The sequence below is a fragment of the Pogona vitticeps genome, chromosome 2 (genome assembly GCF_051106095.1).
Source record: "Pogona vitticeps strain Pit_001003342236 chromosome 2, PviZW2.1, whole genome shotgun sequence".
NCBI lineage: Eukaryota > Metazoa > Chordata > Lepidosauria > Squamata > Agamidae > Pogona > Pogona vitticeps.
In genome coordinates, this window is record NC_135784.1 from 38194607 (window position 1) to 38266695 (window position 72089).

At 40.7% G+C, this 72089-nt stretch overlaps 1 long non-coding RNA gene across 1 annotated transcript; it reads right to left on the reverse strand.

Moving 5' to 3' along the window:
- Positions 1-21050: 21050 nt before the first annotated feature.
- LOC140704100 (uncharacterized) lies at positions 21051-48993 on the reverse strand. Its single transcript, XR_012083222.2, has 4 exons — positions 45278-48993; positions 43225-43335; positions 41025-41186; positions 21051-28042 (listed from the first exon to the last, which is right to left on the reverse strand). It is a non-coding gene; the product is annotated as an uncharacterized LOC140704100 (long non-coding RNA).
- Between the last annotated feature and the right edge of the window lie 23096 nt (positions 48994-72089).

Here is a 72089-nt window from a genome sequence, read left to right on the forward strand (position 1 = left end):
GCCAATGGTCTTGAATTCTTCTAGCTATGTTCATCTTCTGAGACAATAAAGATTCAGAGAACCAAAAGGACTAGGGACCCTGTGTAGAACTCAAAGGGAAGGGTGTATGCCGGTGGCCCAGTTTGGACAATCATTTCTTGGCTTTTGAGTAGAGATGGGGACCAATATAAAAATGGATTGTTTTCTCCGACGAATATAGCCGATTAGTTAAATATTCATCAATCTGTATTTGTGGGTTCCAGAGACCTCACAAATACGAAGGAATGAATATTTACCAGTTTTTATTCATCCTTCATATTAGAACAAAAAAAACACCATTCTGCCTATCGGCCGCCGATCAACTGATCAGTGACAGAAAGGCAGGCACCACCCCACACAGCCATCCAATACCACAGCCTCCCCCCCCTTCCTTTCCCTACCTTAGGCCCCACACCACCCCATGCCACCCCATCGCCACCAACACCCTCTTACCTTAATCGCTGCTGCCAAGGTCTTCTGGCCTCGGAGCCACCCAGGATGTTCTTTGCAAAGATAGCAGCTGCAGCTTCCCTACCCTAAATGAAGTCACAGTCACCATCTTTGCAAAGGGCAGCCTGTCTCCCTTTTTACATGCCATGGCTCTGAGTCCAGAAGACCTCGGCAGCAGCGATTAAGTTAAGAGGGTGTTGGTGGGAGTGGGGTGGGGGCTAAGGTAGGGAAAGGAAGGGGGTATGGGAGTGGGCTGTTGGGGTGGCTGGCTGTGTGTGGGGGGGATGGCTGCCTATCAGCTTCTGATCAGCTGACTGATGGCCGGTAGGCAGGATGGGTTTCTGTGCCGTGTGGTAAACTCTCCTGGGGGGACCCAATTTGTGGGTAAATAACTTAGAGGTCCAATATCCAATCTTCATCAAAGTTGGCAGGCGTGTTGGGGAAAGACACAGAAAGCTCAGTTGTGATTCTGGATTCTCTAAGTTCCTGGGGGGGAGTTTTGCTGGGGGGAGGATCCTCTTTGTGAGTATATAACTCGGTGATCTGTGATCCAGTTTTCACCAAACGTTCAGAAGTTGTAGAAATGCATCTGAAGAAGCTTTCCTGCACATTTGGTGTCTCTAGATCATCAGGGTCCATCTGTTTAAAGTGCAAATGAATCAATTCATCAAAGAATATTCATATATTCATATCCGTTGATCCGTTAACCTTGACGAATAACAGATCAAAACAAATTGCCATTTTTTAAATTTGTCCCCATCGCTACTTATGAGGTACTCTTTTGTCCCTGCACAAGACCATAATTAAGCCAGGAAGTCTCTAATCAAGTATAGGCCAGAATTAACTATATTCCCCCAACTCAATGCTCAACAGCAAATGCCGATGTTGACTTCTTAGCTTCTGGCAATTAACCACAAGGCTTTGTGCCACCTGCATTTTGTTGGAGTAATAGTGTAATAGGATTCTGACTATAGTCTTCTCTTTCATCCGAACTATGAAACAATGGTCATTGGCTATGGATAAAGTCCGTCTCCTAAGCTGAAGTCTGAAGTTCATTTAGAATCCTAGCTTGTTCTGAAATAGCAGTTTCTTAGTTTAGGCAAAATGGGAAATTTTGATTAATTGGGGTCTTTCTGGTTCATCACAGCTCTCCTGAAGGGAGAAGGAGGATTTCTGTGTGCAAGAGCAAAAGCCTAGTTCATATGTCAGCTTAAGTAGCCAAGAGATGTTCACCTTAGAAACTAGAAATATCTTCCAACTTTCTGAACAAGCTTAATTTTTTTTTCCTTCTTAAACATTGCTGTTTTCCTCTTTCCTTTGTATGGAGAAGTTAAAAGAAGAAGAAGGAGAGTTTGAAAGGTCTGGCCTCTGAACTGCAGCAGCCCTTACTAATCAAAAGTTAGCATATGCAAAATTCATACAGCAAGTATGACTTGCGGAGTGAGTAAGTTGCTGCTAGATAATACAGAAATTCCGGGTAGCCAGGGAAGCCTCCCATACATATGAGGAAACTACAAAAGAGCACAATTTCCATATTTACATATCACAAATCTATCTGTTCCTGCATCACTGGCAACCAATCATCTGAGGATGTGTCATCACTTATTGATACAGTGGGGTCTCTACTTAAGAACTTAATCCGTATTGGAAGGTGGTTCTCAAGTTGAAAAGTTCTTATGTTGAATCTGCATTTCCCATAGGAATGCATTGAAAACCATTTAATCCGTATCTGCTCTTTTCCGTCCATAGAAACTACAGTGGAACCTCTACTTAAGAACTTAATCCATTTTGGAATGGTGTTCTTACATTGAAACGTTCTTAAGATGAAGCAAGATTTCCCATAGGAATGGACTGAAAACCAATTAATCCGTTCTGGCTGTTTTTTGGTTATGTAGAGGTGCGTTCGTACATTGAAGCATTAGTTCCCATAGGAACTAATGCAAAGCTGGTTAATACGTACTCTACCACTAGGGGGAGAATTTTTTTTTTAACCTAAGATGACCTAAGGTTAAAAAAAGAGCAGGAAAGTTTTTTTTCCTGTTCTTATCTTGGATTTCTGTTCTCAAGTAGAAGCAAAATTTAGCAAATGGAGCTGTTCTTAAGTTGGATTGTTCTTAAGCAGAGACGTTCTTAAGTAGAGACCCCACTGTAGCACAATATGTACATTTAGTACTACGACTGCACTATTGTATTATTTTGGAATGATTTTTGCAGTCCAACTTGCAATTGAGAACGTCCAGTTCCACCACCTCCTTTCACAAAGCTCTAAATCCTGGCAACACAATTCAAAGCTTTCTGAGGGGCACGGTGGGGTTTTCATTAACTCAAGAGGGCTACACTGCTACCTTAACAGTGGGGAAGCATTTCTGTAAGAGTAAACACAGTGTTTTCTCTTTTAACCCATTCCCCATTAACTTCTTTTTTCTCTCTCTCTCTGTGTCCCGCAGCACACATTTCTTTCTGAACATGTCATTCTCTCCGCTAGCCCTCTGTTCTTTGCTTTCTGCTGCACAGCACTCTGTGGGGCAAACTGGATGCTAGAGAGTTCTTTATAAGAAGGGGACATTTCTTAAATGTTAAAAGCCACCTTGTTGTAATCCTATGAGCTTTGCTAATCTTATACAGTCGGAAAAATAGACTGTGCGTTTGTTTGTTCTATTTCTATCCCCCTCCCTGAAACTCGCTTTGTTTTGTGATTGGGCATCAGTGGAGTTTGCATTCTTGATTACTCAGACATGACCCGTCGAAGGAAGTGCATGGTAAAAATACATATTTTCGTCTTCTAATGATGTGCTAACCATAACAGCCTATTTGCTCCTCCATCTCCAGCTCTTTGGGGTATACACTACATCTTTCTTAATTTTCCCCATTTCCCCCCTCAACCCATGAACCTTTCTGCTTCTCAGTTACCTGTGCTGCTTATTGTGTTGTTTATTGAATCTTGACTAAGCTGGTTATTAATTGAACAAGTTAGATCCTTTAAATATCTAGGTATATCACTCAATCTCCAACTCAAGTGGACTACACATAGAGACTCTGCGATAGCTTCTGTCTCACATCTTCTCGGAGCTATAACTAAATTCCATTATAATGCTGGGAATCAGTTCGTCCCAGCTGCCATTCATATTTTCCAGGCTAAACTGATTAATCGCCTGCTCTATGGTGTCCCAATTTGGATCAATGCCATGAACAATAAAGTTGATCTATTGGCTGCCTCCTTCTATAGACGGATTCTAGGGATTCCCGACTCAATTAAACTATCTACTATAGCCCTAGAGTTAGGCCTGCACCTCCCCTCAACGACGGCCTGGGCACTCACTTTTAAATTCTCACTGTGTCTTTTTTTTTTAAAACAGACCCAGATTCTCTCCTTGTTCACCTACTTAAAGACCCTTACCAATCCACTTGGTTTATGCAGTGTGAAACCAAACTCATGTCCATTGGCATATCTTTAAACTCCCTTCTTAACAGTAACTTCAAACAGGCACTTTCCCTTATCAAGGAGAAACTATGGGAGTCTGAGTATCTCCAGCTAGTTTCCAATGTGAACCAGACATGTTCTCCAATCCACTTCGGTATCTTCCCCACCTTTGGTTCTGGACATTTTTATTTCCAGTCCCTGGTGAACCCTCTAATCAGGAGGGCCTTTATGTTAGCCCGGCTGAATATTTTCCCTTCTGAGGTTCTTAAGGGACGATATGCTCGAGTACCCTTTGAAGAAAGAATCTGCAACCTCTGTGGATAAGAGCCCGACTCAGTTACACACATCCTCTGTTACTGTCCTGAGTTTAAAGATCTTCGAGCTTGTATCTTAGGCCCAATTATCTCAGGCTTTCCCGGCCCTCCCCAGCTCCTGACAGGTTTCCTTCTCCATGACTTCTCACAAGAAACGACTTTAGTAGCCGAGTTCCTTGCAAAGGTTCTCTCCTCCCAGGTTTCTAAAAATTAACCAGACTGTCCTAAGCATCTTTGTTCTTTGTTACACTTCTTACATCTCTAGCTTTATGTCTATTTATTATTATTTTTTATTAACTTTTCTATCTGTATGCTTTTAACTTTTCTATGCCAATAAAGGTTACTTTGGATTGGAATCCTGACTAACGATTCCCAGTGTGGTGTAATGCACAGAGTTATGGACTAAGACTCTGGAGAACAGGCTTCAAATCCCTGCTCAGCTATGGATACTCACTGGGGAAGTGGAACTGGTAAAACCATTCCTTAAATATCTCACTTATTCCGAAAGCCCTCTTAGGATTGCTATAAGTCAGTTCCAACGGACAATGATTTCAATATGTGCAGAAGTACCTGAAAAGGGGAGTTACTTACCTATAACTCTGGTTCTTTGAGTGGTCATCTGTGAATTCACACTGTAGGAGTTTAATCTACACTTGCGCAGAGGTTTCCGGAATATTCTAAATCATGCCAAGCATGATTTTAGCCAGTATCCTTACCAAAACACTGCACTCGTGCTATGTGCTTGTAATTTTTTATATTGTATTTAAAACTTATTATAGTAGAGTGTGAGTAAAGTCAGTCTGTGGGTCCTTGGACAAGCAGCACAGTCTCAGGGCACCCTCAGAAGAAGGGAAAGGTAAACCACTTCTGAGTATTCTTTACCTAGAAAACCCTGGAAACAGTCACCCTAATTCTGAATTGATTTAGGTTTTGGGCTATTGGTTTTGGGGGATTTCAACGTGCATGCGGGGGCAGAGACTTCCGGGCCAGCTCTTGAGTTCTTGGAGACCATGGCCTTCTTGAACATGTCCCAACATGTCAACAGCCCCACCCACGTGGGTGGCCACACACTAGACCTGTTTTTTTCCACTAATGGGAGTGAGAGTGGTCCGATGGTGATTGACCTGACCCCATCCAATGGGTCAGTAGACGGCGAAGAAAAAGAGGTAGGTAAAATGATGGGTTGTTTTAGAGGAAACTCAGATACTACCTTTGGGGGAAAGGAAACATCAGGATAAAGTGTCACCTTTTCGGGGTGAAATTGAAGAAATGGAGAGTCAACTCGAAGGGCAGCAAACTCAGAGGCTCTGCGGGCAGAAGTAATAGCAACAAGGAAAGAGTCTTAAGGGAAAGAAAGTGTTCCAACATCATTGCGAGGGGCTTAAAAGGAGGAAGTATGAGACGTTAGCTGGTCTTTTGTGTGCAGTGATCACCGGTCCTTGTAGCTGGGTAGAGTACATTGAACTTTTGTAGACTGTATTTTTTGGTGCTGGTTGCCGGGCTTTGTTGAGTTTTAAACTTTCTTCTTTTTTGTTGAAGACTTTCTTCTTTTTTGTTGAAAAATTTCTCACTAATCTCCCTCTATTTTTCTTTAGAAGAGAAGATATGCGCGAAGGGAGAGCTCATCGAGAGATGAAACCTCAGCGGTGGCAAAAAGGAACTGAGGCAATCACCAGGACGAGTGGGCCATATGTACTAGGGGTCGGTCCTCGCAGATGCATGATAAAGCTCTAGAATACAGTGGTGCCTCACATTACGATGTTAATTCGTTCCAGCGAAATTGCTGTAGAACGAAAACATCGTAAAGCAAAACTTAAAAGCCCATAGAAACGCATTAAAACCCGATTAATGTGTTCCTATGGGCTTGAAACTCACTGTCCAGCGAAGATCCTCCATAGCACGGCCATTTTCGCTGCCCATGCAGTGAGGAATCTGTCCCAGAAAACAGAGGGCGGCCATTTTTTTTACCCGGCGGCCATTTTGAAACCGCTGATCAGCTGTAGGAAAATCATCGTTTTGCGACAATCGGTTCCCTGCTTCAGGAACCAATCATCGCAAAGCAAAATTCCCCCATAGGAAACATTGTTTTGTGATCGCTTTGCGATCGTTATGCAATTTCATCGTCTTGCAAAGCACCACTGTACTCTGGAAATCTCTGCGCAAAGTGCAGATTAAACCTCTATAGTGTGCATTCACAGAGACCACAAAGAAAAAACATATAGTACCCTTAATCTAGGGGTACTGGATGTTTCTCCTGACTCATGCAGGACCCACCATAGCAACCTCTGGGTCCAATACAACTTAATCCCCTCCTGTGGCTGATCTGATTTTCTTAAGAGGAGAAAGGTATATTCAGCTGCCAAATCATCATGTGCCATCAAATCAATTCAGAATTATGGTGACTGTTTCCAGGGTTTTCTAGGTTAAAAATACTCAGAAGTGGTTTACCATTCCCTTCTTCTGGAGGTGCCCTGAAACTGTGCTGCTTGCCCAAGGAGCCACAGACTGACTCTACTCACACTCTACTATAATAAGTTTTAAATACAATATAAAAAATTACAAGCACATAGCACGAGTGCAGTGTTTTGGTAAGGATACTGGCTAAAATCATGCTTGACATAAAGGAAACTAGCATTTCCCTGCCCCCCCCCCCCAAAAAAGCCCATGAAAACCATTTGCCATGTTCTGCCGTACAATGGAAATATATTCAGTTTAGGAAGGTAAATATTATTCAGGTTCTAGTGATGGGTCGTGCAGAAATCTAACAGCCTGAGAAACAAGGAAACCTTGGCTGAAAAGAATCCCAGGATTTTTCCCCATGTGTTGATCCATATTTTTGTGAGGTTGTCTCTGTGTGTGCTGTGTTCTATATGCTTTTTCTTTCTTTCTTTCTTTCTTTCTTTCTTTCTTTCTTTCTTTCTTTCTTTCTTTCTTTCTTTCTTTCTTTCTTTCTTTCTTTCTTTCTTTCTTTCTTTCTTTCTTTCTTTCTTTCTTTCTTTCTTCAGGGAGGGTAATATGCATTTTGTTTCCATTTCAGTCTTATTTTATGTACACTACAGCAAGTAGACGGTAAGGAGGAATCGTTGCCTACATTGATCTTCCCTATGTTTTCAGTCATGGCCCGTAGGCATACAACTGAAATTCTCCACAAAGCTTCATCCCACAAAGCCTCTGCAGTTCTCTAGAGATTCAGCTCTCCCAAATGGCATGGTACGACAATGACAGAATTAATGCAGCAAATACTAGCCGGGCTTCAAACCAGTACAGGCTTTAGATGGAAATGGATTTATCTTAATATTTGTGCCGGAATAGAGGAGTGCAAGGTTTTTGTTTTGTTTGGTTTTTGAGAGCAACTCCCAGCTGGCACACTGACCTTAAGTATTAAAAGGTGCTCTTCCCCATAAGGCAACTTTGCCTCCAAGGTCAAAGATGGAGCAATGAGCATCCTAGCAAATCTGTTCCAAAGGCAAACACAGTCACATGAAATAAACAGGAAACACCAGTAATCTAAGTGGATTCACTACCCAGTGATGCAATCTCTGTCTTCTCTAGATGGAGCTTTAAACTGTGGAAGCTTCATCCAGTCCATTACCACACTCAAGGGCTCATTTACCCCAATTACCATCTCCTCTGACTAGAGAAAGAGAGCTGGGTGTCATTTGCATAATGATGACACCTCATTCCAAGACCTTTAGATAATGCCCTCACTCAGCACAGTCAAGGAAGACAGTGAAGAAAAGCACCTTGTATTCTCTTCAGAAGCCACGTTCTGAGATTGGTCTTGCAGCTCAGAATAGGAGCCCTTTCACACAATACCTCCTCTTGCCAGTCAGACAAACTCTCCAGGAGGAAACCATGCCTAATTCATCTTGATAGATGCTGAACAAAATACATCCCATTACTCTGTATTCTACTTGTGTTAGCCACCTTGAACATTACAGCTAATCTTGCTGCTTCAGAATTAGAACTGGTAGCTGTGTTAAGTTTGGCCAAAGTACAAGCTTAATAATTCAACTACCAGTTCTAATTCTGAACCAGGGAGATTAGCTATAGAATCATGAAGATGGAAGGCCATCAAGTCCAATCCTCTGCTTGATGCAGGAATACAAATCAAGGGATATCTGCCAGGTGGTTGTCTAAATTTCTCTTGAATGCCTCCAGTGTTGGAGCACTCACCACTTCTCAAGGTAATTGGTTCCATTGCTGTACTGCTGATATTCAACCAAAATCTGTTTTCCTGTAACTTGAGCCTATTGTTGTGTGTCCTGCACTCTGAGATGATTAAGAATAGATCCTGCCCCTCCTCTGTATGACAGCCTTTCAAGTATTTGAAAAGTGCTATCATATCTCCCCTCAGTCTTCTTTCTTCAAGGATAAACATGCTCATTTTTTTTCAGTCTTTCCTCTTAAGACTTGGTTCCCAGCCCTGTGATCATTCTTTTTGCCCTCATCTGAAATTGTTTCCATTTGTTCGCATCTTTCTTGAAGTGTAGTGTCCAGAACTGGACACAGTACTCAAGGTGAGGCCTAACCAGTGCTGAATAGAGGGGAACTAGTACCTCATGGGATTTAGAGATAATACTTCTCTTACTACCTTGCCATTAATAGCATTTGCCTTTTTTGTAGCCAAATCACACTGTTGGCTCATATTCAGCTTGTGATCTACAATGACTCCAAGATCCTTCTCATTTGTAGTATTGCTGAGCCAGATATCACCCATCTTGTAACTATGTGTTTGGTTTCTTTTTCCTAGGTGCAGTACTTTCACTTATCGCTGTTGAATTATATTCTGTTGTGTTCAGTCCAGTGCTCAAACCTATCTAGATCATTTTGAATTTTGTTTTTTGTTTTTGTCTTCCAGGGTGTTATCTATTCCATCCAATTTTGTGTCATCTGCAAATTTAATTAGCATTTCCTATATCTTCTGATCCAAGTCATTAATAAAAATATTGAATAGCACTGGGCCCAGGACTGAGTCCTGAGGTACCCCACTTGTTACCTCCTCCCAATTTGAGAAGGAGGCATTAATCGTCACCCTCTGAATTTGCTTCTGTAGCCAACTGTCTGTCCATCTGACAGTTGTTGTATCCAGCTCACACCTAGTTAACTTGCTAATCAGAATATCATGGGGCACTTTGTCAAAAACTTTGCTAAAGTCAAGATATACTATATTCTACAGCATACCCTCTGTCTATCAAAGATATTACTTGATCAAAAAATGAGATCAGATTAGTCTGGCAGGACTTGTTCTTGACAAATCCGTGTTGGCTTTTATTTATTACTGCTTTGTTTTCTAGGTGTTTGCATAGTGGCCACATTATAATCTGCTCTGAAATTTGCCCTGGGATTGATGTCAGACTGATTGGTCTGTAGTTCTCATGTTCCTTAATTTTGGTTTTTTTTAATAGATAGAGACAACATTAGTCCTCCTCCAGTTTTCTGGCACCTCACCCATTTCCCGTGATTTCAAGAACATAATGGGAGAATGGTTCTGAGATTTCTTCAGCCAGTTCCTTCAATACTCTTGGATGCAGTTCATCTGGCCCTGGAGATTTGAACTCATTCAAGGTAATATGATATGCCTTGTCTATTTGTTTATCAATCTCCAGCTGCAATCCTGTCCCTTCCATCTGCACTTCACCTTTGTCTGAACGGTCATAGCCTCTCCTTTAGGGAAAGACTGAGCTAAAATACAAATTGAGCACTTCTGCTTTTTCTTTATCTTCTGTTATCATTTCTCCAAGTCTTTTCAGTAGCTGAGCCACTGTTTCTTTTCTTTGTCTTTTGCTACACACATACCTGAAGAATGCTTTTTTGTTGCTTTTAGTGTCTCTAGGTAGCCTCAGTTCCTGCCCTCCTAATGTCATCCCCACAATTTCTTCCTACTTGTCTGTATTCTTCCTCTGTGACCTGGCCTTCCTTCCACTTCCTATATGTGTCCTTTTTTTGTTTTCAAGTCCTCTCTGAGCTTTTTGTGAGGGCTGGAACTGGTAAAAACAATTCTTAAATGCTTCACTTGCGTTGAAAGTGTCTAAAGCTTTAGAACTCCCCTTCTAAAGACAGAATGCCTGTTTCTACCTCAATTCATTCAGCATGTAAACTCCATCTAGGAGGTGAGTTGGAATTATGAACCTCACAAGTAAAATACGTGGTCAAAATTTTAAAATAAATTATATTTTAGAGCACCTTGCTTGAGGAAGAAGGGCCTCAAAAATGTAAAATCTTACATTTCTATGTGATATTTGGGCTGGGCTTAATGACAATATTGTCCACCAGTGGATTTGTGGGGGCTTTTTTAATGTTCTACATTATTTAAACCCATGACTCTTTGTTCACCTAGCAACCACAGTTCATCTACTCCATGGAGGCATCTCCACCAGTCCCACCTCTATTATCATGTGTCATTGTGATTTGCCCTGATTATTAATGCTCAATGCATTTGCTCATCTGAGGACCTGGAACTTCTTATAAGCATTAATGAATAAAGCCTAATAACACCCAAGAGAGGAAAGGAGGCTCTTTAGCATTAAATTCAACAATGATGTCAAGTTAGGAAAGGGTACAGTTTCATTAAGGATGAACTTAGAGGAGAAGGGACCAAAGGTCAAGCACAAGGACAAAAAAATTAAAAATTAAAATTAACCACAAAAAAACCTAGAACTAGGACCCAGGAGGGTTGATCCCCTCTGCCTTGCAGTATTCATGTTTATTATAATGTATTAATGTATTATAGGAGAACATAGGAGCATCAGCTGAATTAAGTGAATTGTATTTACATTCCTCATGAATCTCCAGATTCATAAGCCATATGAATGACGGATACCCAAGGAAAGTAAAATGAAGAAGGATACACCACAGAGGCCCTTGGATAATCTTCAACCACTCTGTTACCTGGCAGTCCAGAATTTTAAAGAAAACCTACCTTAGCTGAGCATTTAACTGAGCACTATTTTCGTTACAGTATGTTTGTTGTTATGCCCTATCCAGTTGCCTCTGATTTATGGCGACGCTATGAATGAGCAATTTCCAGAATGTCCTGTCCTCAACTGCCCTTGCTCAGCTGTTGTAGACTCAAGCTTGTGGATTTCCTTAGGGAGTCAATCTATCTCATATTTGGTCTTCCTCTTTTCCTGCTGCCTTCCACTTTTCCCTTCATTATTGTCTTTTCTAGAGAATCCTGCCTTCTCATGATGTGTCCAAAATAGAACAGCTTTAACTTCAACATGTTCGCCTCCAGATATACAGTTGTTCAGGCTTGATTTGATCTAGGACCCACTTGTTTGTCTTTACTGTCCAGCTTTCACACCCATACATGGTGATCAGAAATACAAGAGTGTATTTCTTTACTTGATAAAAGTATGCCCATGGATAGTTTAACGATCATCGTTATCTGAATATGGAGCAGTGGGACTTTTGTTTGACCCTTTCATTTCCCCTCCTCCATCCAACAACACGTGAACCTCAATTTTGCATAACTCCAGTACCATCCTTGAAGCTAATAGCTTATGAAAGGCTCTCAACCTCACCTGGAACGTAGAAACTTTTCAGCCTTGGAAACATGTCTCTTTGAGTTAGTATTTCCAAACTGTGCAACGAGTGTCTTTTATTTGTTTTTATTCACTTACCGTTTGCCTTTCTTGGAGCTCTGTGGTCATTTTTTCTATTCCCCTGTGCAATCATTGTGTATGCTTTGGTTATTACCTGTTCAGTAAACACAAAATTTCCTATCGCTCGGCATGAGCATAGATTACTGCAAACATTCTGCCTAGACGCTTTAGTGTCATGCTCAAAGATGCCTTACAGGGGTATATTCTCAGAACTTGTAGGAGTTTATGCGTGTGTCTAGAGACCACTCCTGGTGAAAGTTCTCGGAAGCAAAGAAAGATCCTAAAGATTAGAAGCAGCTGACATGTTTGATGGATGCTTGCCTCTAGTCTTTAAGATTCTTCTTTTCCTCCAACAGAATTCCCACCTACATCTCCCACTGTGGCCTTTCTCGGAGATTGCTCACTTGCTTGCTTATTTATTATACTTCTATCCTACCTAACATCATCCCTGCAAGAAATAGGCAGTGGTGAGATCAAGGCAGGATTTTATGGCTAAAATCCAAGGCACCCTTCAGCGGGATGAACAGGAGGACCCCCAAATACCATTTGAAAGGGCTGAGATAATACACATTACCATTGAAGTGGGTAGGGAAGGTGTAAGATAATTAAGTTCAAAGTCTGAAGCCACCAAATTGTACCCCTTGAAGAAATTATTTTGAGAGATGGTGAGTGGCCAAGGTAAGCTTTGTGTGAAGACCAGCTTAGAGTGCACATTTATCATGCTTTCTTGTGGCACTCCTCTTACAAGGGATGAAAGACATCTGTTTCCATAGCATGTGCACTTCCTCATCTATGTATCATGGCTTGTATTCTGTTAGAAATGAGCTCACTGTAGAACAATCTGTTCTGGGCACAATTCCTCCTTCTTTGCCACTTCCACAAGGGGGAATCCAAAACCCACTTGTTTTACTCAGCGGAGCAAACCTAAGCTTGTGTAACTGCAAGCCAATGAATACTGAAGCCAACCAGGAGCATCCTGCTTTCTGCATTTCTGACAGGATCGTAGCCCAGACATTCAGTATGCTTCATTTTGTTATTGGTCACTGGAACATAAACACAGGTGTCATGACAGTTCGTTCTTTGATATTTTTTTCTTTTTCTCTCTTTTTTGTTTGTTTGCTTTTTTTTCCTCTTCAGTTTTGTAAGCATGGCTCAACAGAGTCTGATTGCTGACACATCTCTGAGAGAATGCCTTTGCAGACCAGGTTAACTGTAGTGAATACTCATCATCCTGACCATCTTGTGTGACCCTGGAAGTTCTTGCACTTTGTTATCATTCAACCAATATTCTACTCTGTAGTAAAGGAAACAAATCTGTACAGGACATGTTCCAAAAGCATTGGAAAAGCTTGTGTTTGGTTCACAGCTGATTCATGATCCCTCCAGAAATACCTTACAATCTGAAATGTAAATACAGATCTATATAATCAGATCCATAATACATACTGATCTATAGTATATACTGGTAAGTTGGAGAGTGAAGAAAGCAGGTTTGAAAAAAGGCTTCATTTAAAATGTGGTGTCGGAAGACAGCTTTGCAGATATCATGCATTGTGAGATTAAATGAGGCCTGAACACTCTCGGGAAGCAAAATTGAGAAAACCAGGGTTGTTATGTTTTGGGGCACATCATGAGAAAACAAGACTCATTGAAGAAGAAGAAGAAGTGGAAGGCAGCAGGAAAAGAGGAAGTCTGAATCTGAGATGGATTGACTCGATAAAGTATTTTCTAAAGAGGTAGCCATGCACATTTGCCTTAGTAGTTTGACAAAATTAAAGAGGGTGAGGAATGAAAGAGAGAAAAAGCAAAGTGCAAAGGTGTAGCACCTTGAAGACTAACAGATTTGTTTCTGTGTGGTTTTTCATGGATCAAAGGCCACTGGCCTGAGGAAGGGGATCTTGATGCATAAAATTCACAATTGAAACAAAATTGTTGCACTTTAAGATGTCACAACACTTCGTTCTTTGATTTCTCTTTCTCTCTCTCTCTCTCTTTGTTTCATTTTTTTCCTCCTTAAATTTTGTCACCACGACTAAGCCCCGAGGCAGGGCTGTTAATGACAGGACCATTTGAAGGTCATTAATTCATAGGGTCACTGTAAGGTAGAAATGCTTAGAAGGCGCATACTAAAAAACCCCCTCTATGCTTCTAGTACTGCAGTCAAGATTCTGCACAAGATTCTGCTCTGAGTTCAATCTTGGGCTTAGATAGCCAGCGCATTTGACTCAGCCTTCCATCCTTCTGAGGTCAGTAAATTGAGAGTGGGAAGGAGAACGGGGAATGTTTAGTCTGCATAAACTGCACAGAGAATGCTGCAAGCACTATGGAAATATATATAAACAGCACACTTTCCTTCCCTTTCTCTCTGCTTGGCATGCAACGTGGTGGTGTGAGAAAGAGTCCTTTATTCATATTAAGAAAAACAAGATTGAAAGCAAGATTAAGATACGCTGAGGTCCCAAGCTATGTTTAAATTAGCACTACCTGGAAAATGTTTATCACTCTAACAGTTATAAGCATTTGAAATATAGACTTAAATCCTGTTGCTTAGTGTAGCGGATCTACTCTAGTTGTTGCTAATTGTGATAAAACATCAATGAAGGATCAAGTATCGTTGAATCAATGGAATTTATGGAGAAGTAGACTCACAAAATCCTCACAGATTCAAACGGCCTACTCTAGTGAAATTTACTCTACCAAACAACAGGATTTCAGCCATTATAATTTTGTTGTATTTAGAGATCCTTCATTACCCAAATCCCTAAGCTGTAGGTTTTTTTTAGCTTGGCACAAATCTGGCACTGACTAGATCCGTTCAGGTAGGTCACCATATTGCTCAGTGGAACAGTGTTTTAAATCTGTATCCACATCTAGAATATTTTATTGATGTTTTTAATTGCACTCATTTTTTAATCATACACTCTGATCAATTTGATATGACATCTTATAAAGAATTATTTCTAGCGCAGAAGTGGGTAACTTTTGGTCCTCCTGGTCTTTTGGACTACAGTTTCAAGAACTCCTTTACATGCTGTGTAATAATATATAAAAATAAAATATTGTGCGGTCATATACCCGTTCATACAAAGATAAAATCAATAAAATAAATACATAATTATAATATAAAATCGTGCTATAGTGTTTTGCGAGTTCTTATGGCTGAAAATAAAAACTTAGCCACTAATTGTGTGATTATTTGATGCTCTCCAGGCAACAGAAACTTCAAATAGCTTGTGGGACAATGATAGACGTTGTAGACCAGACTTTTCCCACACCTTATCAAGTGGATAGTGTATTGGACTGTCATTTGGAGAAGAGGCAATGGTTTACTAATGGAACACATTCTTTGCATGGAGAAGATACCATGTTCTGTCTCCAAGAGATTTAAGGTCCAGAAACTTCACCGGGTCAGAAATGCATCAGCCAGGTTGCTGACTGGGACTGGCCACAGAGATCACATAACCACCCCTATTACAGCAGCTTCAGCTGCACATCCCTTTCCAGGCTCAAGGTGTTGATTCTAATATATACAGCTCTAAATGGCTGGGACCCAAGGTATCTCAGGGATCTCATTTCCCTTTCTGAGCCTCCTTGAGTGTTAAGAACATCCAGATACACCTTTTTCTTGGTCCCACCACCTTCACAGTTGTGTTTTGTTTGGTGTGGACACAGGACAGGGCCTTCTATGTTGCTGCTCCCATACTCTGGAACTCCTTCCCACAGGAGACCAGGCTGGCCCCATGTTGGCTATCCTGCCAGCAGAAAAAGACCTTTCTCCTCGAGCAAGCTTTCCCTGAGTGACTGGATGCCTGAGTGGGATGGTTGTACCTAACTGCTTTGAATGTGAGTTGGTGTTGTTTATGTTTTTTGTATGGTTTTTGCTTGATCCTTTTCAGCATTTGTATATTCACTGTTGTTAGTTTTTATATTGTCTTTTAATGATGTAGGCCACTTAGGGTCCTTTTAAGGAGGAAGGAGGGATAAAAAAATAATAATAATAAATAGGTAAAGAGCAGTGCCTGTGGCTCCACTTCAGCCAAAACTTTAAAAGGAGCTCTCCAAGGTGCTGAAATTGTCAAACATCTATGATAAACCTGGACACCCAGTGTGGTGTAGTGCGGTGGTTCTTAACCTTGGGTTGGTCAGGTGTTTTTGGACTGCAACTCCCAGAAGCCTTCACCACCATCTGTGCTGGCTGGGATTTCTGGGAGTTGCAGTTCAAAAACACCTCAGTAACCCACTGGTGTAGTGGACAGAGTGACAGACTAGGACTGGAGAGGCCTGGGCTTGAATCTCCTCTCAGCCATGAAAGCTTGCAGGTGGGGAGGCATGAGGTTTGAACCTGTCTCTATAAGTCAGTTCGACTGGATGCCACATAACAACAACAATAGCATGATGAACCTATTTGGGGGGATGGGGTGCAGTACATTATATGGTTACTTTCAAGTCTATACTAAATGTGTGTAGGTTTGTGTTTTTGAACTACAACTCCTAGAGTTCTGTAGGCAGCTATTAAAAGTATGCTACCGAGGGTATTCTGCTATCTGAATTCCGAAAGCACAAATCTGCACACTTCTCATTTAAATGAAAACTTGGATCCAGTTTACCATCCCCATGACATCAAAGTCATCAGCCTTCCTTGAGAGAAGATGCTGGGAAAGACTTCTGCTGGAGACTGCAGGGGTGCCAGCTACCAGAACAGACACGTGGCTCAGTCCAGTATAATGTAGCTTCACATACAGTGTCTTGGTGAACTTTCCAGGTGAGGCAGAAACCCACTGGCATAACATTAGCTTCAATCCTCTCTCTACAGTAATTGGGAACATCAGCAACCTACTTTATGAGGCATTGTGGGAGTTATTACAAATGATTACAGGGGAACTGTCATTACTGGCCTTCAAGGTCTCTTCTGATGCAACATTCTGTGCTCATGGCAGATTCTTTTTAACCATGGCAAGTGGGAAATGTTACAAAATAATCTGCTGTCCTCGTAGCATTTCCAGAGTCAAAACTGCGAATCAATGATGAAATTGAACTTCCTGCTACAGTTACAGGTGGAAACATATAGATGGATGATTGATTCCAATCTGAGCTCTTTACTGTTCCAATTTATTATTTGGCCTAGGTTTTCTTTTAATCAGGTTCCTCCCTCTTCATCCTCTAACATCTGACTCTTGGGCTGTTCTCTTTTTAAAAAGTCATATTTCCACTGTTTTCTGCTTTAAATTTTTTGTCCTTTCTCTCCCCCCCCCATTATGCCTCTATCTTTTCATATTTTCTTTAAAAATTCAATGTTCAAATAATATTTTGTGTAGGTTGGGTTTTATATGTATAGAGAGAGAGGGTCATATAATGTTCCATATAGCTGCCCCAGTTACTCTTAATTTTCTATACTCTTTGTATCCCAATTATAGGCTGTACAACCTTCTTAACTTACAGACAAAAAAGGAAGAAAAAAATCATGTTGGGGCTGTATCTTTCTTAAGGCCATAATAAGTCACAAAATTGTGTACACATTTTCAAACTCTTCATTTGTTTTGGATCTAAGTTTTAAGATATAAATATTTTATTGTGCAGAAAACATATTAGAATGAAATAAATAACCATACATGATAGACAAAACTGGAGCAAGTTCAGAGGAGGACAATAGGGATGATCTGGGGACTAGACCATGCCCTGTGAGGACAGATTGAAAGAACTGGGCATGTTTAGGCTTGAGGAAAAGAAGAAAAAGGAGAGATACGATAGCATTTTTCAAATGCTTGAAATATAGTCATACAGAGGAGGGACAGGATCTGTTCTTGATAATCCCAATAATAAGCTTAAGCTACAGGGAACCAGATTTAGGCTGACTATCAGGAAAAACTTCATAACTGTTAAAGCAGTACAATTACCTCAGGAGGTAGTGAGTGCTCCAATGCTGGAGGCATTCAAGGGAAAACTGGACAACATCCATCAGATTTTCTTTGATTTGGATTTCTACCTTGAACAGGGGGGTTAGACATGATGGCCTTATAGGCCCCTTCCAAGTCAGTTATTGTATGATTCAATGATTATTAGTGAAAATTTTAAAAAGACAAATAAATATACACATTATTCACTTTGGCCACACATACTCTTTTGCCACACACCGTTGGCCTGGTGGCCATTCTGAAATACAAACTCTCAGTCCTACCACTGTTGTCTACCTTGGACTATGTGGTGAACCAAGCAATGATGGGAGAAGGAGAAAATTTTAAAAAAACTACCTGATGCTGAGACCATGAGGCTTGCATTTAGTCACAGTATTAAGATGGAAGGGGGGGAAGAGGTGGCAGACATTTTCCGTGGGCTGTACCACAGGGCTGGGGCCTCCAGATAGCCTCAGTACAGCTCCCAGAAGCACTGGCCGTTATCTAACAGTGCTAAGTGGACCTGTTGGAAACTGTAGTTCAATCATTTTCCTGACACTACCACTGTGGCCTAAGGTGTGGTGTGATAATTTCAGACTGCATCAAATAAACGTATCGCCCTAATATGGAGTTTAAACAAAAACAAGTATTTTGCAGTATCTTCTCAACAGTTCAAAATATACTTCTACAACTGCAGGACGTGATATGGTAAATGGTACACTGTAGTGTGTGCCTTACTATTCCCATGCATGTGTATAATTAGGCAAAAGAGCCCCTAACTTTCTATTGTTGACTTGAAGTGCTAGAGACCAGTGAGAAAACGAAGCCTGAAGCATGGCATGAACTACATGTGCTCTGCTACATGCTCTCCCACCTACTGAGGAGGGAGGAGAAAGGTCACCATTACTCTACCCACACCCACATGATCCCATATCAACTCTGCATGGAAACCCTTGCAGGAAGAGGGAGGAAGAGGAAGAGAACAGCAGAGGTAAGTGGGTTGCAATCTCTGTAGGCTCCCTCGCACACTTAAGAGCACAGTCCCTAGGTGGCTGACTCTTTGCATAAGCCCCAGGTTTCTCTGGCCAAGGCACTGTGAGAGGCAACCTTCTCCCCACAATGCCTGAGGAACCAGGTCAAAGGCCAGACCTGGGCAAAGTGCGGCCCGAGGGCCACATACAGCCTGTGAGCCGCTCCTGTCCGGCCCGCGGACAGTTTTGAACATCAAAATCATTTATAGCTTTTTGTCTAAAGTTGATCAGTTGCTTATCTTTAACATACCACAAAAAAACTTCTTTAATATTTATGAAGATTAACAAGTTTAAAATAAAAACAATCATAACATCACTGTTTCATTTTATTTTTAAGTAAAGTTGGTTCGGCCCCCGAACACAGTTCAGATTTTTCATGTGGCCCCCTTATAAAAATTCATTGCCCACCCCTGTGACATAGGCAAACAGCCAGCCTCACTGTACTCACGTTCCAAAGGCAGCCAGTGGTACTGCAAAATGCAAAAGCAAAGCATGCTAATTATTGTTATCGCGAACCTGCAGAGATCCAGCAGAGTTAATATTTTCAGGTCCTGATGGCAAAATAACGACTAAACAACAAATGAACAAGGCACTGGTAACATTACTAGGCATGTTCCTGTTGTGCAAATGGGCATAACACAACTGGCCTCTTGTTAGTTAGCAGCAATTTGCCATGGTGAATTAAACAATTCAACTTACGCACTTGTGAATCTCCCACTAGATTCTGGCCACAGTGTATATGATTGTGGGGGTGGGATTGAATGAAATGAGAAACAGAATATGAATTGGATAATTAACAGTGACACTGAACCTGTCAATTGCATGAACAATGAGTAGAGTCGTTAGCTAAAGCAAAGCATCCGTAGGCTAACCCCCAGTTGGTTAGGACTATGTCTCTGAAGTTCTGCTGTTAAGGAAGAGCTGGTTGTGATGAAGTGAGAGTTTTGCCATCAAAAAGTGACGATGAACTGCTGTCCTGTTCATTTTGCAAATGAGCAAATCAACGATATGGGCAGAAAGAGACAGACCTACAATTTTATTTGAAGTATCATTTGGCTTCCTCCAGCACGACACGTGTATTTACAGCATATATACAAATGTACAAAGAGGCAGCATGAGAGCATGGCATCATCAAAGTGAAGGGTGGTACATGTTCTCTGTACAGTTCATATATATACACACTTGAATATCTGCCCTTGTCCAATCACAGCAGGTATTGCATCATCCAGACAACACCTCCCCAGAGTCACTGTGACTCAGCAATTCACACACCTGGATATCATGGCAGCTCATTATTACTTCAGTTCTGCTCTGTTCTGTTCAATTCTGTAAATTTTCAATATTCTGACAATTATATATACCACCCCATAGCTCTTAAAGCACTCTCTGGGTGATTTACAAGTTAATTATTCAGGCTACACATTCCTTCCCCCCTCCCCCAGTGAACTGGGTTGTGCAAAACAGCCCTTTACAACTGCTGCTCTTGTTTCCAATACCACTGCTGCTGCCACCATCATCCTTCTCCTTGGTCCTTCTCTCCCCTAATAAGTGCTCCTCCAGAGAAGTGGTAACAAGGGGTTTAGCTGCTGGTGGTCCTTCCTATATAAATAATAAAGATTCACATGCAGGAAGGTTCACAGACAATAGCTTATTCACACACAAAACAGGATTCTACCAACAAAGGTATATTATAAAGACATTGGATTGTTTCTCAGCTTATGGGTCTACAGCTTCCATTACCCCATACTGCACAGCTGCTGGATGGGGATGAGGGATTATAATCTAACACATCTGGAGGATTCCAGGTTGAAGAAGACAGCACTATGCAGGACATTGAGTCATACTTTGGGAGAACACAGTATTTGTTTTCCAGGCAATGCTCAAATTCTACAAATAAAAATACTGCAGCTGCTAAATTGTATCAATTTCATGGGTGCTCTGCCAAGCCTGGTTGTCAGCCCTCACCTGTCCAGATCACTCAGGCTGGGCAAAGTTTGAATGAGTTTCTTAGAGTTATTATGAGAAGTCAACATAAATCATACTGCAAAGGAGATTCTATGACTCATCAGAATTTGATCATTTCAGGCATACCGACCCTTAAGCAGATATGGAAAGATAAAACTATGTCACAAGACCTTTCCATTATTGATTTTTCATCTTGATCTAGTGGGTATGCATGTCTGTCTGTCTGCCTTTTTCCACAACAGCTTCTAGACTGTGGAAACTAGACCTCTGGAATTTGCCATGGATACAAAGAGCATTCTGTGGGTGTGCACCTTGGAGTTGTCTTATTTTAAAATAGATTAATTGATCTACAGATTTATTTATTTATTTATTTATTTATTTATTTATTTATTTATTTATTTATACCCCGCCTATCTGGTTACTGTAACCACTCTAGGCGGCTTACAACACAAAATATAAAACAGATATATATGTATGAAATAGTTTACACAATTAGGAAAATTTTCTACAAGATGAGAGGTTATTTGATTAAAATCTGCCTGCGGCCTGAACTTGAACTTCAGTGACAAGGTTGCAGCCAACAAGCTCCTTGGAAATAAGAGTGCTCATCAAGCAGCGAGGTCTCCTAAAAACCATGAAGCCTTGATGTTTGGTTCAAATACTTGCAGCTAGTCTTGGTGTGGGGCTCCAAGGAGTAGTTTATTTAAACTTTCTCATCTATCTCACTGCTGAAAAAACCACAGACCGCATTTTTGTGTAATGGAATTAACTGGCTGGTGAAATTTGCCTGTTCTTACTTTGTGTACTAATCTCTGTGAAGAAATAAAAAGGAAAAAAGAGAAAACGACTAGAGGAAGGAAAGCAAGTGTCTCACACACACACACCAGTTCCTCTGTTTGTTCTTCCACATAACCCAGGTTCACTTTCGGGTATGACATTTATCTTTCAACCCTTTTTCTGTTGCCACCAGAGGATTTATTCCTCACTCTACTGCATCAAATATGACTCTTAAATCACAGTTCTCCAATATAACAATGTTTATTTATGTGTTTATCAGTAAATCATATAAAGTAAATCATGGATGGTCTTATTTTATTCATTCAATAACTTGTGCTTTGGTAACATTTATATTTGCTTAGGTAGAATCATGTTAATCAAGGTATTTATTCATTTCTTGTCTTGTTCTCTATCTCTCTATTCATCTTTAACACAAGGCTGGTCCTAACTGCTTCTCTCTAACTGATATCCCCAATTGAAGTTCCTAACTCTAACTTCTAGCCTCTAACTCATCCCTAGCTGATCTTTAACTGTCTTCCATTCCTCGTATATTTCCTTAGTTCCGCCTCTTCAACCATTGGCTCCTGAATCAGGGTTCCATTGTGATGGACAGGAGTGGTTACTGCCCTGTCCGTCACAACAAGATATTAAGAGCTAAAACAAACAAACAAACAACTTCTTCATAAAAAGGAGATGCTGCCTGTGTGTTTGAGGAGCACAAAGGCTGCAGTTTCATTGGGAAAGAACTAAGCATGGGCTAGGCAGGTTAACAACCTGCTGCCTCTCAGTAGAGCATGAGTTCCCAACTTTCTTCAACTTCTTAATTGTGTCAGTAAAAACTATCTATTGCATGTAGTACCACATTATGCCACTGAGTGCCAGAATCTCCCTCATCAAGCAATAAAAAGCTGAGGCAAGCCTGCCAGATTTATTTCTCCATAAGCCCTCTAGGCAGCTCCATTTGATGCTTTTCTCTGCAGGGCTCCTGAACCATTCAAATAATTCAGAGAGATGGAGGGAGGAAGAGAGAGGGTGAATATTGCTGCTTGGCAAGCATAAGGAGCATGTTGACAAGCAGGAAATGCCAAATGAACACTTGAGTAGAAGAAAAGGAAGACATCAAGAAAAATGTGGAGGAGGGGAGAAGAATAAGATCAGAGGAAAAGAGAAAGAACACTTCACATTGCCTGGAAATAAGCCTGCGGGCAAGCCTGGGATAGCTATTTTTGAAAAGGGGCTCCATGTGGTCCACGGCAGGCTTCCATGTCCTCGGTATATGGATTTTTTTTGCCAAACATTACTTCCTGAAGCATTTGACACCAAGAAGCTGACTCTGCTCAACATACTAGAACTTTGTGGGGAGAAGATGGCAGAATTGCTTGCCTGAGAGAAGTTTGTGTGTTGGAGTATGTTCCCCAAAGCACCAGCCATAAAGCCTAGACATCTGCAGTGGTGGCATGGATAACAAGGGGACCCCTGGGGTGTTTATCTCATGTTATTTGGCTTTTAAAGCACATTGTTTGGTTCTAATAAATTAAAATCTGTCTTCAGCATGGAGTTACTGGGTAGCAGGCTTTCCTAATCGGGTTACTGGGTAGCAGGCTTTCCTAATCGTGCCTACCGCAATGGCCCCTCTCCCAGTTCTCGAAGAAGCCGTCTTGTTTCCATATTTGCAGGCACTATAACATTCCTTGCAGATTTTGAGTATTACAATACAAGAACCAGCACAATCTGCAAAATAAGGGGGGGGAGGAGGGACTTTGGATAGTTCTGAGATACAGGAAGCTCATTAAAAATGGGCAAGATACAGGGCTTTAGCTGAAATCCTGAAAAGGAAAACAAAATTGAAAAGGGATTTTAAAGAGGAAAACCCCAAGCTTTTAAAAATGACGTCTTCTCTATCACAATTCTGCTTTTACAATTTCTTTGTACAAGAGAAGCCTTTGTTTGTTTTTCTCTGGCAAACAAATATCGGTGAATGCCAAACTGCACTATTATCTGGGTAGCTTCGTGAGCTAAGCAACTGTCTGTGGAGCCAACAGGCTGGGAGTCCAATCCCCCAGTGTCTGTCCCAGGAGAAAAAAAATCCAACCTCTGTGGCCTTGGGCAAGCTGTGGAGTCCAAGAGCATCTTCAGAAGAAGGGAATGGTTAACCACTTCTACGTACTCTCTATATAGAAAACCCTGGAAAAGGTCAGAATTGACTTGATGGACCATAACTCTTGCCTGCCCTTATTTATCCAAGTTGTGCAAACATGTCTGATATCTGTTTGAAAATCAAAACCTGCCTAGAAGGTCCCGCAGATTCTTCCCAAAGGATCCTATATTTCTTTGTATGCTAACTATTTATCTGGTGTTCAAAGCCTCTTTTTGCCATGTTTCACCTACGCACAACAGAGTGGGGCACAATCTCACTGGGCCAAGACTTCCGTTTAACTCCAAGTCCTGCAGCTTCAATATACAACCTGAATGATTTCTGGATTTTTCTGTTCCAACTCTTTCCCACACCTCTGTGACACCCACCCTGATGTGCAGTCCTCTAGGCTAGTGGTCCCCAACCTAGGGCCTCCAGATGTTCTTAGACTACAACTCCCAGAAGCCTTCACCACCACCTCTGCTGGCCAGGATTTCTGGGAGTTGAAGTCCAAGAACATCTGGAGGCCCAAGTTTGGGGACCACTGCTCTAGGCCTCCAAAGCGTGCATTTTCATTCTATTTTATTGGTCCAGTAAATGTATTGCTCATCCCTGATTTTAAAAGACCCATTACACATATATTGCTATAAGAGGCTAGATTTAGCTCTTCTGGCCATCTTTGATTCTTGCAGTTCAATTTTAACACTGCAGTCCTTGTTGAAAGGAAAATTGTTGAAACTTATGTAGATATTTTAACGCATGCATTTACTTAGAATAAATATATTAGTTAGCTTACAGCTATACCCACTTTCTTTCATCTTGTACTGTATTTTTAAGAGAACATTTTTGTGTACAAAACTGTTCTTTCTCAGCCTCTTAGCTGTTTATGCATAAGTAACATTAAAACATTAAGATCTATCTTCAGAAGAAATACCTGTTAGCTTTAGTACACATAAATATCACCAATATGTTGTGGCAACTGATATTTATTACTTCCTGGATTCCCACCTTTTCTTTACCCTTTGCTGGGATCATCAATTCTATAATCCATCTTGTTTTTACCACTTTCATCGATCATCATCTCCGGCCTCTTTTATGAACAAACCAGCTACAGGTTGGCGGAGTGGGGGAGATGTCATTCCATGTCAAGAAACAGTGCTAGCAACCGAACTGTAAGATGTTTCATTTGCCAAGCAATCTGAAGATTAGCCTTAAACCACCAAATAAGCTTCATTGATCCAGGCACGGCGAGATATCCATTCAATAAGAAGCGTTTAGCAAAGTTTTCCATTTGTAAAGACTTCCTGTAAATTAAGGCTCAGCGAGGGTGTGCTGTAAACATGTCATGTCACATCAGATGGCACTTGTGGGAAAAGCTTCTTAATTCTTCAGAGAAAACAGCTGAGGCCCCCCAAGTGAAATGTGTTAAATGGAGATACAACAAGGTGATTTGTAGGGTTGCCAGAAAAGGATTGGAGGGAACTGGGAGTAAGAGATGCTGGAGAGATTTCAGAAGGCATTCAATCATTTGAGCTGTATTTCTGGCAAGGCTGTGACACTGGATTGACAGAAATACCTCATGTTCCAGAACTTGTGCAGACATTCTGTGACTAAGCGGAGAAGGGACGATTGTGACTGCAGTCAATGGCCTCATCCCTTCACCTTTCTTGATAATCCACATTTGGAGTAACATATCTGTCCCCACCCACCCCATCTAAAAACATATTGGGATGGATGGTCATGGATTCCCTATACCAGAGATTGCAAAACTATTGATTTGGTTTGAGAGGGGGAACTATAACTCCCATGATCCATCACCATTGGCCACATTACCTAGGGTTTCTGGGAATTGAAGCCCATAGCGTTTGGTAAGCTAAAAGATACCCATTGCTGTCATATAAGAGGAGATCTGACCTTTATACATATGTATACATTCCAAATCCCGTTCTCAAACCAAATAGCAACTGAATTATCCAGTTTCATCCTGAACAAAGTTTGCCAGGCTTGTCCCATAAGTCTGTTTAAGAATGTTAATTCTTAAATGTGTTAACCTAATTTTTCTTTTTGGCTAGCTTTTGAGCTCTGAGCTGTTTATGTATTTATATATATAACAGGAATGGAGATCTTTCCATAATGTGTTCTCATAGGTAAGATAATGTTCAAACAATATTTTCACTAAAGAGTAAGATTTTGAGCATTCTTTTGCATTTTTAACATCTGGAGATATTTGGAGTGGTTTTTGCACAACAACAACAAAAGGGAAGAGAGAAACAAAAGATAAATAACCTTGTATTTTGTGCAAAAATCCAGAGCTTTATGCATAATGTACGGCTTTTTGTGTCCATAACTTTGGGGTGGGAGCATTGCTGTTATTGACAGAACAAATCCTAACCTCACAGCAGTTGTTGTTTTTTTCCCAACAGGGCATCTGAACACATTTGTCAAAGAAAAAACTATGTGACAATTACTTGCTACTTTAATATGTAATATTATTTCTTAAATTACAGTGCTCTGAGTTTTAACATTCTTGGGAATGATAATCTTATTCTGGTACTTGTAGAGGAAAGTTATGTCTGTGTGTTTGCAAATCAGCCTTGGTGCCAAGCTGGAGAAGGCTGTCTATATAGACCCAGAAGGTCTAATCTGGGATAAAAGAGCTCACTATATTCCTGAGATAAAATGCAGTTTGATGACTTTCAATGTGAAGGATAGTCAATTTCCTTGGCTCTAACAGACGGGTAAAAATATGTGTACATCAAAAGCTAATCCTTTTTTAAAAATAGATATCTCTGTTCATTGATTAGAGTTACCATTAAATATTGATAAGCAATCTATTGTTCCATTGTCACCTTGGGTTTTTTCACCTGTCCTGTAGCAACTGGATATTCAACAAAATGCAGTTGTTTGAAAGCACCTTCATGAAGGGCATCTATCAACAACTCACACTCAAGGAGCAAGGTACAGATGAGATGGAGAAGACACTTTATTTTGTTCATTCACCTACTGCAGCTGAATATCAGGAAAAACTTCTTAACTATTAGAACAGTATGACAATGGAACCAATTACCTTGGGAGGTGGTTAGCACTCCAGTGCTGGAGGCACTCAAGAGAAAACTGGACAATGATCTGTCAAATTTGGTTTGATGTGGATTGAGCAGGGGGTTGGACATGATGGCCTTATAGATTCTGATTCCATTATTTTATGATTCTATGAACAATCCCAGAGCATCGCTCCAGCCAGCATACAATACATTTTTACACCAGCAAATCATATCTCAATGGGAAATTCATTCATTCATTCATTCATTCATTCATTCATTCATTCATTCATTCATTCATTCATTCATTCATTCATTCATTCATTCATTCATTCATAATATTCTTATTCCACCTTTCTTCTTCAAAGGATATATGGTGGAAAGAGACATGTTATGCACCAAATTTGTTTAGACTACAGCAGGTCAAAATAAGTTGACACTGTTAGCCTGAAAGCAGGACTTTTGCAAGTGCTGAAATATAACTTTTGATCCAAAAACAAGCTTTTCTCACCTCCTGCATCTTGCAGATCAGGTTGCCTTGTTTTGTGACTGGGAGGTGAACACAGGCTTCATTTGCGCATGTGATTGCAAGGTTCTAGGAACATACCATTGCTGGAGATCACCTGTGCTATCAGCTCTTAATTACCAGCTCAATGTCTTTTTAGTTTCACCCAGACACACCGACCAACCACAGCGTCCCATATGAAATGGACCCAGGCTTAGGATCAGCCTCACCACCTCAGATGCAGTGGAAGATACAACCAGGGTAGCATCTTGTTCTTTGTCAATGTTCCAGCCTGAAAGCTTGAAATAAGAAAGTTACCTGCGCACCGCTTTCCAAATGCTTCCAATGAATTGTGTAGCCAGGTCTGAAAAGTTGACAGAAGACTAGCAGTAAAATTGAACATACGGTTCATTTATCTAAACTGAAGCAGCTGGAGAAGCAACACAAGTTTGATGGATGCCTGTGGTATTTGCTAGATAACGATGGCTCCAGCTGTAGACACACTTACCTGGCAGGGCATGCTCTTTTCTGACTAGACATCTATGAGTCTGCACATGAAAGATTCCAATGTTTCATTGGGTACAAATATAGCAAACCAAATGTTCAACACCGGAATTTGAGCTGATACCTTGAGAATGATATGACACAGTGCTGCGAAAGGTTTGAAAAAGATTGTTCAATGTAACACATATATTAAGCTTTTTCAACACTGTTTCCAAATTTTCTTGGCAATACTGAAAGCCCCAGTACAATATTTTCAGTTGGTCTCTCCAGGAAGAGGAGGAATATGTGGCTTTGTTTCTCCTGAAAGAAGCACTATTTATTTTCTTGTATGATAAAATGTTGAATTTTGTTGTTGTTGAATCTTGGGGGAGTCACACTGGAGAAGACCTGAGGAATCAGAAATTGAAAGAGAGAAATAAAAATTCACCTTTGGAATAACTAGAATTGATATAAGTAGGGGGAAAAAAACACAAATGTGCCCTTAGATATCTCTAACCTGTGTTTGAGTAAATGTTATTTAACTAACTGTGCCAATGACTTATAACCAGATAGTCAGATACGTATCTGCCATGTGGACTGTGATCCATTTCTGGTATCATCTTAGACGCTTAATACATTTGTCATTTGTGCTACTTCTATTTTTTAAAAAAGTATGAACAGTTCTGTTATACTTTTTAATATTTATGTGGTGCAAACAGTTAAGAAGTGATTTCATTTGTCAGCAACAGTGGTGGAGAGAGTTCTGATAACCATGATAGAGTAGCAAAAAAAAAAAGTTAACTATAGGTTTGTCTACACCAGTCCTTTTGGTGTGGGTGGTATGGGTTGGTGCAGCCTAAATAGGGTTGCCTGAGGTCAGGGGAGGATCAATATGCTATTTGGCATGATCCTCACATCCAACAGTATATCGACCTAAAGCAACCTTCCAGCTCCTTCTGAGGTCAATTGGATGCTTCCACTGTTCCTCTAAGGAGGGATATGGGAAGTGAAATGATTATTTTTGCCTTCTGCTGTACCATCACTGATGCACTGAAACACTTCTATTAAATTACTTTTTTTCCTTGCCTTGTGTATGTGGTGCCAAGTGAGAAACTGCTTGCAGATGTGGTTTCAATCAGCATTTCACACAAAAGGGATTTCTTTAAAAAAAAGAATCATCTAAGTGATTTAGTAGCCTGCTTCTGTTAAAAAAATAGTCTACTTATCATAACATTTTAATTTATTTTTAATGTTACCTATATTTCATATGTTTATAATTTGAATTGTGCAACACTGATATGACAAAAGAAAGGGCAACAAAAATAATAATTTCATTTTCCCTGCCTCTCCACAGAGGAGCAGAGGAAATTTTCAATTTGCTGATATCATAAAGCATCCCACTTATTAAGCCACTTAATGACACCAGACACTTGGCAGTTTTGACAGCAGTAGGGCTTGATTTTAGTTCATTTCCAGCAATTGCGCATGCTAGGAATGGACGAAATTAGACCTCACCAGCCCACATGAAAACAGTAGAAGCTCCTTACAGGGGTTTTAAAAGGTGCTCTGGGGCAAATTGATCTACTCTAGCAATTATGCCATGTGGTCACTGGAAAAAATAATGATTAGAATTACTGCATATAGTACGCCTGGGGATGAACTTTACTTGAGACCGAGGAGAACTGCTAAAGAAATAGAGAAATAAACAGGAAGTGTTCAGTTTAGTTATTGTCTAGTTACATCCCCATTTGGATTACTGTAACACACTCTGTAGGGACGTGGTGAAAACCGCAGAAGCCTCTGTGATGCAAGGTTAGAAGACCTGCAGTCGTAAGATCAAATCCACGTGACAGAGTGAGCTTCCGTTACTTGTCCCAGCTCCTGCCAACCTAGCAGCTTGAAAGCATGCAAATGTGAGTGGACAAATAGGTACCACCACGGTGGGAAGGTAACGGCATTCCCTGTCTAGTCACTCTGGCCATATGACCACGGAAACTGTCTATGGACAAACGCTGGCTCTATGGCTTGGAGATGGGGATGAGCACTGCGCCCTAGAGTTAGACACGACTGGACTAAATGTCAAGGGGAACTTTTACCTAACACACTCTGTGTAAGGCTGCCTTCAAAAAACTTGAACTGGTTCAAAATGCTGCAGCCAAGCTGCTGCACATCTAACAATTACAACATTCCCGATTAGACATAGCTGGAAAAAAGTTAATAAAATTTCAGGAAATTTTGTCCAGACCAGATTGAAGCCTTTACTGGTTAACCTGATTTAAGGTCTATGGGGTACATCAACTCTTAAAACTGAGATTCAAAACAGATTCCCTCTAGTAACACCCTATGTTCTGCCAGCACAACCACATGGCATAACATTACTAGGAAATTATTTAAAATGGCTAATAGAGCAAAATTTAACAGCAGTCCAATTTGGCCCGTTGCACATAGATCAAATATCAAACCAGATGCTGGAAAGCTCAAATCAGATTCTGGAAATATTATTTGAGGGTTACAACTCCTGGAATCCCCTTGTTGGAATCCCCCTCCTCACAAACTTTTCCAAGCTCTGGACAGAATTTCACTATAATCCTAATAATATGAACTCCGTAGTTGACCCTGTGCTCAAATCCCATTGATTTTGGTAACATGTAAGGAGACCTCTATTTTTTGTTTGCCCTTTTTGCTTGCCCTTCCGCTTTAACTGCTCTGTTTCTAGAGCTTTGTTAATTGCAAACCAAAGCAAACTTCATCTCATTTATAGTGGCCCAAAGAAATATTGCTGCCTGAAGCACAGCAACAAATGGTGCCTCAGACCCACGTCCACCTGAAGATGCATAGTAGACAAAATAAGCCATTTTATTTTGGCCCCTACAGCAGAAAATCTCATAACTACCTCTCGTCATCCCTAGTAGTGTGTGTGTGTGTGTGTGGTGTGTCATCAAGTCAGGACCAACGTATAGAACCTCTAATAGGTCTTTCAAGGTAAATGAAATATTTAATGAGTGGTTTTACCAGTTCCACTCCTCCAGTGAATTTCCATGGCCCAAGTGGGGATTTGAACCCTGTTTTCCAGAGTTCTAGTTCATCAATCTATCCACTACACCACAATGGGAATCCTCATCCCTAGCACTAAAAATACAATCATAGTAGTAGAAATTGCTCGCAATGTTTGGTCCGTTAATGCTAGCTAAGGCAGCTGTATCTCTCAGCCAAATGGTAAAGACTTTCATGGATGTCTCCTTACAACGAATATCAAAGTATTGTGCTCATTTTGTCATGTTTTATGCTACAAATCCAAGATGTTATGCTCCCCTACACTAGTGTGTATTGACATATGTAACTCAGGCTCCCTAGTTATCATTCTCCACCCCCACAATATTTTCATATTCATTCAGATCTTTCATAGTTAATAACTTATTCTTAGCTTAATTCAGAGTCAAATGATGTTTTTTTTAAAAAGAACCCTTCACTTTATGCATTATTGTCAAGAAACACTATTATGGATTTCAATTCATACCTTAATGGCAAGTGTCATTGTTACTCAGATTATTAATATACAGAAAATGCTGTATTACAATTCTGTGAGAGGTAAATTTCCTCATGTTTTTGTATGTATTTTTTAAAAAAAAACACATGCAATAATGGACTTACATTGACTGTTAAGTGGCTGAAACAAGCTGTGGAAATTCTTAGAGGCACTGGAAAGGGCGATAATCAAAATACTGTGTTTCCCTGAAAATAAGACAGGGTCTTATATTATTTTTTGCTCCAAAAAACGCAGTAGGGCTTATTTTCAGGGGATGCTGTATATTTTTTTCATGTACAGCAATCTACATTTATTCACATACAGTCATATTATCTTCCAGTTGCTGCACAATGCTGCACAATGGTGGAGGGCGGGGTTTTACTTAACGGGGGCTTATTTTTTGGGGTAGGGCTTATATTACAAGCATCCTGAAAAATCATACAAGGGCTTATTTTCAGGTTAGGTCTCATTTTGGAGGGAAACAGGGTAGTGCTCTTACAGGAATCACATTTAATATTGTGAGACATTGGCAAATGAAAATAGAGAGTGAGTTGGTCAAGTATTTCAGTCATATGGGAGAAGTTAATACAAAAAAGAACAACCATCTTGACGTATGTGCCTTCTGGGAGGAATACAATCAGCAGTATGTAGTTCAGAGAAGAGTATTCAGCTAAAAAAAAATACTTTGGAATAATTTTCTCATAGAGTTGAGGTGGTAAGCTACATTTTCCTCCTTTAAAAAAATCCGTATTTTTCTTACACCTGATCAATGAGACTTTCTGTCAGCCTTGCGATAAATATTACTTCTGATGATTAGAGTTAAAAACAAGCTGTCTAATGCTACCAAAGACTTTGCCAATCCCAACTACTGTTTTACTAGACAGTGAGATTCCAAACATTAAATGCACAATCAAAAGTTTGTGTCTACAAATAAAGATGACAAATCTGGAACCTGTTCTACCAGTCAATAGGGCAACCCCCTTAATAAGAAGAGAGTCACCATAAGTCAGATTTGATTTGACAGTGTGTAATTGTTATTAATATATTCCAGTAGACTGTACAACTCCACTTTATTTAATTTTAATGGACTAAACATTGATAGCTATGGATGGAGACTCTCTGTGTACTTGTTTCTGCAGTCCTTACTTTGCTACAGTGGGCAGCATAGCACTAGACGTTCCATCTGTTGCCTTCTGTGGCTTTCAGTATTTCAGAGACATCTTCCGTGCATTTTGAAATCTATCCTCACTGCACATAGAGCAGTGTTTCCCAACCTGTTTCAAGTCAAGAGTCCCTTTTATAATAGCCAAGTAACCAGCGACCCCAGCCCAACCTGGCCACATTTGCATAAAGAGACATTTCCACGGGGTAAAGAAGACACATTAAAATAGATTTTTTTTTTAGAATATAATTCTAACCTAATATACTAATATTACTAGAATAATACATAATTATTGGATGCTGTAAATCAGACTTGTCCAACCCGCGGCCCAGGTCAGCTCGTAATGCGGCCCAGTGCAATTTTTTATTTTTAAAGAAATTCCCAAGTTTCAAGTTACACTGCCGGCGCTTGCGGTCGGAATGTGGCCAGGGCATGTCACAACAGTAGAGGGGGAGGGAGGGAAGGAAGGAGTGGGAGGGGACGGGGGGGCTGCATGACTGCATTACGCCATCCCCATCAATAGGTGGAGCCCTTCCCGGCCCCATAAAGCCGCCGGAGTCAAAGCTGGCAGCCTCTGCTCTCTGAGATCGCAGCTGCCGGTAAGCGCGCTTGGAGAGGGGCTGCGGAGGATGGCTAGGGCTGCCCCCCCATGTGACCCAAACCAAATGTATGTGCGGCCCAAACCAAATTTTCATCTTCTAATGTGGCCCAGGGAAGGTGAAAGGTTGGACACCCCTGATGTAAATCTTCCTCTACCAGATAATATTTGAGAAGGGGAAAAGCCAATATAGTTTAATTTACTCTTTTGGGTGTGGAAACAACCCTCCCTTCATGTCTTCTCCTCCCCCTCCAAAAGCCATAAACATTTCCCCCACAGGTCCCCATTCCTGCCTCAGCCATTTTTTCCTCCCTCACCTTTTTTACCCCACTTGCCTTCCTCTTTGATGACTCAGGCAGGGCCCAGAGGCATCTCCCTGCCCAGGTCCCCTCTGCTTTCACTGCACTGCCATCATCACACCCAGAAGAGCAGGAGAGTCAGATGGAGCAAAAGATGCCACTGCTGCAGCAGCAACCACTTTTCAATCCTGCTGCCATCTTGGGTGTCAGTGTTCCCAGTGTGTCCCGCACACTTGTATCATTCAGGTCTCTTTGAGCTGGGCTAATGCTAGGGTCCAAAGGGCTGACATCAGTCCTCCAAAGGTTAATGTGAGAGAAACAAGCAAGAGCAGCTTTTTCCAAAGGGGTAGGAGTGATGCGCATGCATAAAAGGAAAATCTGCTCAAAGAGGTACAGAAATAACTAAGACCTCTAGATTGCCTTTTATAATAAATTTATATTAAATTCATATTAAATTTATCTATCTGTGGGCCAAGAGGATTCAAATAAAACAGTGTATTGTATACCATATTTAATATGATAAATATAAAAATAATTGCAACTAAAAATACCCGTGGCAACTGCTCAGAAAACACTTCACAACCCCCTTGGAGGTCACAACCCCCAGATTAGGAATCCAAGGTGTAGAGGAAGGAGCATCACTCTGTTTCAAAACACATGTTTTTCATTCAGAAGGTCTTGGGCATCAAAGAATGGGGGAAATGGGTTTTTAATTTTGTTTTCTTAGGAGAGTTGCTTTGTTTTGATTGGGATTGTTCGATTGGACCATCCAGATCATGGGTTGCTCAAGGCTAGCATTGCAGAAACCTATATGTGGGACAGGAAGCAACAGTTAGAACTGGATATGGAACAACTGAGTGGTTCAAAATTGGGAAAGGAGTACGGCAAGGCTGTATATTGTCCCCCAGCTTATTTAACTTATATGCAGAATACATCATGCGGAAGGCTGGACTGGAAGAAACCCAAGCCGGAATTAAGATTGCCGGAAGAAATATCAACAACCTCCGATATGCAGATGATACCACTCTGATGGCAGAAAGTGAGGAGGAATTAAAGAACCTTGTAATGAGAGTGAAAGAGGAGAGTGCAAAAAACGGTCTGAAACTCAACATCAAAAAAACTAAGATCATGGCCACTGGTCCCATCACCTCCTGGGAAATAGAAGGGGAAGATATGGAGGCAGTGTCAAATTTTATCTTCCTGGGCTCCATGATCACTGCAGATGCAGACAGCAGCCCTGAAATTAAAAGGCGCCTTCTTCTTGGGAGGAAAGCGATGACGAATCTTGACAGCATCTTGAAAAGCAGAGACATCACCTTGCCAACAAAAGTCCGAATAGTCAAAGCTATGGTTTTTCCTGTCATGATGTATGGAAGTGAGAGCTGGACCATAAAGAAAGCAGACCGCCGAAGAATTGATGCCTTTGAATTGTGGTGCTGGAGGAGGCTCTTGAGAATCCCCTGGACTGCAAGGAGAACAAACCTATCAGTTCTAAAGGAAATCAACCCTGAATGCTCACTTGAAGGACAGATCCTGAAGCTGAGGCTCCAGTACTTTGGCCATCTCATGAGAAGAAAAGAGTCCTTGGAAAAAACCTTGATGTTGGGAAAGTGTGATGGCAAGAGGAGGAGGGGACGACCGAGGATGAGATGGCTGGACAGTGTCTGCGAAGCAACCAACATGAACCTGACACAACTCCGGGAGGCAGTAGAAGACAGGAGGGCCTGGCGTGCTCTGGTCCATGGGGTCACGAAGAGTCGGACATGACTAAACGACTAAACACACAGCATTGCAGAGTTTTGGGGAGGGAGTGTTTGTTTTGTGTGTGATGAAAACATCCTGACTAGATCTGGGAACTTCGGTATATATAATTAAATTAGTATTCCAAGATGAAGATGACACACTTATAAAATCAGTATGGAGTTGTGTTGGTACTATCAGACTATACCCCAGGAGATGTAGAGTCCATGGTCTTTTCCCATCTTTACAGGATGACAGGGTGTTCACTGAATATTCCATCACCCAGAATCGAAGTACACAACACCTGCTTTGCCAGGGAGAATAAATACTCAGAAAAACAGCAGTCTCAATATCATAAAAGCTAGAGACCAAATACAGTGGCACTCAAGGCAAACAAAAGTCAACTGAAGAAAAATTGAGAGCAAGCTAATGGCGTAGAGGAAGGTAGGAATATAATTCTCCATGTAACACAATCTTTTTTTCAAGTGATGATGAATCTTGGTTTGGTTGTAGGTCTAACCCCAATGGTCATTTGAGGTAATTTCCATAGTGAAAAATAAATGCAACCATGGGGTCCATGTGTGATATCCAGAAACAAGGGTGGGTAGTCTCTTCAATGAACCACTCAAAGATAATGACAGGCAAGTTCTTGGGTCCATAGAACTTCTTTTTGTCCTGGACACTGAGAAGCTATTTTAGCAGTCAAAGTAAGATACTGCCCACTACTGTTTTTGGATTTTGCTCCTGATGGGGATTGGTACTGTACCAAAATCTGTCTTCCAGTTCCCCAAGCTTTTTTTTTTCTACATGAAAAATGTCTTATTCTCTGGACTCTTTAATAGTTCTTTCAGTGCTGTTTCCGGTCTTTCCTTATCATGGTTAGATGATTGCAGGTCTTACGTATTTTTTTTTCCATCTGCCTCCTGGCTGTTGATGCTTTCTGAACTGAAAAAGTCCTGAAGGAGTATAGCTACCACTTAACATCTTCTTTTGCACTTTAATAAAAATGGAGAAAGGCAAGGAAATTGCTAGTGAAGTGCTCATACCATGAAATACAGGATATTGAGACACATTCCTCAGCCACCTAATAAGGTAAGCTCAAGAACTTCCAATTTCAGGCATGAAAATTTATCCAAAATGTTAATTTATGTTTAATTGGGTTTTAAAAAAAAAGCAAAAAAAATTTCTATGAAATTGAATAAGAAAGGTTAAGGAAGAAAATTTTGGTATAGTACTTCTTGTTACCTCAGCATTTTTCCTGAGTATTAAACAAGCCTATGTTCCTTGCTTAACCACAACTTGAAAACGAAATCCTTATAAATCTAATGGATAAGAAAGATAAGATACAATTAAACCTTTTTGTTGTTGCTTTTATGCAGTCATTGCAGAGAGAGACAATGGGTACATTGTCTTATCTGTCAACTCTCAGATAAGACAAGTTTTAGTTGTTGTGGGTTTTTTGGGCTCTTTGGCCGTGTTCTAAAGGTTGTTCTTCCTGATTTTCACCAGTCTCTGTGGCCGGCATCGTCAGAGGACAGCAGTCTGAAGATACCGGCCACAGAGACTCACGAAACATCAGGAAGAACAATCTTCAGAACACGGCCAAAGAGCCCGAAAAACCCACAACAACCATTAGATGTTGGCCATGAAAGCCTTCGCAAAGACAAGTTTTTTTCCATCTTAACAACAAGGAAGCCTAAGGAAAAAATTGCCCTTCCAGATAAGTCTACTACAGTATTGTTGCGGGTTGTTATCTGCTACATTTCAAAACTTCAGGGATTGGGAAGGAAGGAAGGAAGGAAGGAAGGAAGGAAGGAAGGAAGGAAGGAAGGAAGGAAGGAAGGAAGGAAGGAAGGAAGGAAGGAATCTGTGGCATAACTGTTATCCATATAGACATGTGGCCTGTCAAACAAAGTATTAGCCTTTGTTAAAGTTTATGATATATTGTTCTACTTTTGGCTGCCTAGATTACTGTGAAAAAGTTTTCATTCAAAATTTTTTGGGCGGGAGCTGAAAATAACATTTCTTAATGAATATTTATTTATGTAATTTTTTTAGCCCACCACCCAACAAAAAAATGTTATCCAAGGCATCTTAAAATAACATATTATTTACCATTGTGCTTAAAATCTGCAAGAGAAATAAAAAGGGATTGGAAATAAGAAGGAGAAGAAACTGAAACTGAAACCAGTTCATAGTTAAGAATTTCTCCTAATAACCAGCTGGTAGAAAACAGTTTGAAGAGAAGAGGAAGAAAAACATCCAGAACACCAATGATTCTTAGTTCTTCCTTCTGCTGCAGACTGAGGAACTCTTGATGAAGTAAGGAGTACAGCTCAGAGAGGTTATTTTTCTAGGATACATTTCTTAGAATTTCCTAGTCAACAAAGTCAATGGTCATGTTGTCTGGGCAAATCCTGCAAACTGTAATCAAGAAGAAGAAGAAGAAGAAGAAGAAGAAGAAGAAGAAGAAGAAGAAGAAGAACTGTTCCCAGGCTCTGGTGAGAAGCCTGGCAGAGCTGGATTCTCTGCTGAGTTGATATCGGGTAAAATCCCGACCCAATCTGAATGTTCTCCTTCGATGTGAACAACACGTGCCAGAATACACTTGGGTTACATGTAAAACTAGTTCTGACAAATAGCGAACCATGTCATGCAGAGGAAATACATACTACAAAGAGAATATATTCAGGTGTTTTAATATCAATGTAAGGAAGGAACCGAGATTATCATGGTTCCGGATTCATACATCCAAGTATAATTATATCACATTCACAGTTTTGCCTGTTTTCTGCAAGGGCATATTAGTGTTAAAGGATCAAGATTACACTTGTATGTTTCCAATAAAAATATAATTTCTCCCCATAAATTCATAAACAATATTTATTATTAATGTTTGCTGCTTTTTGGAAATAAAAATTAGCTGTATGTTTCAATATTGTCTATGATCTGATGTCTTAAGTATGGTGCTACAGTATATCCTGCAATTTAAATCTAGTACTTCTATATATACATTTCATTTCATTCTTAGGAGATACAGTAAACAATTGCTTTCATTCTTCTTTTGGCATCCATCCTGCCATGTAACACTAGGATGGGGTTCTTCCTACCCGAGGCCCCAGATGGCAGGAGATTACGTTAGGCAAAATTTAAGGTTCCATTTCCTGAAATAAACTCTGTGTGGGCAGATGGCTGAGCTCACTGATTGTTTATTACAGGAAGAAGGGCTAAATGGGCTTGTGCTATTCAATATGTCACACAAAGTCTGGCTGCCTAACGTAAAATCAATTCGTCTATGAATCATTTCCCATCGCACTGATCCACCACAATGCTCAATGCAATGAGGTCAATAGAAGATCGTAGATTGAAATAGACAGGTAGAGATATCAAGACATATACATAAAAAGAAGTGTAAATTTACAACCATGAACCAGACGAGGCTCTAAGAGGACCCCATTAGGAACATTAGGTAGGAAGTACAATCACCACTTGCATAAATATAAAAAAGAATTACTTCTAAAGAAAACCAAAGTTCTGGGGGAGGGTGTGAAAATGGCAATATATACTCATGAATTCTAATTTAAATTTCTAATACAGTAGAACTATTGGACATCTTAACTTAGTGGAAGAATATGAGCCAGTCCCAAAGCTGGACGAGCAACTTGTCCTCCCTTTTTATGGTTCATCTTTAAACTGGTGTCTGGCTGGGTGGCTTTTCAGACAAACAACTACCCTCCATGGACAGGTGTCCATGCTACCAGGGAGGATCAGCAGAATCATTCCATGGGATGTACCTCGATGATACTCAGCCAATTTACTACTCTTACATTTCCAGCTGGCAGTGTTGCAAATGTTGAAGCGGAGCAGTGTTCTTCATAGGAATGCCAAAGTCACTCTTCCCTTTCTCTCTTGATGCAGGGAGAAAGGGTGGTTGCTTAACATCTGTCTTCTCTTGCTTTATCCTGCGGATACAACATTGTGCCTTGGGGTGTGCTGGAGCACCTCATGCAGAGCCAGGGGGCAGGGGTTTAATTCCCCACTGCACATCCGAGGAGAAGAGCCAGTCTTAGGAGAGTTCCATGTTCCAAGAGTGCTATCAAAAAGAGGGACTGGTGAACCACTTCTAACTACTTTATACCTGGGAAACCCTGTGAAGGTTCCACTGGACAGCACACAGCGATTATTATTAGACGTTTACAGTGAGAAACAAGAAATAATCAATGGCTGAAATCCCATTGCTTAGCATAGCGATTAGCACTAGAGTAAGGCCCATTTGAAGTAGTGGAATTTACAGAATTGACTCATAAAAGCCCCACTGATTCAATGGGCCGACTTTTAGCTGCAACTTACTATGCTCGGCAACAGGATTTCAGCTGATGTCGGCTTTCTAAATCCCTAGGTGAAATGTTCCATCCTTTATTACCAATGGGTTTGTCTGGACCCTTGGTCTCTCTGCATCAACCGAGCAATCTAAAACCCTTTATATGGTACGTGTGGGTTTTAATTGAGCAGAAGAGCGCAATATAGTCGCTATATATTTCTCACAGTCCATTGCACAGTAAATATATATACAGTGGTGCCTCACATAGCGAGGTTAATCCATTCCGGATTAACCTTCGCTATGCTGAAGCATCGTTGAACGGGGCAGGGAATTCCATTGGAACGCATTAAACATGGTTTAATGCGTTCCAAATAGGCTGAATACTCACCGTTCAGCGATGCTTCTTAATGGCCGGCAGCCATTTTCGCGCCCTCGCCTCGCTTAATGAGGGCACGAAAACGCTGAGCGTGGCCATTTTGGGCCATTTCTGGGCTTCCGGCGGCTATTTTGGCTGCCGAACAGCTGATCGTCGGGCTTCGTTTTGCGAAGATCGGTAAGCAAAACGCTTACCGGTCTTCGCAAAGCGAATTTTGCCCTATTAGAAAAACGTTGAGCGATCGCATTAGCGATCCGAAAAAAAGGACCGCTATGCAATTTTGTCGTTATACGGTGTGCTCGTTAAGCGAGGCACCACTGTATATAAAAAGGAGGCCATCATTAAAAACAAGAAAGATGCAGCCTCAGGCTTTAAGAAAGGGCTGGAATTAAAACATGCCTTGTGCACAAAAAATTTTTTTTAAAAAGGGGGTGGAGGAGGGGGTGGAAGCCACCAAGAAAAACTGAAATAATTTCACATGTCCTGAAAAACCTCAGAAAAGGCAGTCTTTCCACAGCTGCTACACCAGTAGAACCCTAAGAGAGTTCCTTACCAAAGTTCCAGGAGAGTGGGCGGGTGGGTTATTGGCTACTGAGAAGTTCAATGACAAGCTGAAATTGGAGAAGACAACACCTTCAGCAATGGGTAGGTATATCAGTGGAGTAACAAGGAAAACGGAAAGAATGGAAGAAATGGCAGTAGACAAGTGAACATGCCAGCATTCCCTTTGTAGCAATAGTTAGGGCTAGATGCAAATTCATACCCCTAGCAGAACACTTTACCCCCAAATTCCAGGGGCGCCCACTCTCCAAATTACAAGCTATCTATGTCCGAGGGCTACCTGTTATTTCCTTAGTGATTTCTGACTGTGAGGGGAAAGGCCATGTAAAACTCTTGTCCCTACTGCTTCCATTTCACTTGTTATAAAACACCAAGTTTCATTTGGTGAAGGATGTTACGAATAAGTTGTTATACCTATACAAAGCTGCAAACAAAACATTACTGTAATTCCTAATTAACTTTGGGATCAAATACATATCATTAGGGTCCTCTGGAAGAGATCCTTTCATTTTCCTTCTAGGGTCTGAATGTGCTATTTGCAGGAGATTCCAGCATCCTTCAAATTCTACAGAGTGAATAAAAAAGAACTCTTCCAGAAATAAACTTTGCACAAGCGTGCACTTATCTCTGACGTTTCCCTCATTGTGGGAAGGATGGCAAGTGTTTTGAGCTAACTTGGTGGGGTAACTTACAGATAATGGGGTTGGGGTGTAAAGAATAGTCAGTCAATGTTATATTCACATCAGGGTAGGGTGTCCCAACAAGACACATCGGCAAGGCACTTCCAAACCTCATGAAATTCCTTACCTTTGAGAAGTCAAGCATTGATATATCTGTACACGAACAGAGGCTGGTTATTGAAAATGAGGTAAACAGACACTCCTGGGTTTCTAATCCTTAAAAATCCATGCAACAAAGCAGCAGCCCTTCTCATTCTGTGCATTTGTATCTGCCATTTGCCTGGTCTTGCTGAAATGATGCCAAAAATTAGAGAAAAATGCCCTTTCATTTGTTGTTCTCTTATTGAGAGCACAACCAAATATTTACTGTCTCATACAGCTAGGTGAATAATTTTGTAGTTGTACACTGCCATGTGTAGCAAGGTAAAACATCACTAGGTAAAACATGCCCTCACAGTACTTGAATGAAGCAGGTTCAGGTGCTAGAAGACGTTAGTAGTGATCCCAATGTTAAAAACCACATTGTTTCTCTATAAATGTTCACTGATGTTCATTTCTTAGGGGTGAATCTCTGTGGTCAAGAAGGTTACGTATGCAACCACCTGCACGTGTACCTTCCCTGGCTTTGTCACCCTCATCTAATGAGCGGATGTCAGAGCAGAGCCAGGGAGACCAGTTTGCCTATCGGCCTGGGATCAGTGGCAGAGTCCTGTTACCACTTTCAACAGTCAGAACCCTTCATAAAAATAATATACAGTGTGCCTCGCTAGCTGATGATAATCCGTTCCACTGAAATCGCTGTTTAGCAAAATCATCGTCTAGCGAAAAGCATTTCCTCATTGGAATGCATTGAAACCTGTTTAATGCGTTCCAATGGGGAAGAATCATCATTGTCTAGCGATCAGCCATAGGAAAGCTGCTTTGGGAACCGCCGATCAGCTGTTTAAATAGCTGTCTTGCGAAGCGTAGGTCCCAAAAACACCCGTTTTGCGAGTGTGGAGGGAGCTGTTAAAATCGTCGTCTAGCGAAAATCGGTTTGCGAAGCAGAGACCAAACATTGTCCAACGAAATTCCTCCATAGGAATCACTGTTTTGCGAATCGCTATAGTGATCGCAAAAAGTCAATGTCTAGCGAAAAAACTGTCATGTGGGGTAACTATCTAGTGAGGCACCACTGTACTTGCTTGTCACGTTCCCGCCTGTCCCTTGGTTGTTTCACCAAGCAAAGGGCACAAGTCACGTGTCATGTCGCTGCCACCAGTTGATTACATCAACATTGTTTATTATTAATGACAGAGGTCCAGGCAATGTGTAATTTTAAAAAAAACCAAATAGAATTTTTTTTTATTACAGGTGATGAAGGTACAGTCAATGTCATTAATTCTTTAAAAAAAACACATCCTACTTCATCCACCCTCAATCGCCAAGCCTCTCTCTCCACTCCCAAACTCTCAATTTACAAATCCTCCCATCTCCCCCTCCTGCAGAGACTCTTATATCTGGTGGCTCTGCCTCTACAGCAATCTCATTGGTACATGCAGGTAGCCCACTAATATTCATGATCTGGGCAGACGCCACAGTGCTACCGTTGTAGGGTAACTCTGGAGTTTTGGCTTCATTTGCCAAATCAGTTGGACTGCCCACCTTCACAGCATGAGACAAAAGTCTTTCTAATCACCTCTTCCCTGAATCTTTTCCATTGAAGGTTCCTCATAGTCATCTAGATCAGTGGTTCTTAACCTTTTTGAAAGAAACGTCCCCTTGAGCCATTGAGGAAGTTATCATTGCCCCCCTCCCTGAGGTGATGATATCTTACCTACCTACCTACCTACCTACCTACCTAGTCTACCTCCCCACCCGGGTGCAAGGCAGCGCTTCACGGGGTGAGGATGAGAACCCAAGAGACCCTTTCCTTCCACCCGATCCACACTCAGTGCTCCCCTAAAGGAGAAAGGCGAGACGTGGCAGATAGAAAGAGTTGGATCATCTGGCGGCAGCAGCAACACTGGCGGCTGCAGTCATCTTCACAGGTTTGGCTCACTCCAGCGCCCCCCTACCGCCCCCTTCTGTTCTTTCGCCCCCACACCACCCCTTTTCGTTCTATCGCCCCCCTGAAAAATGAAATCGCCCCCTGGGGGGCATTATTGCCCACGTTAAGAACCACTGATCTAGATATTTCCTCAAGACAAAACAATATACTGTGTGCAATGCATGTTTTTGTTTTCTTTCTCTGTACTGTGGTCCATGTTTGGGAAAACTCCCAGCAAATTTTGTACTGGACAACAGCATAGTAATTTGTGAAATAACATTCTCCACCATGACCTTACCTTTCAGCTCCACTTTCATTATCATCTTCCCCCATCGTTTTCGTTGCATCAGACTCCAAATGTAATTTGGTGGTCTCCCCTTTGGAGAGTCTTGATCATCTGTGATGCTTTCTTTTTTGAGTGAGCCAGAATAGAGAGAGATATATCAAAGTGAAACCAAAGCAGGTTGAAAGAAATGGCATGTCTTGAGGCTACTTTTCTATTTCTTCATTTTTATTTCTATTTCTACATCTTCAATATGAGAGCACTGTTCTTTGTTTTAATTAATTAGCAAATGACTGGCAGCTTCATTCATTCCTCAAAATTTATTTATTTTGTTTCATAACATTTATTTTCACAGCACAACTGTTGTATACACAGATTACTCAGCAGGAATTTTTCTGTTCAGGCCAGGAAACACAACAAACAGACAGAATCTTTAACAGACAGACAGAAGGAAGCACAACAAGCTTTGTACAATCTTCTGAGTAAAATTAATCTCGCTCATCAGTTTTTCACTCTTTCTTACCCTGCTGTGATTACTTTCCATGTGTTCACTTCACCTCCCTACCCTCACCCTCTCTGGCATATTATTTTTAGCATTATTTTGGTAATTCAAAATGATAGATACTCATAATGTTTAAAGACCCTTTCCTAGCTATGTTCAAGATCATTTGGCCCATCTAATTAAAAACAAGTTTATTCTGACAAGAAAAATAACACCAGATTGTTATTTATGTCCTTTCAGAAAAACTAGACATAAAAACTGGACAAGGATGAAAACTCTGGGTTTGAGTTAGGCTGCAAATGTCATGAGATTTGCTCTGATTAATCTGTGAGTCTATGGGAGGTGTTGTCATGAGGTAAGCAGTTGGGGCATGATGGTTAGGGACCTCAGGAACACTCTCCCCCTTCCTCAAACAAACAAACAAACAAACAAACAAACAAACAAACAAACAAACAAATAAATAAATAAATAAATAAATAAATAAATAAATAAATAAATAAATAAATAAATTTATTTATTCTCCATTTTTTTTATTTTTCTACCATGGAGTCATTGCATTGATATATTGATATACTAGTTTAGCATTAGATCACTTCTGCAGAGAAAAATATTTGCTATAAAAGAAACAATCACAATCAAGTATGAAGACTCTTGGGACAGAGTGTGTGAGGAAATTAGCATGGCTTTAAAAATAAAATAAGCTTCCTCTAATTACACAATGGATAAAATGGTGCAGTCAGGAACCTACAGAGCAGATTAGCTTCAAGTCTCCCTTAGTAGACCACCCCTTATTAGTTAACTTACCTCAGCTGGTACTTACTACAGTAATGAAAGAGAATAAAATGTTTCTGTTTACTTACTGTTCTTCACAAATAAAAGCAAACATAATATTTTGTAAAAATGTTATCTGGTTACTTTGACTGAGCTTTACTGGCAAACTAGCTTCCTTACTGACTGAGTGGTAACATATCTGACAGAACACTTAGCTCTGTCCAGTTTTGACAGATTGCATTGCTAACACTGACAGAACTTGGCAGGGGGAAAGTGGGGAGAAAATCTAAGGCAGAGAGAGAACTATAGGCTGTTACTGAATTGACTGACAGCCACCCCAGTCCAGAAAAGCCCTTCCCAGTCAAAACCACTTAAAGGTATCATATGTTGGTTGCAATATATCCAACAATTACTACATATGTTTCTGCAGTATGTGTGTTTTTGTATACATTATGAAGAACTTTGGAAAGCTGGCACTATGCTATGCAACGTTTTAAAAACCAAGCAGATTAGCAGCAAACCATAAAAGGAGCAGCAGAGGTGGGAACAGAGGAAGGGAGGAAGGAGGGCAAGCTCTGAAATGCGGGCTGCACCATATCCATGTGTGGACACTGGCTCCAAACTAATCTGTAGTCACTGTGTGATCACTAACTGTGAATTGAAACAAAAGATAGGTAGGTTGTGGATCAAGCCACTTCCCAGTGTAGTCACAGCCTTAGCTGAGCAGATTTCAGTACTATTTGCTTCCATCTTCATTCTGACAACAACCATACTGAAAATAGAAACAATACATACCTTTTAATATCTGAGGCAGATGTGGTGGTAATAAACTGCAAACTGAGTCACTTTGAGTCCTGTTTGTGGAGAGAAAGGTGTGATTTTAATCCAAAAAATAAATCAGAGGGGAAAAAAGTTAGAGTCTATTTCTGCTTTGACTTAGTGATTACAGGGCTGGAATTCTGTTTTGGAAACTTTGACTGGTTTTCCTCAGTCATTCATCCATAGGATCCTTCACCAAAGTGTGCCACTTTGACTAATATAAGGTTTATCTAGCTTTCCTGGTGAATAGCAATAGTCAATACCCAGGGTTCAATAGCCACACAAACTGACACAAAATGAACTTCTCATCCTTAGGTGTGGTGACTGATATAATCCATTTATCATGTTGGATGTTCGATTGAATTTCCACTCCAGTCAGCTTCCGTATGTGAAGCCCTGATAGGGGTCAGGGGTGGGAGTGAGTGAGTGAGTGAGTGAGTGAGTGAGTGAGTGAGTGAGTGAGTGAGTGAGTGAGTGAGTGAGTGAGTTTGTTTGTTTGTTTGTTTGTTTGTTTATTTGTTTGACTTTTATGCCGTCCCTCTGGCTGCCAAGTTTGATCTTTGCCTCAGGCAGCTACATATCTTAGGTTGGCCATGATCCTCTATCTTTTCATTTCACACCCACTTTTTTATATATTAAAAAGTTATCTTTCAAGATTTCCGGTGTAGCTATAGAAGGGGAAGAAAGGGTTAACTCAAAGAGTTAACTACATGTTGCTCTGATTTAAGTTGGGGGCTTCCTATGCCAACTTGCAAATCTGCATAATCATGTATTGTATGAAGAGACCCTTCCTTTTGTAGGTTTGGAAGTTGCTGGCACATTCTAAACTCCCTTCCTTTACACATTTTAAAAGTGCTGTAGGAATGATAGATTAGTGTGTTAACGGTGAAAGGAGGGGCGAGGGAAGGGAGTACAGAGGAAAGAGAAGAGTTTATTCCACTGAGGTGTATTCTTGTCATGTGTTCTGCCTCTTTCTCTGCCTCTTTCTCTTTCTTTCTTTCTCCTTCTCCCTTCCTTAGGTACCAGAACACATAATGCCTGCCTCTCCCTCCACCCACCCTACTTTTTTTTTCTTTTATGTTGGGAGCTGGCCTCCCAGATGTACAAGACTTACGGAGCTGAGCAGCTGCCTTGCTAACAAATGACAATATTGCCAGCAATTCCTCCAATTAAACGGGGAGGTGGCGGCAGCAGCAGCAGCAACAACAACTGCTAGACATGTTAAAAGCACCACACACAAAAAAAAAACCCAAGGTATTTATCTTATTTTATTTACAGTAATAAGGTAGCTGTTGGACAGCCTCTAAGTGCAGTACAGTAAAATCAATAGAAAACAGAAATAAAATTCAGAAATAAAAACCAGCCAACCTGAATAGGGATCTAACCAGAATCAAAAGGCACTAGGAACGAAGGCAATCGTAATAGCTCAGCAATCGAACAATTATCTTTCTCTTTTCTTCCTCTCAGCTTGTTCCAGAACAAAATGGGACAGCTTCCAATTTAAAGGGGGCCACCCTTGAACCCTGTCTTTCTATTTATTATTGGCATGTGCTGACACCTTGTTTCCAAACTTAACAGTGACATGAATTAAGGTCCTATCAGGAAGAGCACTACGCAGGGCCTGCAAATTGGAAGTCATGGCTTCCTTATTTGAACCAATCCATCTCATGTTTTGTCTTCTTCTTTTCCTACTGCCTCCTACTCTTCCTAGCATTATTGTGCTTTCCACCAAATCTTGTCTTCTCCAGACATGTCCAAAATCATTTTAGTTTCTAGTGAAGTTCAGGCTTGATTTGATCAAGAACCCACCCCTTTGTCATTCTGGTGGTTCAAGGTTTCCATAAAGTTATCCTCCAAAGTCTCCTCAGATAGGTCAGTTTTTTCCTCTCAACTTTTTTTTAATTGTGCAGTTTCACATCCATACATACTAAACAAAAAAAATCACAGTATGTGGGTGAGATTGGCTTTGGTCTCTAGGCACAAACGCCTCGATCTTTTCTAGTTTCTTCATAGCTGCCCTTCCAAGTCTCAATCTTCTGTCAATTTTTTTGTTTGCAGTGACTATTTTGACTGAAGTTTGATTTCTTAATTGTCAATATTAAAGTTATGTACGTAATTATTCTGCAGTCATGATTTTTATCTTTGTAAGGTTCCATTGTAATCCCGTTTTGGCAAATTCTTCTTTAGCCTTCACCAATCATCATTTAAAGTCATTGCTGTTTTCTGCCAGTATTATGTATATGTAAATGTTTGCGCAACACAGAATGTGTATGTGAAAGAACATTATAATGTGTTTGCTAGGAACAGAATACCGTAACCTATATATATTTATTTATAGGTTATCATTTATAGGTTATAATTTATTTATTATAAAAAGCAAACACGTGTCTTAAATTATTAGTGTTTCTCCGACCACTCTTTCACTCACTCTTTCTTCATCTGAACCCAATACAGTGTTTAATGGAACACGTTTGGCACATAGATCTAATAGACGAGAATGCACCCTGTTTCATCTTCTGTTTCCTATTAAATAGTCTGTTTCCAGTGATATCTATGTATACGATTGTCTGTGAAATTGCCTGAAGCATGTATTTTCACAAAATCCTATGAGTCATTGCTCTGTTTCACTTCTGAGTTGTAGCCAAATTTTCAGATAATGTTTGGTTCTTTTTTAGTTTTTACTTGTGCATTCTATCACCATGATTATCAACATATCCTATTTTGGATGAGTGAGCAATTTTCTTCTGGACACTTACTGTACTTAAAAACCTTCCACGTCTTCCACTTCCTCTACTTCTCTTCAAGCCTAGTCTTAAGGGGCAAAAGCTTTCCATGAAATCTAACTGCTACTATTAGATCACATTTTTATTATACCCCTAGCTTCTTGTGCTATGTCATGCCTCACCATCAGATCCACACCATTCTTTTCTGAATTTTTCATTCCCAGAATAAAATACATTTGACATTATCTGAATTATTCTAGCTCCCTGCAAACAATGCTTATTTTCTTGTGTTACAGTTGCAAGCTTACTTTGACGCTTATTCCTCATAATATGATAAGACCTCAAATATTCCAGTTATATGCATCGCATAGCATCAGAGTTTTCTTTCACTTCTGTGCATATGAAGAACTACATGTCCTTTCAGCTTCAGTCCACTTGCTTCATTAGGAACAGCACTGTTCAGGCTTATCTCTTGATTTTCCTTTTTGACTGCCCTCTTCTGCTTCTTTACAATGATTATTATAATAGCCCTCTGTGTCTCTCTGTTATCATCTCTTTGTTCCTATGTACACGTTTCTGAAAAGTTTAGGATTCTGACTCTATCTCTGTCACCTTCTCTTTTCACTTTCTCCCTGCTATTAAGCATTTTAAGAGTTTTATCAATAAACTCCAGAGAGTCGCCATCATAATTCTACACTCAAAAAAGCAGCAATAAGAACACTATTAGAATTATCAGTTGAAAAAAAAATTATGAAATATGGGGCAAATTTTTGGAATATGTGCTAATAAGGGGGAAAAGGAAAGCTCCAAATCAAGAATCTATGCAGTTTTGGAGAAAAGGACAATAGAAGACGAAGAAGAAGAAGAAGAAGAAGAAGAAGAAGAAGAAGAAGAAGAAGAAGAAGAAGAAGAAGAAGAAGAAGAAGAAGAAGAAGAAGAAGAAGAAGAAGAAGAAGAAGAAGAAGATGGCAAGAGTACATGGTGGTGGGAAGGAAGCATTGGGCAGGCCTGCCAACTGGAACGTGAGTGAGGAAAATGGCCTCCTCTTAGTTCTGTTGATGGACACATGCATACAAGGACCAAATAGTCTCCTGTCCCTTGTAGCGACTTGGAGTGTTTTCAGCACATGGGCCTTACTTGGGGGAAGCCCATTGCCTTTGAGCAAATATGCAGAGGAATCCACTTCAGCAGTACAGTACCTGCATATCTATTTTAAACATGACCCATGGAGATCAAGGTAGAATTTGGAACGTTGTATTGAAAAAGGTTGAAGTTTTAATGCCAAAACTGTCCGTAACTGAAGAATGATAAGATGACAGTGCGAGACGTAGGATTTCAGTCACTGGGATACAAGCTAGTGGGATTCAATTATGTCATTACCATGGGTGTCTGTGGGTTGTTGTTTTTTTTTTCCACTTTGGGGGGAGCCCCACCTTTTCAAGCTTATGTCTCCCTCTGCTTGAACCACAGATGGCCACAATCATTGCATCCCTTCTCCTTATATAGGTAGTTTTCCTCAGCTTTCGTTCAGTGGGGCTGATTATCACATTGAGCAGGCACAGGATTACAGCCTGAAGCCTGTGATCTGGACAGGTAGGATTTGTCAGTCCAGCAGGCTTGTCGAGCATATGCAATAAGCACTGCCGAGATGCAGAACTAACTCTACAGCTCCCTTATGGCACATCGGCTATCTCCTGATTCGTTTAAAGATCTCACTCTCTCATATCAAATTGTCTCTAACATTGTTAACCTGGTCATTGATATTCCTTGTTTTGGTGCCAAATGACCCACTGTCATTTCTCTCCCCAGCCTCTCTCTCTCTCTCTCTCTCTCTCTCTCTCTCTCTCTCTCACACACACACACACACACACACACACACACACACACACACACACACCGCCTTTTGCTTTTTCTGTAAAACAGAGTGGTTGATTGCCTTGGCTTCCATTCAGCTGGCTCCCAGCCGCACAATCCTTGGGACCTTCAAACACAACACTTGTAAGCTCTTTCACTTCATTTCAGCTGTTCGAGGCACAGCCCCCCCCCCACCGGGAATCAGCAGCAGGGAGGGGGAGGGGTGGCGTGGCTCTTTGATGACTTTTTAGCAGTAAGTCCAGCCAACATCCGCCGATGGGAGATGTTGTTTCACTGCCGCAAAAATACCTCTGGAACCACATTTATATCATGCGACAATGGTTTTAGAGAAAATGAGTCACGCAGAAAATACAGCAAAGACCTAAGATGACTGAAAGAATACAGAAGGGAATACAGTTCAAAATCTTTGAGCTGATTCTTCTCCTTCCACCCCCTGCATTGGGGTAAAAATTCGTGAAAGCCTTCAAGAATATATTGAAACCTTAAATCTCTGTTTTATTTATTTATCTGTTGAAAAGATAGGGGCTGCTTTGGGCCCCGATGATTCTAGAGTGTGAGAGATGTAGAGACAGAACATGGCACTCCATCCTTCCTCTAAAGACCTTAGAGTACCATTGACCATCTCATTTCATCTTCATAATACTCCAGCAGCTACAACAAGGCATGTCCCAAGGCAGGACCAAGCCGACCAGTAAGCAAAGAGAACCACTGAGCTGTGGAAGCACATTAGAGGAACAACAGGAATGTGGCCTCTTTCGTGGGCAGTGACACCCTGCTCCATCCAAGCTGGTGGTCAGTGCTATGACTTGGATGTGCTGCAAGGAACCTCACGTCTCCCAAAAGGAGAAAGGCAGAGGCAGCAGAGTAGAAGCAGATAATGCCGTTGCCAGCAAGATCCTGGCTGTTGTACGTCTTGTTTGTACATCAGTGGAATAGAAAGCCTTTGTTTACTTTTTGCATTTTTCTTTTCTTTTGTCTGCTTTCTTCAGCAGGCGCTTTTCTTGCTTCCTGTATATTTACCTTTCTACTGTTCCTTACTCTTTATTTTTTTCATATTTCTTGCTTTTAAAAAAAAATCCTCTTACTCTTCCTTTCTGTCCCCTCCTCCTTTCTTCTGGTCTTACTGTTTCTCCTTTCTTTTCTTCTCCTGTCTTTTTTTCCCTTCACTATCTCAGGGTTTTATGCTCCTTAACGTACAGCCAGTTTACTCTCTCTCTCTCTGTGTGTCTGTATATTTGTATGTGCATGATGAAGAGAAAGATCAACAGATCGACAGGGACAAAGATAGATCAATATCCAGAGTAATCCTGTTTCTGGCTACTCGGGAGAAAAAAACACCACATTTAACAACATTTATTCCTAAATAAGTACAGGAAAGAGGAAGGAAGGTAGGAATTTGAAGTTTGAAGGGCATCATTGGGGATTTATCTCGGGGGATAAGAATATAAGAAGTCCTATTCTGTAAAGCGAACAATTTGTTTATTGCAAACAGACGAGTATAGATGTGGATGTCACCAAAAAAGAAATCCAAATGTTACATAATTGGAAACAGAACAAGGAGAAGCACTGTTCCCCTTGCCAAAAAAAGATCAGATGCACATTAAGGTATATACTGTAGCATGAACTGTCAATATAAAAAAATCAAAGGAAAGCTGAAAATCAATAAAACAATCATAGTTCTGAAAGATAATTTAAATAAAATTCCTGAAGAATTTAAAGATTGTGATCTTATTGCTTTTAAATGTGTTTTGGTATTGATTTTATTCACCATTTTAATATATTTGTTTACTTTTTAAAATGTTACTATACTTGTTGTTTTTAACTTTTAAATGTTGTCTTTTTATTTATTTAAGCCACCCTGAGTCCTTTTAAAGAAGAAAGGAATAAAAATATTCTAAATATATAAATAAGAACAAATCTGCAACACTAAGCTCAACCAGCTTAATTGCAGACAGTAACAATTTCAAGCTACAAATACTGAACCTATCAAAATCTTTAATAGAATTTGCAAACAATATAACAAATAAAACAGTGGACCACATACTGGGAAAAGTTTCACATACATTCCATTCCAAAGAAAGGTAACAAAAAGATTTTAGTAACTGCGAGACCATCACATTACTTCTCATATAAGCAAAAGTGCCCTGTATGGAGACAGAAAAATGCCAGACATTTAAAACTGATTCAGAAAAGAAGCATTAGAGATTATACTGTAAAAACAGCTTGCTTATTGCAGCTTACCAAAACATTTCAGAACAAAATCATCTTGAGATTTATAGATTAATGCACAGCCTTTGACTGTGTAGATCATGAAAAGCTATGGATCGTGAGAAACTATAGATCATTTGAAAAGAAATGGGGTATGCCATTTGATTGTCTAGATGCATAATCCATTCTCTGGACAAGAACCTATTGTTGGGACAGAATATGGAGTAACAAAACAGTTTCAAATACACCAACATGCAGTTTATCCCCTTACCTGTACAATTTATACACAGAACATATGATATATGTACAAAGCCGGATTCGACATAGGTGAAAGAAGAGTGGGGGGCATTGAAGATATGCAGATGATACCATGGTACTATTAGAAAATAGCAACAGCTTGAAATAGTTGAAGAAACTGCAAAATCAGGTTTACAGCTGAATATTAAGAGGTCAAAATCATTATTAAAGAAGAATAACATCTTTCAACCTGACAATGAAGAAACAGAAATCGTTAAAGAGTTTCTATATGTCAGTTCAATCATCAATCCAAAGGAAGTAGAGTAAAGAAATTAGAACACTTGAGGCTTGAAAGTGCAGCTATAAAGGAACTAAAAAGAGTAGAATGTTTTGTTGGTGACCATAGGCAATATCATCTGTACTCTGATATTTCTGATTACTAGGTACAGAAGTCAAAGCTGGACAGTAAAGAGGAATGATGGGAGAGGGAACCTCATCAGAAATCTGGTGCTGGAAGACAGCTTCAGAGACACCATGGACTGCTAAAAAGACAAATAGATGGTTCAAGATCAAAACCAAGGCTCAACTTTCAATAGAGGATAAGAAAACTATTCAGATGCTCTTGTACTTTGGATGTATTGTGAAAACACACAGGAGTAGACAATATTCCAACAGGAAAAGTGGAAAGCAGTAGGGGGAAAAGGAAGAACTAATATGGGATTGATTAACTCTGTTAAAGAAGCCATTGCTTTAGTTCATAAGGTCTTAGCTGGGCTGTTCCTGATGGGACATTTTGGAGGCCATTAATTCCTAAGGTCTTGGTTCAGAATTGGGAAAGGAAAATTGAGAAAGGAGTACGACAAGGCTGTATATTGTCCCCCGGCTTATTTAACTTATATGCAGAATACATCATGCGGAAGGCTGGACTGGAGGAATCCCAAACCGGAATTAAGATTGCCGGAAGAAATATCAACAACCTCCGATATGCAGATGATACCACTCGGATGGCGGAAAGTGAGGAGGAATTAAAGAACCTTGTAATGAGGGTGAAAGAGGAGAGTGCAAAAAATGGCCTGAAACTCAACATCAAAAAAACTAAGATAATGGCCACTGATCCCATCACCTCCTGGGAAATAGAAGGGGAAGATATGGAGGCAGTGACAGATTTTACTTTCTTGGGCTCGATGATCACTGCAGATGGAGACAGCAGCCACGAAATTAAAAGATGCCTGTTTCTTGGGAGGAAAGTGATGGCAAACCTTGACAGCATCTTAAAAAGCAGAGACATCACCTTGCCAACAAAAGTCCGAATAGCCAAAACTATGGTTTTTCCTGTTGTGACGTATGGAAGTGAGAGCTGGACCATAAAGAAAGCAGACCGCCGAAGAATTGATGCCTTTGAATTGTGGTGCTGGAGGAGGCTCTTGAGAGTCCCCTGGACTGCAAGGAGAACAAACCTATCAATTCTAAAGGAAATCAACCCTGAGTGCTCACTGGAAGGACAGATCCTGAAGCTGAGGCTCCAGTACTTTGGCCATCTCATGAGAAGAGAAGACTCCTTGGAAAAGACCTTGATGTTAGGAAAGTGTGACGGCAAGAGGAGAAGGGGATGACAGAGGATGAGATGGCTGGACAGTGTCTGCGAAGCAACCAAGATGAAATTGACACAACTACGGGAGGCAGTGGAGGATAGGAGGGCCTGGCGTGCTCTGGTTCATGGGGTCACGAAGAGTCGGACATGACTAAACGACTAAACGACGAATTCCTAAGGTCACCACAATTCTGAAGTAAAAACATTAAAATGCCTTGGGTTAGCACTGACCCATGGACTAACCAGGAAGATTATGACTGACCAATAATTTAAGTTCTGGTTTGCCCCGTATCACTCTGCAACTTTTCCACAAACATAATAATTTTCTACTTAGCATTTATACACCCGTTTTCCAATTAGATCAGATAACTATACAGGAAAAGCGGCCTGCCCTTTTGCCTTTGACGTAAAAGAAAAAAAGTCAGCAGGTGAAAGTTTTTCACAGCAAGATGATAAAAATCGGCTATTGCCTGCTGATCTGCACAGCTGACAAAATATAAGGAAATATTTTCTCTTTTTGTCCATAAATTTGATGAAATAAAATGCAGTATATTATGAACGGGATAGAAGTGAGGATGCTGCAGCAAGCTTACAAAATTCATGTCTCAGAAGTTGTTCGGGGTGCTCTCCAACTACTGGAGTTCCAACACTATGCTCATAACGTCCATCATATAGGATATGATTGCGTGTCACCCAGGTCTCCTTGACGAGCATCCCTAGGAATTGGTCTCATAGACCCTGACTCTGCTAGATAAAAACACAGAGGAATACCTTTCCATAGACCACAACTGAGGAATTTGGTTTGGTTGTAAGATGGAAAGCGCAGAGCCTTGAGCATCTTAAATATTTACTACGTTTTATTTGCAATGAGCTTTAGTGGTGCTCTTATTCTTCAGAGGCCATTTATAATGTGTTGCCTTAACTTGGGACAAGCAACTTGCATCCTTCTGAATGCTGCTGAATTCCATGTCCCACATTCTGTTTGAACTTACAGCTATGAATGTGTTTTGGTGCTGCCAATTTTTTTTTTCATATGGTATTTGTTTGATCCGTTTGCATTTGTATACTAACAATTGTTAGTGTTAAATACTGTTGTTTAATTATGCAAGCCACCTTGCTTACTTTTTAAGGAGAAAGGCAGGGTAAAAATAGATAGATAGATAGATAGATAGATAGATAGATAGATAGATAGATAGATAGATAGATAGATAGATAGATAGATAGATAGATAGATAGATAGATAGATAGATAGATAGATAGATAGATAGATAGATAGATAGATAGATAGATAATACATGCATGCATGCATACATGCATACATGCGTACATACATTAACCCACACCGCTAGTTATTGTAGTTACGATTGATGAGGACTACAGTCCAACATCAGGAGAGTCACATGAATGAAGCTAGACAAAAAGATCAATGCCATAAGAGTACTCGAAGAACTAGGGGGCGGTGCTGATCCCCGTTTCCAAGCCATAGAGCCAGTGTTTGTCCGAAGACAATTTTCCATTGTCATGTGGCCAGCACGACTAGACATAGAACACCTTACCTTCCCACCATAGTGGTACCCATTTATCTACTCGCATTTTTACATCCTTTCGAACGGCTAGGTTGGCAGGAGCTGAGGCAAGCGATGGGAGCCCACTCCGTCATGTGGATTCAATCTTACGACTACTCGGCTTCCGACCTTGCAGCGCAGAGGCTTCTACGGTTTAATCCACAGCGCCACCACGTCCCCACTATAACTCTACAGTTAGTCTTATTAAAGGTGCCTTCTTTATATTTTGGATTTTGTCTTAAAGTTAATCTAATGTAATATAGCTAAGCTTTAGTGACATTATGCAACTTCTGTGTTTATCACTCCTACAAACTCTTGTGTCTCTTGATTTCAAACCATATGACAAATATGTAGTGTTGTTTAGAGACTTCTCTTTTGTTTCATTTGACAGCTGCTGGCAAAGATGAACTAAAATGTTTCAAAGTGAGCTCTGTTTTGTCATTTTTTTTCCCAAGGAAAGAGACGTCTTACAGTCAAGCAGGCACTCCCCCTTGTGGTGGAATCAACCACCTAGTGGGCCTCCTGACAACCAAGGCTGTGATGAAAGCTGATACTAGCTACAGACACAGGGGCATTCACTCCAGTACCTAGCTGTGAGGATATATGTGTGATGAATTCCAAATCAGTCTTTATAAAACCAGTTCCTATTTAAACTTCTGCCAGCTTAACGCTATACAACACACTTTGTTTGTACAAGAAGTTAACCTTTCACTGTAATGTGCTTCCATGAACAGTTAAGGCATCTCAACATTTCCCTGGTATGAATTGATCTTTTATTATGTCATCTTCACATTCCTTTTCTCCAAGTTCCTTTGATTTGCAAGGTGACACCTCTGATGGATGACCAACTCACTTATCGTTTCAAATTTGCCGCAATGTAGATTTCAAAAAAAAAAAACCATTTCTATTCTTCATTGAGCTGGCTGGATAGCTCCGTAGTTTATGCATCTGGTTGCAGAACCAGAGGTTGGTGGTTTGATTCTCCACTGGGCATCCTGTGAGTACAGCCAGCCTGTGTGGCCTTGGGCAAGCTGCACAGTCCCCAGGCACCCCCAGAAGAAGGGAATGGTAAAACATTTCTATTATCTACCTGGAAACCTCCAAAAACAAAAGTGTTGCCCTTAGTCACAATCGACTTTACAGGACATGATGATGGTGATCAACAATTTTATGTTTCATTTCAAAATAAAATAAGACTTACGTGTGGAGTCTTTTATAAACTGAAGTGAACTCTGTCCTTTTTGGGATGCTTTTGCTGAAAGTTCCCTCACAGCTATGGCGAAATTGGATCATAGACTCCAACACCTGTCAACCTCTGGCTGCCAGAGACCTAACCCACTGAGCTATCCAGCAGTTCAAGAAGAAGAAGATTGGAATATTCCGTGAACCTATCAGGTTCACATGGGACCTACAACAGAACAATCTGATAAGGAATATCTCAGTTCAAAGTTCTAGTAAGCCATCCGCTACGACTGGAGCGTTCTTGTCTTATCTGCGCACTCCCCTGTTTCTTTTAGCATATCCAATAGTTCTTGGCCTCCCTCGTCTCCCTGGGCTTTAAGCAATCTCTGTATTCTGCAGTCTTCAGGGCTTTCTGCAGCATACTGCTGCTTTACTCCTATTTCACAATGGCTTTCAGGAGGTAATCCCGGCAACACTGTGTTGCGCATGTGTTTCCGTGTTAATCAGGACATAATCGAGGCAGGAGGTACTTCATCCCACATTTTAGGAGGGCTTCCCTCCACTCTAGTCACAATCCAACTGTGGTGTTTGTTAATAACGCAAATAGCTCAGATCTAAAAAGCTAATCAGATGGCACCATTCCAATTTTCTCATTTTAGACTCACATTTCTTTGATGTCACCAAAGTTATCCTGGGCTTTGTCTCTCTTTGGGAAGACTTTAGGCCAAACTGTTTTCCTGACACCACCCAATCAAAACTAAACTGTCAGGGCCTGACTATATTCTGATTTAAGAGTTGTCTATATTCCCCCCCCTCCATGCGATTGCACCAATAATCACCTATTTCTGCAGGACAGGACCTGAGATCTTCTGAAGGTCACCTCTCTTGTCTCTCCAGTTGGTGGGCTGGTGCTTAGAAACAGAAAGGCTGCATTTGAGGATGGAAGAATCGTTCTTACAAGCACACAGCCTAGAAATGCATGGAAGTCTCTTCAGACACTGCTTTGAAGTTATGCCAGCAGGCCTTGGGAGCTGTGCCCACTTGCCTCTTGGAGTTGCCTATTATATCAGCATCAGGAATAAAAACTCTTCATATACAAAAGAGACACTGAACAGAGTCATAGGGAAGGATTTATATGAGGCATGTGGGCTTCTCTCCAATTTGGGTAATCTGATCTTCCAACATTCTCAGAGGTAATCTATATCCAGATGCAGTTACTACTTTACCACCACTGACTTCCGTCTGGTCTGTACTTATAACAGTGTTTACAATTTTAAGGAGTGGGGAAAGATCAGTCAGCCCAACTTCCTGTGTTGTAGGAGTCATTCCTTATCATAGTTAATCCTTATGCTAAAGGGACATCCCAGTTTAAATTTTATTAGAAGGAGATCCTGGATACTCTGTATTCTGCAGGCATCTATCTCTCTCCCCTCCCCCCCCCCCCCCCAGTTTGGAAGACTTTGGGTGATGGATTAATTTAGGACAAGTGGATTTTTAATGGGAGAGAATTGCTGTACTTTCTAGTTGCTTCATTCTGAAACTGGATTTTTAATAGTGTTTAATTTGGTTCTACTGTTAATATGGCAATTTGTGTAATCATAAAACTTATTGGTCACTTTAGTCAGCTTTGACATCAAGTCCCAGTATGAGGGAAAAGGCAAACATAAAAACACAATTGTGGTTCTTTTGTTTTGGAATACATTACTAGACCAGGATTAAAGGATGAAGGCATAGCGATGCTATTCCATAGAGTGAAGTCTTATACATATAAATGTGATAGTTGGCTTCAGATAAAACACAGATCCACAGCTGTATAATAATTCTAGCTAAGTCACATTTTGGTCAAACGTGTTTCTACTAGCCATAGTAAAGCTACAGTTGCACATTTTCCTATAACTAAGATATGTATGTAGTAAAATACATCTTTATTTTATTTTAATACCACACAATTAGTGAAATCACACTACTCTGGGCAGTATGCAATGAAGAAAAACCTCACCCCCATGGCCCCCACTCATTCCATTCCGATAAAAACAAACAACATAATCAAAATGGCAATATAACTGACTTGAGTCTGGTAATCTACAGAAACCTGATGTTCAAACGTTAAAATTATTTCACATTTCATCTATTCTCCCCTTTCTGAAAAATTAAGATAGCTCAGGGTTTCAATGTAGCTCTGCAATATGTTTACGAAGGGAAACAGAGCAGCTTGAGCAGTAAACCTATTTATAGGATGCCCATCACATGAAAGTGCACTTGAAAATTAGGATTTGGGCATAGTTGTGCTCCTATCCAGAGGCTTTCCAAAGGCAGTTGGGATATTTGGTATCATCATGGGCAGTTGTAAAAGCTGCACTCACTTCCCCAATGTCTCTTGTTTTTATTTATTTATTTATTCCCCTCTGACATTTTCACATAGCAATTGTCAATGCCTGGTTCTGTGTTTTTCCCCTTGGAAGGTTTGATATAATATGTGCTTTAGGGATGGAATTATTTCTTTTCATAAAATCCTTGTCATTTTGAATGGATTTAGCAGGTTAACGCAGTACATGTCAGCAACAAAGAAACACATCATGCACTAAATGGAAGAAATCCCCATTAATCTTAAAACAAAGGTACACGTGCAGGATTTAGAAGTATCAAGTGACCGTGGCCACAACCACACATACCAGGTATTGGAAACAGAATTGACAGCATCTTTTGGTCACTGGACATGACACAAATCCCGGTGTGATTTTTTTAAGTGGCTGCTCCTCACCTGGTTTCAGATAACCTGCAGTATAAAGTTCATTACATGTTCTTCCTGCTTATGTGTCAGTCAGGCTGTGCACAGGCATAACAATGGAGAATGGGGTGTAGCTTGGTGATAACACACATACTTTCCTGTCAAATTGCTAACTCAGGACAATTTATTTCCACTGCCCTATCCAAAGCCAATCCCCACCAGTCTCCATCTCTACCTGAAAGGATATAAGAAGAGCCAGAATAGATCGGACTGAAGAACTACAGTAAAAAGGTAAAGGTTGACATTTAGTTCAGTCATGTCCGACTCTAGGGCACGGTGCTCATCCCCGTCTCCAAGCCGTAGAGCCAGTGTTTGTCCGTAGACAGTTTCCGTGGTCACGTGGTCAGCATGACTAGACACAGAATGCCGTTACCTACCCCATGGTGGTACCTATTTATCTACTTGCATTTTTACATGCTTTCGAACTGCTAGGTTGGCAGGAGCTGCGACAAGCGATGGGGGCTCACTCCGCTGTGTGGATTCGATCTTACGATGGCTGGTCTTCTGACCTTGCAGCACAGAGGCTTCTGTGGTTTAACCCGCAGCGCCACCATGTCCCAAAGAACTACAGTAGGACTCCCCTATCCACAGGATCAGTATCTGCTGATTCACTTATCTGCTGCCTGAAAATATTAAATAAAAATCCCTAGAAATATGCATCTATATGTATTTCTAGGGTGTATCTCTTAGAACTAGCCACTACAGAGAGCCAGAGACCATGCACTGAGTAGTGTTCAACACTTCTGTTTTTCCTGGCATCCTGGCTTGGAACCTGTTCCCCCACAGACAACGTAGCACAACTGTATATAAACTAGCTTTCATTTCACACAAAAAAAGTCAAATGAAAGCTGAGGCTGATGCATACACGTCATGTTGAGCAGTCCACCTTCTGCCTGTGATTTCTATATTGAAAATAGCATACAGATTCTAGTAATTATGGACTAGAATGTTTGTAGAAGGTGAAAGGCAAACATGCAGGGCCAGGATCCAATGAAGGCCCTTTCACAGCACTGCTGTTGTGCGAGTGACCTTTTTCATTGAGAAAACCCAGTTTACCCCTATGGAAGGAGGTGGTCAAGACCTCCTTACATAAGTGGACCAAAATATCAAACACTTGTGTTTGACAAGTTGCCCCTTGGAAGCCCACCAACAGGCCATGTGTGGAACTGCATCCTCTGCCTCCCATTGCTCGGCATATCCTTCTTTTAAAACTGCCAAACTGACTGACTTTAATATCCAATGTCTTATAGCAGTGAATCCCACTGTTTAACTATGGTTTGGTGTGAAGGAAGACTTCATTTTATTTCTCCTGAGACTCCCACTCTTCAGCTTCAGTGAGTGACCCCAGGTTCTCGTATTATCGCGGAGAGAGAAAAGCATATCTTTTTTCCCCTCTTCTGCCTGAGAAACTGTGATAGGGAAAGTTTTACTAACTAGGACATAAGCTTCCATGTTCCCCCAGTGATTTGTAGTCAGAGGCAACCTGGAGATAGCACATATTTTTCCACAGATGTTAGTATTGTGCTTTTAGTGCTATGGTGAAAAGTTACATGGACACCCTGGGATTATGGCTTGTAGTTCACTCATTCAGGCACTTCTCCATTCTTGTTCCTCTTCCCTTATTCTGAATCTTGCAATGGCTTTCACTTGCTGGCAGCAGCTAAGTAAACTTCTGCCTGAAAATCAGAATGTGTAGCACAGCATACTTCCTGCTTTAGAAAGAATTTCCACCCACCCTTCTTCTTCTAGAAAATAAATCATTCTTCGTCTTGAACTCCCGGATGGATCAATGGTTTAGGTATCTGGTTGCAGGTTGAAAGTTCGGTTCCCCCACTGTGCCATCTTGCATTAACTAAGGTGGAGATGCAAGGAGCCATTACAGCCCTGCCTCCCAAGAGTAAAGGCAAGGTGTCTCCTCTGTTCTCTCTCAAAGACTATCAGGAAAGGACATATGAGAGGGAAATGAAGCGAAATCAGCAACCCTAAGAATATTATTGTAGGTTGAAGGAAAGCCAGAGAGCTCAGAGCAGTAAAGGGCTCTCTAGGAAACCCAAGAAGGTCCTCTCTCTCTCTCTCTCTCTCTCTCTCTCTCTCTCTCTCTCTCTCTCTCTCTCTCTCTCTCCTCTTCCCTTTGCAAGAGATGTGTCTTCTTCAGTATATGCTGAGTTTCATCCAATAATCTTGAAGACCATGGATATTACATAGCGTTTGTCAAGGAAGGTAACATTTGGTTGAAATCTCTCTCACAGTAAGATATTTCACCAACTTCTCTAGACATCATTTAATAATGATCATGTGCTGTCAAGTCAAATTTTTTTTTTTACTTATGGTGCCCCCTTTCAGGATTTCAAGGTAGAGAATATTCAGAAGTATTATCCTGGGGGCACCCTAGGACTGTGCATCTTGCCCATGACTATTCAAATTGGCTGTACTCACAGCAGGCACATTGGGGAGCCATCCTCTGGCTCTATAGCTGGATACCTAAGCCACTAAGCGATCTAGCCAGTTAACCTTCATTTAACCTCTATTTTTTCCCCAGATTTTCCAGCATATCATACCACAACTAGAACAGTTCCCATCAGTTTAAGATCAAGAATTCCCAGCATTCCACCCACCCAGGAATGACTGGAATGAATGGATACTTCGGAAGAATGACTGAGGGGACATTCTCTTCAGATGATGCAGAGTCCAGGGCACAGTTACCTCTAAGTTCCCAAGGACAGCAATGTGCAAAGAGGCAGGGTAGAGCTGTATTTGGCTACAACAGAACCTACCCCAATGAGCAGAGGACCCTCATGTAGAGGATTTATTCTGGAACCCTTGAAGCCACTCTCGCTTTGAGTGGGACTGTGGGTGGTGTTCTGGCAACTCCTGCATAAAAGCATTTGTCAAAGGATTGAGAAATGGCCAAAACCAACATGTCCTTTTTGCTGGTGCACATATTCCTGATATCCCTGAATCCCTGCTGTGTTTTCCTGTGTCAATGTCTGACCTTGAATTGAAATTTGACTTTGACTCTCGGTCTTCTGCACTTCGCTTGTTGGACAGTCTAATAGTTGCATCTATTTTGATCTTGGTTTTCCACAGGATTTAATCCAACTTCTTGACTTAAAATAAGGTATTATATAACTAAAGTAACTTCTGATGATGCCTTTCACCTTTTTTCTTGAAATCTGACACCTATGATTTTATGATATCCTTTTCTACAAAGTGTGACCCAAATCCTTCTTCCTCTATTTCATTGTATTTTGTTTATTTTTTTTCCTCCCTTGATTCAAAGTGAATTGGATGAAGGGCTGTTCTCTCTCATTTGCTTTGAATAGTTGAAAATTATCATTGAATCATAAAATTATGAAGTTGGAAGGGGCCTATAAGGCCATTAAGTCCAACCCCCTGCTCAATGCAGGAATACAAATCAAAGGATATCTGCCAGGTGATTTCTCTTGAATGCCTCCAGTGTTGGAGCACTCACCACCTCCTGATGTAATTGGTTCTGCTGTCTTACTGCTCTGTCAGGACATTTTTCCTGATATTTAGCTGAAATCTGGCTTCTTGTAACTTGTGCCCATTGTTGCATATCCTGCATTCAGAGATGACTGAAAGTAGATGCTACCCCTCATCTATATGACAACTTTTCAAGTATTTGAACAGTGCAATCATATCTCCCCCAGTCTTTTCTCAAGGATAAACATGCCCAGTTCTTTCAGTCTTTCCTTATAGGGCTTGGTTTCCAGCCGTCCAATCAACCTTGTTGCCCTCCTCTGAACTTGCTCCAGTTTGTTGGTCTATTTCGTGAAGTTCGGTGTCTAGAACTATCAGCATCTTCCCACAACCACCACCAGTATGCTTCTAATATTTCAATTCTTTTTAAGCATTTATATGAATTATCTCATAGACCCTCTGCCATTCTTGTAGAGTTTTCTTCCAACTCTCAAAAATGTTCCTAAATAATAATGCTGCAACTGAATACAGCATCCTAGCACCGCATAACCAATACACTGCAGATGTAAAGTCAGTGAATTTTAATTTTTAGCATAATTTCATATTAACAGATCCAAGAGAACCCTTAATTTTTTTCTCCTTTTTTCTCCCATCCCTTTCCTTCTAGTTTTGTCAAGTCAGCAGTTTCTCATTCCCTGAGATGTTGGGCCAAAGTCTGAAGCAGAGAGTGGGGCATTATGCTGTCACATGAGATAGGCCCCTTGTACTGCAGCTGCAGAACAATGCTCCAATATGTATGTGTGAGCAAGACAAGGTGAGACACATAATCCTGATTTTCTGTACTACCTCCTGAACAAATGCCAGGTGTGGAAAGTGTGTAAGAGCGCCATTGTGCTGAGCCAGTGAGCCCAGGAGTCAGCTGGAATTGGGAAGATATAGGAGTTCTTTTGGATTCAGGACAATGGAATGGGGAAGATAACAAGAGTTCTTTTGAATTCGAGACAATGAACATGGCAACAGAGGGAAAAGGCTGCAAAACTTTATTATAAGAAAAGGAAAAAACAAAGTAAAATAGATATAAAATGGATGGCTCTAAGCATTAATCCTGGCTCTAATGCAAAAGGGCAGAGGGAAGCAAAGATATGACCTGAAACCCCTTCAGCCACCAGATGCCCCTGGAGGCACTGATGGGTCCATTCTGGCCATGGCCACGGGGACTGCACAGAACATTCTGGCCTGGCCTCAGCTGAAGCTCCTGTCTCTTTTACATCTCAATTAGCACTTACCTCTAACTGAGGTCAGAGCACATTTCTTCTTAATTGGTAAAATATTTGAAAAGTAACTCATTAATTGGTACCCTGATAAGGAGAGCCTTCACTAAACAGGAAAATGATAATACACACATGTCTTTAAGGACTTAGATTACAAGCAAATTGAAAACTGTCAGGTGCAGGTATCCAATATCACTAAACTTGGCCAGCACAGCTCTGCAAACAAATTCCTTTCCCAGGTGATAACTACATACCTTCACAATAAACACCTGCCTTCCCAGTAAGTACTCTTTCCAGGCAGATATTTATCAGACCAGGGAAATGAAATGAGAAGATAAATTAAACTGTAGAAATGAACTGGGGAAACAGAGAGCTGGCTTCTGCTTGAGATAAGAATGGCCCATAAAGCAGGAGTCCCCAACCCCCAGTCTGTGGCCCAGTGACGGTCCATGAGCTTTGCAGGACCGTGCCGCGGAGACAGATCTCCCACCCACCCCCCTGCACGCACACATGGTAGGCGTGGCACGCTCACACGCATGCACAGGTTAGCAGGCACGTTTGTGCAGTGAGCATGGTGCTCTCACATGCAAGCACACATGCGTGCCCCACTCACCCCTGAGCACACCATGCCCATCTGCACATGTGCATGAGCATGCAATGCCAATCTGCACATGCACATGAGAACACCACGCTCACTCATGCAGGCGCATGAGCACACCACACCCTCCCATTAGCATGTCACGCCCATCCGCAAACATGCCACACCCACCCACGAGTGCGGCTAGTGCCACTGTCCCCCCGCCCACGGACCTGACCCCCAACCGGTCCGCGGTTTCAAAAAAGTTGGGGACCACTGCCATAAAGAACCACACAAAAATTGAGATATATGTATATAAGCCTATAAATGCAAGCAAGCTTTGGCATAGAAAAAACCTTGGAGCACATCCCACTAACGTCCTCAAAATAATCTAACATGATATGGCATTCCACCATGCAGGCACGGGAGTCACCAAACCCTCCAATAAGCAATTGTTTGCTTTTTCCAGCACCACTTGCTCTCAGATTTGTTTCTTCACCTGGAGAACCAGAGAAATATAAATGGAGGTAGCTGGATGGAGGTTCACTCAGCCTTCCATCCTTCTGAGGTTGGGAAATTGAAATTTTTTCTTTTTCTTTTTCTTCTTTTTTTGAGTCTTGCCATCTTGGAAATGTGTTAGCTAGTATTAATTGTAATAATTGCATTTTATATGTTATTTTAATGTGTTTTAACCTATGTAAGCCACCCCAAGTAGATGTTGTCTAGAGGGGCGGGGTAAAAATTGAATAGATAGATGGATAGATGGATAGATAGATGGATAGATGGATAGATAGATAGATAGATAGATAGATAGATAGATAGATAGATAGATAGATAGATAGATAGATAGATAGATAGATAGATAGATAGATAGATAGATAGATAGATAGATAGATAGATAGATAGATAGATAGATAGATAGATAGATAGATAGATAGATAGATATCCAGTTTGTTGAGGGTGCAATGTGTAGCCTGCATAACTAAACTGTAAATTGCTCAGAGAGTGTTTTAAGTACAGTGGTGCCTTCACTTAAGAACTTAATCTGTATTGGAACGGTGGCTGTAAGTCAAAACGGTCTTAGGTCAAAGCAGCATTTCCCATAGGAATGCATTGAAAACCAATTAATTCATTCCAGCTGTTTTTTTGTCCTTATGTCAAGGCAGGGTTGGTAAGTCGAAGCATTTGTTCCCATAGAAACTAATGCAAAGCCGGTTAATCTGTACTCTACCACTAGGGAGAGAATTTTTTTCTTTTAACCTAAAATGAAATTAGGTCAAAAAAGGGCAGGCGGCGTTTTTTTTGTTCGTAAGTCAAGGCACGGTTCGTAACTCAAAGCAATATTTTGCATCCGGAGCTGTTCGTAACTCAAAACGTTCGTATGTCAGGCATTCGTAAGTCAAAGCACCACTGTACTATGGGGTGGTATATAAGCAGCATGCTTTGCTTTCTTTCCTTTTGTAAAAACTTTTACAGTATATTCCATTGATTTTGGTGGTGATAACCTGATATATCTGTAGACACACACGTATGTATACACAAGTGTGTATTCCATATAATTAATTGTAGGAATCCAGAAGGTATGGCAATGAAACAATATGTTTCTAAGTAATACTGTACATGATTAGAGTTCTGCAATGATTTCTGAACCTTAAACATAAGAATCTTGGTCCCTGTAACAATATCATTTTGCAGCACAGAATGACTGCTGTACTGCCCTCTGATAGGAAGGTGTTACACGATTTCACATTTTGGAGTTTAAATTGTTGTAACTTAATGCCTCAGCCATGCACTTAATGGAGTTTTTTTATCACTGAATTCTTGTCTAAAGTGCACTCTCTTTCTCATTTTTCAAGTCCTTCATCAACTACCTCTTCCATAAAGCCTTCCTAGAGTCCCTCCGTTTGCCTGTCATGCTGCTAAACCAGTTCATTTACTCAAAATCCGTACGTGCATCCATTCTCTCTTCCTGCCTATTGTCAGTACTTTTCGTCCAACTTTCAAACAGGGACCTTCAGGTTCAAACATTAACATATGGGTGACTGAGAAATGGAAGCAGCAGATTTGTCTCTCCTAAAGACAGAATTTCTCCCATTTAAGAGGCAAACAACAAAGAAAATCCATTCCACACATTACAGAATAGATAGTACAAATTAGCAACTGGAAATGTATTCAGTTTGGAGCTTCAAGCCTGATGTCTTGAAGAATGTGATATGTTAGGGCAGAGGTGTTTAAAAACATTTATTTGTTACGGTTGCGTAATGGCCAGAACCTTATTGCATAGTCACATGCATGCAAGAACAATAAGATTGTGGGCGTTGTGTGATTGTAACAAATAAACATTGTTACGACAGCTTGTTGATGAGGTGCCATTTGAGTGTCCGTGGCATGCCTGATCACATGCTCAGTTGTGCACCAGGCATCTTGTCAATTACCTACCATTAGCTGTGGCAATTTCTGCAATTCTTTTTGCGCTCCTGTAAATGTCTGACAGAATTTTGACCTATATATGTTCATTTGTTGTATATTAGTTCAATTTACACCTCATCCTCCCTGTAATGGTCTCAATGTGGTGTACATCACTTCCCTCCACTTTTAATGCTCACAACAGCTCTCTAAGGTAAGGCTAAGAAATATTGGGTGAAATCCTGTTGAGTTACCATGTGGGCTTAAATGGCAAGGATGTGATCAGCCTGTGATATTATTCTTTTTAATTTAATTTAATGCTTCTTTTTTCAGGTTCTGAGATTCCCTAGGATCCCTTTTGATCTGGGAAAGCTTCTGTGGTCCTTGAGATAGGGGAAATTTTTAATACAGTGGTGCCTCGCTTGACGATTACCTCGTTAGATGAGGAAATCGCTTGACAATGAAGTTTTTGCGATCGCTTTTACAATTGCAAAATGATGTTTTAATAGACAAAAATCGCTTAACGACAATCGGTTCCCTGCTTTGGGAACCAATTTTTTGCTTAACGATGATCTTTACAGCTGATTGTCAGGTCTTCAAAATGGCTGCCTGCTGTTTAAAATGGCTCCCCGCTGTGTTTTAGGATGGATTCCTCACTTTACAGGCACCGAAAATGGCCACCCTATGGAGGATCTTCACTGGACGCTGAGGTATTTCGCCCATTGGAACGCATTGAACCAGTTTTCAATGCATTTCAATGGGCTTTTTCATTTCGCTTGACGAGGATTTTGCTTAACAGCGATTTGAATGGAACAAATTATCCTTGTCAAGTGAGGCACCATTGTATTAGAAAATCACCATTGGATTGCTAGCTGTGGTTATATAATCCCAGCTGTGGAAAACTGATGGCAATTAAAGGTTTACTAGTCTCTGGTTTTGCCTCCCAAAGGCTTCCCTAATTAATTAAACAGTAACACCATGGGCTGATGATGTAATCAGCAGTTATCCTGGAAGAGTTGCACCAGCTGGATTTTAGCCACTGATTAGCTGCTCATGGCAACTCCAATCAAGTTGACGTCTCATTTACATCCAACTCTCTTGAGGCCCCAATCCAACGCTCTCAGAGCACAATCTTACCTAGGTGAAATAGTTGAGGGCCAACTGAGCTAGACTCGGGTCATCTAAGGCTGCACTGAATCCCAACCCCTTTCAGTCTAGCAGGAACTTTGGACTATCTTCTCTCTGGCCTAACATTGTGCCACCTAGCGCCCATGTTCCTGGGCTAGGGAAGAAACCATTTCTCCTTTTCCCACCCTCTTTGTTTCCCTATTCTGATTGCTGAGATCAGCCAGGCTTCTGAACAAGGGCAGATAGGCCGCCACATCTCTGCCCATATTAAACCCACCACAAGTGGTGCATCTTTCAGCTCAGAGTGCCCTATTAAGCACCATCTTTGAAAGCATAAAAATGGCTTGACTGTTTTAAAACCACCTTTCAACTCAATTTGGACATTTGGAGAATGACGCTAGAATTAATTCTGTGAATTAAAAGTCCTGCCCCAAAGCCATTTCCCAAAACAAAGTAAAAAGTCCAGCCCCAAAGCTATCAGGTGGTCTCCCCCACTACCGACTTAAGACTGTCTCTGTGCTAGAAAACTGGCATGAACAGGTGCGCTGAATCCTTAAATTCTCTCAGCCACTTAGTATGTCGGGTGTAACATTATGTTTGACTAATAATCTGCAGCAGTCTGTGACATCGAAATGTGAGCAGCTGCTTTCTGCACGATCGGAAGAAGTTATCTTCCTAAAAATCTTGGATAAGTGACCTCGCTAGAATGCATGATTTTCTAACTCGCTTACTATCAGAAATCATGAATCATTTTTGAACAGACCTGCAGCTGGGGATTTGGTGTTGCTTTGCGCATTACCAAACTATATGGGGGAAATTTTGCCCTTTTCTTTTTCCTTCCCCCAGTATTTCATACGCATTCATAAGCCCATTTTAGACACGGTTAATGCCATTAGTTATCTGTCTCCTTCAACAAGCCTTCTCATCTTGGAATTTCTTGCAGAACTTTGCTGTTTCCTTTCCAGTTTCTCAACTCATTCATACATATGACAAATGTGAATCACAGTTTCAGTTTTCTATTATCTCCCTTGTCTGATCAAATAAATTAACACACTTTCATTCCATCCCCAGGAGTGATAGCCATATGCTGATGGTGACAGCAGTTTAAAAAAAAAAACACCCTGTTTAAATAGTGAAAATAAAAGATACATTATCACATGCTGCTTGTCCTTGCTTGCAAATCAAACAGAAAGAGATGTTGAGTTTACTCTTTTCACCTTGATGTCGCTTTCACATTACTTTGTGGGCAATACTATCCCGTAACTCTTGCAATATTCTCATCAAGCTAGACTTCATTATGTCATCATCTCTTAATTTCCATTGAACGTCCCTCCCCCCCCCCTTATCTACAATTTGAAGTTTCCTTTAACCACTGGAAGAGAAGTGGCTCCCTTCTGTGAGAGAACCTCTTTGCAGATGCACTCCGTCAAGGTGGAAAATGAAACATGGCCTTTATACAACTTTCTCTACTTCGAACGGTTAAAGGGATAAATTGTGCCTACCTCTTGTTGATAGACAATGTGCCATAGGCAAAGATACACTGAAAAGGAATCGCTAGTTGCTTAATCTCATTTGCTTCTATTCCCCAGGCCTGTTTCATATGTCTTTATGGCTCCTCAACTCAACCAAATTGCCAGTCTCCAAAGAAAAATGACTCCATCATGCCAGATCTCAATTTGACATATGTCAATTAAGAAATCATGATTTACTGTGCCTGCAAGGAAAACTATGTTATGGGTGTCCTATTCAACAGCATTGCACCAGAAGGGTGTCTTTCCAAATGTGTGTGTATCTCAAAACCAGAGCTTGGAAAGGTCACATCTTTGGACTACAATCCCCACAATCCTATAGGTCTGTGCATTCTTTCCAAAGCACAGCTTGAAACAAAGTAATGAATGGCATAAGACTGTGTTTACTTTTCAAAGACATAACAAGACCTGCATTACCCACTCTATATTTTCTCACGCTTCCTGGATTTACATCTAGGGTCCCTCAAGCAAACCTGCACACCCAGAACATCAAATGGGATAATTAAATTAAACACACAGGAAGTACTGAATAGTTGACTAGAAGACCACGTCTCTTTCAGATGACCTCAATGCCTTCATGCACCCTAACATTTTACCAGGGTAAACTTAGCACAACCAGTTTTTGAGAGATGGCAAAGCAGAGGCAGTTTTGAAGTGCAGGTACTAATCAGAACAGTCCTGATAGCCAGACTTTATCATCCCTCTTCCGCAAAGAAGGAGAATTCAAAAATGCAGACAACTGGATGGATTCATATGAACAGAGGAGTTCTATCAACTTTTGTTTCTATCATGAGCTGGTCTTTTGTAAAGCTAATGACTCTTAATTGTTCGTTCAGGAAACACTCCGTATTAGAACAGGAAGAGCTTGCAGCCACCTTCAGTTTCTGGTAAAATCAAATTCTCACCAGCTGCTGTGAGGACTGCTACTAAACCCAGGGAATTTTAAAGGAAGTGGCAGATGATTTCACAGTCTTACTAATCAGAAGGTCCTGTGACCTTGATCTTGTGACCTTCGGCTCCACTAGACCACTGTAGCATACAAGAGGTAATACAAAAGTGAGAGCTGTGAAGAAGGCACAGAAAAGGATATACTTCCTGAGAGTGCTCAGGAAGATAAATCTATCTCAGCATTTACTTCTGTCCTACTATCGTAGTACCATAGAGAGTGCCCTAACATATGGCATCCTCTCATGGTATGGGAGTTGCTCTGATATGGACAAAAAAGTTTTACAGACAGTTACTAAAATTACCCAAAATATTATTGGACTTAAACTTCCTTGGACAACATATTTGCATCTCACTACTTGAGGAAGTCATTAAATATTCTCAGAGACTCTTCCCGCCCTGCTTATAACTTCTTTGAACTGTTGCCTTCTGGCAGAAGATACAGGGCAATCGAAACTCGGGCAACACGTTTTTTAAACAGTTTTTATCCTAGTTCCATGTAAAAAGGAATTTTAGAATTATCAGCAGTAAGTTGTTGGACTGTATTACTATTACTTGGTCTGTTGTGTTGTTTGTTGTGTGGGTACTATGAGCCTTAGGTGGGGTTCCGGGATTTAGGGATTGTTACGAGGATGTGTGTGTGTGTTTTGGTCTGGTTTCTGAGTGTTCTTTGTGAATTTCATTGTAAGTATATGTGGTCTATATACATTCAATGACAATAAATTGAATTGAAGGTTGTTGGCTACGAAAATTCATACAGTACACCATCTTCCCATTAAGACCTCTGGTGAAGACTCAAAATGGCCACAGAGACTTCCATGGTGGAGACTATATCCATGTGAAGATGGAAGAGAAACATGGAAGATCGTAATTGACTACAGCTCTACAATGAGAAATCTCAACCAAGATTATTATGGTTGTACCACAATTCAAAATATGAAGCAGTGGGGAAGCTTAGTTTTTCATTGTTGTGTATAGTTCTTGAGGTGTTACTACATTGCATCTCTGGAACACAGGAACCTTTGTTGTTTATCTTCACTTCAATAGACAAAGGGCTTGCAGTCATTCACCTAACTCAATTTTTCTTAACCTTGGGTTACTCAGGTGTTTTTGAACTGCAACTTCCAGAAACCCCAGCCTGGTGGTGAAGGCTTCTGGGAGTTGCAGTCAAAAAACACCTGAGTAACCCAAGGTTAAGAACCACTGATCTGTCTCTGTTAACTTCTTTGTCTACAGAGATAAAGATAGGCAGTTGATAACACATCTCCATATGCACACCCTCTATTTTGAAGCTCTAGAAATGACATATCTGGTGGCTTTTA